We start from the raw sequence: 72089 nt of genomic DNA, 5'->3' as shown, positions 1-72089 counted from the left end.
AGTGCCAGAGAAGGAAAAAAAGAGAAAAAAAAGTTTTAGAAAATGAAAAAAGGGAGGAAATGGAATGAAACTCGAATTCTTTTCGCCGTTATGTTTTGTATTTTTTTATATAAAAGGGAAAGCACCAAAAATGACACGTAAATTGGGAAAAGTGGGGAAGTCCATTTCCAAGATGGCTGCCCTGTCTGAATATCTGCAGCACGCATGCACGCCGATCTCAAACCTACAACCCTGGAGTGGCTCGACTAACTTAGAATGTTTTATAGCATATTAATAGCATACTCATATCAACAATGTGTTCCATTTGATATTCCCCACAGGCGTTGATTTACCATAGATTCACCCTTACTTACAGTACTATAGCTGTGAAAATATGTCACTCTCAATGGGCAACTTTTATAGAACACCTGTGCTGTGGTGAAAGAAGAAGAAAAAAACCAATGGAATTTCACAAGCCCTCCCCTCTCCTCTCCTCTCCTCCCCCTCTCCTCTCCTCGCTCTCCTCCCTCTCTCCTCTCCTCCCCCTCTCCTCCCTCTCCTCCCCCTCTCCTCCCTCTCCTCCCCCTCTCCTCTCCCCCCTCTCCTCCCTCCCTCTCTCCTCCCCTCTCCTCTCCTCTCCTCCCCCTCTCCTCCCTCTCTCCTCCCCCTCTCCTCTCCTCCCTCTCCTCCCCCTCTCCTCTCCTCTCCCCTCCCCCTCTCTCCTGCCCCCTCCTCTCCTCCCTCTCTCCTCCCCCCTATCCCCCTCTCCTCCCCCCTCTCCTCTCCTCCCCCCTCTCCTCCCTCCCTCTCTCCTCCCCTCTCCTCTCCTCTCCTCCCCCTCTCCTCCCTCTCTCCTCCCCCTCTCCTCTCCTCCCTCTCCTCCCCCTCTCCTGCCCCCTCCTCTCCTCCCTCTCCTCCCCCCTCTCCTCTCCTCCCCCTCTCCTCTCCTCCCCCCTCTCCTCTCCTCTCCGTCTCCTCTCCTCCACCTCTCCTCCCCCTCCTTCTCCCTCTCCTCTCCTCCCCCTCTCCTCTCCTCCCCCCTCTCCTCTCCTCCCCCTCTCCTCCCTCTCCTCCCCCTCTCCTCCCTCTCCTCCCCCTCTCCTCTCCCCCCTCTCCTCCCTCCCTCTCTCCTCCCCTCTCCTCTCCTCTCCTCCCCCTCTCCTCCCTCTCTCCTCCCCCTCTCCTCTCCTCCCTCTCCTCCCCCTCTCCTCTCCTCTCCCCTCCCCCTCTCTCCTGCCCCCTCCTCTCCTCCCTCTCTCCTCCCCCCTATCCCCCTCTCCTCCCCCCTCTCCTCTCCTCCCCCCTCTCCTCCCTCCCTCTCTCCTCCCCTCTCCTCTCCTCTCCTCCCCCTCTCCTCCCTCTCTCCTCCCCCTCTCCTCTCCTCCCTCTCCTCCCCCTCTCCTGCCCCCTCCTCTCCTCCCTCTCCTCCCCCCTCTCCTCTCCTCCCCCTCTCCTCTCCTCCCCCCTCTCCTCTCCTCCCCCTCTCCTCTCCTCCCCCTCTCCTCTCCTCCCCCCTCTCCTCTCCTCCCCCTCTCCTCTCCTCCCCCCTCTCCTCTCCTCCCCCTCTCCTCTCCTCCCCCTCTCCTCTCCTCCCCCTCTCCTCTCCTCCCCCTCTCCTCTCCTCCCCCCTCTCCTCTCCTCCCCCCTCTCCTCTCCTCCCCCCTCTCCTCTCCTCCCCCCTGTCCCCCTCTCCTCTCCTCCCCCTCTCCTCTCCTCCCCCCTCTCCTCTCCTCCCCCTCTCCTCTCCTCCCCCCTCTCCTCTCCTCCCCCTCTCCTCTCCTCCCCCCTCTCCTCTCCTCCCCCTCTCCTCTCCTCCCCCCTCTCCTCTCCTCCCCCCTCTCCTCTCCTCCCCCCTCTCCTCTCCTCCCCCCTCTCCTCTCCTCCCCCCTCTCCTCTCCTCCCCCCTCTCCTCTCCTCCCCCTCTCCTCTCCTCCCCCTCTCCTCTCCTCCCCCCTCTCCTCTCCTCCCCCCTCTCCTCTCCTCCCCCCTCTCCTCTCCTCCCCCCTCTCCTCTCCTCCCCCCTCTCCTCTCCTCCCCCCTCTCCTCTCCTCCCCCCTCTCCTCTCCTCCCCCCTCTCCTCTCCTCCCCCTCTCCTCTCCTCCCCCTCTCCTCTCCTCCCCCCTCTCCTCTCCTCCCCCCTCTCCTCTCCTCCCCCCTCTCCTCTCCTCCCCCCTCTCCTCTCCTCCCCCCTCTCCTCTCCTCCCCCCTCTCCTCTCCTCCCCCCTCTCCTCTCCTCCCCCCTCTCCTCTCCTCCCCCCTCTCCTCTCCTCCCCCCTGTCCCCCTCTCTCCTCTCCTCCCCCTCTCCTCCCTCTCCTCCCCCTCTCCTCCCTCTCCTCCCCCTCTCCTCTCCCCCCTCTCCTCCCTCCCTCTCTCCTCCCCTCTCCTCTCCTCTCCTCCCCCTCTCCTCCCTCTCTCCTCCCCCTCTCCTCTCCTCCCTCTCCTCCCCCTCTCCTCTCCTCTCCCCTCCCCCTCTCTCCTGCCCCCTCCTCTCCTCCCTCTCTCCTCCCCCCTATCCCCCTCTCCTCCCCCCTCTCCTCTCCTCCCCTCCTCTCCTCCATCCCTCTCTCCTCCCCTCTCCTCTCCTCTCCTCCCCCTCTCCTCCCTCTCTCCTCCCCCTCTCCTCTCCTCCCTCTCCTCCCCCTCTCCTGCCCCCTCCTCTCCTCCCTCTCCTCCCCCCTCTCCTCTCCTCCCCCTCTCCTCTCCTCCCCCCTCTCCTCTCCTCCCCCTCTCCTCTCCTCCCCCTCTCCTCTCCTCCCCCCTCTCCTCTCCTCCCCCTCTCCTCTCCTCCCCCCTCTCCTCTCCTCCCCCTCTCCTCCCTCTCCTCCCCCTCTCCTCCCTCTCCTCCCCCTCTCCTCTCCCCCCTCTCCTCCCTCCCTCTCTCCTCCCCTCTCCTCTCCTCTCCTCCCCCTCTCCTCCCTCTCTCCTCCCCCTCTCCTCTCCTCCCTCTCCTCCCCCTCTCCTCTCCTCTCCCCTCCCCCTCTCTCCTGCCCCCTCCTCTCCTCCCTCTCTCCTCCCCCCTATCCCCCTCTCCTCCCCCCTCTCCTCTCCTCCCCCCTCTCCTCCATCCCTCTCTCCTCCCCTCTCCTCTCCTCTCCTCCCCCTCTCCTCCCTCTCTCCTCCCCCTCTCCTCTCCTCCCTCTCCTCCCCCTCTCCTGCCCCCTCCTCTCCTCCCTCTCCTCCCCCCTCTCCTCTCCTCCCCCTCTCCTCTCCTCCCCCCTCTCCTCTCCTCCCCCTCTCCTCTCCTCCCCCTCTCCTCTCCTCCCCCCTCTCCTCTCCTCCCCCTCTCCTCTCCTCCCCCCTCTCCTCTCCTCCCCCTCTCCTCTCCTCCCCCTCTCCTCTCCTCCCCCTCTCCTCTCCTCCCCCTCTCCTCTCCTCCCCCCTCTCCTCTCCTCCCCCCTCTCCTCTCCTCCCCCCTCTCCTCTCCTCCCCCCTGTCCCCCTCTCCTCTCCTCCCCCTCTCCTCTCCTCCCCCCTCTCCTCTCCTCCCCCTCTCCTCTCCTCCCCCCTCTCCTCTCCTCCCCCTCTCCTCTCCTCCCCCTCTCCTCTCCTCCCCCTCTCCTCTCCTCCCCCTCTCCTCTCCTCCCCCCTCTCCTCTCCTCCCCCCTCTCCTCTCCTCCCCCCTCTCCTCTCCTCCCCCCTCTCCTCTCCTCCCCCCTCTCCTCTCCTCCCCCTCTCCTCTCCTCCCCCTCTCCTCTCCTCCCCCCTCTCCTCTCCTCCCCCCTCTCCTCTCCTCCCCCCTCTCCTCTCCTCCCCCCTCTCCTCTCCTCCCCCCTCTCCTCTCCTCCCCCCTCTCCTCTCCTCCCCCCTCTCCTCTCCTCCCCCCTCTCCTCTCCTCCCCCCTCTCCTCTCCTCCCCCCTCTCCTCTCCTCCCCCCTCTCCTCTCCTCCCCCTCTCCTCTCCTCCCCCTCTCCTCTCCTCCCCCCTCTCCTCTCCTCCCCCCTCTCCTCTCCTCCCCCCTCTCCTCTCCTCCCCCCTCTCCTCTCCTCCCCCCTCTCCTCTCCTCCCCCCTCTCCTCTCCTCCCCCCTCTCCTCTCCTCCCCCCTCTCCTCTCCTCCCCCCTCTCCTCTCCTCCCCCCTGTCCCCCTCTCCTCTCCTCCCCCTCTCCTCTCCTCCCCCCTCTCCTCTCCTCCCCCTCTCCTCTCCTCCCCCCTCTCCTCTCCTCCCCCTCTCCTCTCCTCCCCCTCTCCTCTCCTCCCCCTCTCCTCTCCTCCCCCTCTCCTCTCCTCCCCCCTCTCCTCTCCTCCCCCCTCTCCTCTCCTCCCCCCTCTCCTCTCCTCCCCCCTCTCCTCTCCTCCCCCCTCTCCTCTCCTCCCCCTCTCCTCTCCTCCCCCTCTCCTCTCCTCCCCCCTCTCCTCTCCTCCCCCCTCTCCTCTCCTCCCCCCTCTCCTCTCCTCCCCCCTCTCCTCTCCTCCCCCCTCTCCTCTCCTCCCCCCTCTCCTCTCCTCCCCCCTCTCCTCTCCTCCCCCCTCTCCTCTCCTCCCCCCTCTCCTCTCCTCCCCCCTGTCCCCCTCTCTCCTCTTCTCCCTCTTCCTTCCTTCTTTCCCCCGGTAAAACACATTAAGCTCTACTGTACTGCACTGCACTGTATATAATAATGTAATATGTATGTTATGAACGTCCCTCGGTAGAAGTGGTCCTTGTTCACTGGTATGAATAATGTAATAATGTTTAATTATTAATAAATGAAAGATTAAAGGGCTTCACTTTCCTAACCATCCACACGTACCCATTGCGAAATGGTCTCGTCTGTCAAAATTGAATGATGAATTATTTTAAACCTACAAAAAGATCCTAGAATGTTTCCAGACTACTGTAATTACTTGAAATGCAGACCTGTAAGGTGTGGCACATTGAAATTCAGTTGAAATTCAAGAATTAATTGGAATTAAAGAGCAATTCACAACTCAATTCAGAATTGGCCCCGACCCTAATTGTTAAACTACTGAGTCAACCCGAGCAGCAGTGCACTGGCATGGCTACACCTCCTACACAGTTGCTGGAACCGTGCTTGAAAGGACATTGTGAAAAGAAAATCACTGAGTCAACACAGCACTGTTCGCACAATAGTGTGAATAGGTTATATCTGAAATTACATTTCATATTTTAGTCATTTAGCAGACGCTCTTATCCAGAGCGACTTACAATTAGTGCATTCATTTTAAGATAGCTAGGTGAGACAACAACACCTCATACTCATATCAAGTACATTTTCCCTCAACAACGTTTTTTTTTTATCAGCTAAGTCAGTGCTCGTGGGAAAAGACAAGAAAAGACCTTCGCGTCGTCATTTAGGGTGGAATCCTTACTTGAGATACAGGATGTCGACAATCACGTAAATCATGCATTGAGTCAATGAAAAATGAGTAATGGGAAGGGATCTCAAGGTAGGTTTCGGGCTAAAAGCAGAGGCCTGATTAGGAATGTATAATGTAATCTGTTGAGGGAGTGATAAGTATTTGAGGATGAGAAACAAAGGTTTGCAGTACCTTTAGAGACTTCAAGGGTTGACTTCAATGTAGTTATGCCGTCCAAAATGTTTCGCTCCACACCAGTATGTTCCAGCGTCGTTTGACGTCAAGTTGGTGACGGTCACAATGAGGACTCTGTCCCTTTCGTCAGCCCACGGGGGATTATCTCCCTTTAGAGGTCCAGTTTTTTCCGTCCTCAGTCTCAATAACTTTGTTTGCCCAAAGAATACACATTGAAATGTTTGCCTTTGCGGAGATACTTCTGGTGGCTCTCATCATAAGAGTATCTGATGTCATGGCCGTAGCTACATAAGACTCTGTATTTTTTTTGCATTAAAAAAACCAACATAAAAGTAGAAAACACAAGACACAATTTCAAAAATGGGTTGTTTTCCTATATATGTCACTCATTGACAGTCACTCAATTAACCTATGTCAGATAGCCAGCTATCTAAACTTGTAGTGATCATTACTGACCTGGCACTCAGGTATTAAATGATAGTATTAAATGATAGTTTTGAGTTAATGTGAGTTAACGTGTAGCGGCTAATCGTATAGCTAATAGGCCATGTGTCTGTAGATCAACTGAGGTGAATGAAGCTACAGCATCCAAGGTGCTTCTTATCGCTGTTCTCCAAACAGCATTTTAGAGTTTTTACATTGCATAGAAATGCCGTAACATAAAATACATCGCGGGAAATAGTCACTGTTTATGAATGGTTTATAACACATTTAGAAATGATTAAATAAACCATTACTTATGTAATGACATGTCAAATGTTACCCATCTGGAGACAGTATCAATATGACCACACATTCACGATTAATACTTGTGGCCGAGATCATAGCAGACAAACAATGATACATTTTGGGGGAAGTTGAAGTGGAAAGCACCTTCTAATAGATTCGTATCACAGTGACGTGTAGACTGCCACTCATCTGGGCTCTCAGTCCCCATGGGTTTGGGCTTTTCTAGTGAGACTAGAATCAGGTATTCCCCTGCAGGAGTTAGTGGTGGTCTTTAGTTACCCCCCCCCCCCCCCCCCCCCAGAGACAGGTGGACACAGGCAAGGCGGTTAGAGTACTAATGTACATGTGGACCCTGGAGAGGTGAGTGGCAGAGCAAACCTCAGTGGTTTAACTGAGGACTTTCTTCATAATCTTTCAAATGTGTTTGTGTGTGTGTGTTCATCTGGAAAAAAGGAAACCAGAAACACTTTTGAGCAACCATGGAGGACATACCCGTCAAGTGACCCTCACCTGGACTAGCCACACCTCCTACACTGAGGTCACAAACCAAAGGTCACTTCAATCATTTCAGATTCTCCTGTTACACTTCGCCGGTGCGACTTAACAGCGACACACCACACATAAAAGCCAGACAACATTAGACCACTTGAATATGCTGTATGAATGAACACCACACATATTAACTGTGAGCCATGTCCAGAGTGGAGGCTTTTGAGGATCCCGACCCCCGTTCCCAGCTCAAGGAATTCCGCACGGACATCTCCATGGTGATTGATGATCCCTTCCCACTGCTCTATGGGTTGGTGGACCGCAGCATCATCAGCGACCAAATTCTGAAGGTGAGCTATGGGAAGTATATAATAATAATGGTATATTTCATATTGATGTAAGAGCTCTTGTGGAGAAAGTTTGAGCATTTCATGATGTCAGCTTGGACGGAGGTCACGTACAATTATAATATTTTCTCTTCAATCCATCGCCTTGTAGATTGTCTCTCGTAACAGCTTTAACTGAGTTGGTTCTGGGTGCTGAGAAGACCTTGCAGATCATCTAAATCGTATTCTTATCTATAAACAACAACACAAATCGGTGTATATTTCACTCTGTACCATTTTCTACAGTACATGGAACATTGAATGACAGTTGGTAGAGCATGGCGCTTGAAACATCAGGATAGTGGGTTCAATTCCCGGCACTAGCCCCAAGTAAGAATGTACGCCCGCATGATTGTAAGTCGCCTTGGATAAAAGTGTCTGCTAAAAAGTATTATTATCATAAAAATTTGCGCTGACCACCCATAGGAGACCCTGGAGAGGGAAGGCAGAGAGGGGATCCACAAGGCCATGTACTCCCTGCTTTCCAGGCTCCTGGAGCAGAGTAGGACCACCATCCAGGCCTTCTGGACCAACCTGGCCAAGGACTACAACCAGCACAGCTACCCCAGACTGCAGGCCCTCCTGACCAGCATTCAACCAGGTTGGTAACCCCATCTTAAGCAGTTTCTCATCCTGTGGCACTATAACCCCTGAGGGTACTTGGTTTATCCACAGGGGGTACTTGGGTTAGTGATCAATTGCATATGAGGGGGTACGTTGGGCAGAGAAAAACAGTTGATTGAAAGGCTGTGTCCCTGAAGTGAGGGAGTTGAGTTGAAGTGACATAGGAGCGTTGCTTTAAAACCTCTTAAGGATCCGACCCTTTTTTTAAATTTTCGTCTAAAATGACATACCCAAATCTGCCTGTAGCTCAGGACTGGAAGCATATATGCATATTCTTGATACCATTTGAAAGGAAACACTTTTAAGTTTGTGGAAATGTGAAATTAATGTAGGAGAATATAACACATTGGATCTGGTAAAAGATAATACAAAGAAAAAAACATGTTTTTTGTTTGTTTTTTGTACCATCATTTTTTAAATGCAAGAGAAAGGCCGTAATGACTTATTCCAGCCCAGGCGCAATTTTGATTTTGACCACTAGATGGCAGCAGTGTATGTGCAACTGTCACGTTCCTGACCTGTTTTCTGTTGTTTTGTATGTGTTTAGTTGGTCAGGACGTGAGCTGGGTGGGAATTCTATGTTGTGTGTCTAGTTTGTCTGTTTCTATGTCAGCCTGGTATGGGTTCTCAATCAGAGACAGATGGTAGTCGTTGTCTCTGATTGAGACTCATCTATAGGAGGCTTGTTTTGTGTTGGGATTTTGTGGGTGTTTGTTACCTGTCTCTGTGTTTGTGTTCTGCACCAGATAGGTCTGTATCGGTTTTGCACATTTGTTATTTTGTATGTTGTTTGTAGTGTTTCACTTGTTATGGTATTAAACATGTTGAACACTAGCCGCGCTGCACTTTGGTCCTCTCCTTCACCCCTGGAAGAAAACCTTTACAGCAACGTTTTAGACTGATCAAATGAACCATTGCATATCTGTTCAAAATGTTGTATCAAGACTGCACAAATGTGCCTAATTGGTTTATTAATACATTTTCAAGTTCACAATTGTGCACTCTCCTCAATAGCATGGTATTCTTTCACTGTAAAAGTTATTGTGAATTGGACAGTGCGGTTAGATTAACAAGAATTTAAGTTTATTATAATTAGAATGTATTCTGTGGGTGGTGTTCCATTTTGTCAGGTAGGGAGATGGTGGGCTCCAAGCAGGGGAAGAGATCCCCGCGAGGGTCTCGAGAGTCCCACAGCAGGAAGAGGAGCCTGGGGGAGAGACACCCTCATCACCCTCACCACTCTCAGCACCACAGCAAAAGTAACAACAGTTTAGGTGTGATATAAGATATTGTACCAGATACCCATTATAATGCACTCTGTAGCCATATGACAACTAGTTGTACTACAATATACTCAAAACTCAAGTGTTTCTTAACCAAGCTCATTATCCATGTTTTGGTGTCATTGTTCCAGGTGGCAAAGTGAAGTCAGTGAAGAAAAGTGAAGGTGCTGCAGTGGTCTCTCAGATACCTGCTGGAAAGGGTCATCAAATCTGTTTTATATTCCATTCTCTGTTTGTGATTCTGTTATGATTTGAGGAAGGCACAAAATATTTGATATCAGCATAAATATATCAACATCATCACTATAAACTGACCATTATTACTGTGCTATTACCATTTAGCAGGTGTCCAGGCGGTGTCCACCTCGGTCCAGAGGGCAGTCACTCTGTCGTCCAGTGAGCTGCCGGTCAGCTGTGGGGCCAGAGAGGAGATCCTCATCAAACAGGTGTTTGGATCTGGTGAGTAACACTGGAATCACAACACTATCCTGATCACAACCCTAACCTGATGACTGTAAACCTTGTATTGCAAGTTCAAATCAAATCAAATTTACTTGTCACATACACGTGTTTAGCAGATGTTATTGGGGGTGTAGCAAAATGCTTGTGTGTCTAGCTCCAACAGTACAGTAATATCTAACAAGTAATATCTAACAATTTCCAACAATACCCAAATCACACAAATCTAAGTAAAGGAATGGAATTAAGAATATATAAATATATGGATGAGCAATGTCAGAGCGGCATAGACTAAGATACAGTAGAATATAATAGAATACAGTATATACATATGAGATGAGTAATGCAAAATATGTAAACATTATTAAAGTGACTAGTGTTCCATTTATTAAAGTGGCCAGTGATTTCAAGTCCGTATATAGGCAGCAGTTTCTAATGTGCTAGTGATGGCATTTTAACAGTCTGATGGCCTTGAGGTAGAAGCTGTTTTTCATTCTCTCGGTCCCAGCTTTGATGCGCCTGTACCGACCTCGCCTTCTGGATGATAGTAAGGTGAACAAGCAGTAGCTCGGGTGGTTGTTGTCCTTGATGATCTTTTTTTCCTTCCTGTGACATCTGGTGCTGTAAGTGTCCTGGAGGGCAGGTAGTTTACCCCCAGTGATACTTTGGGCAGACCGCACCACTCCCTGGAGAGCCCAGTGGTTGCAGGCGGTGCAGTTGCTGTTCCAGGCGGTGATACAGCCTGACAGGATGCTCTCGATTGTGCATCTGTAAAAGTTTGTGAGGGTTTTAGGTGCCAAGACCAATTTCTTCAGTCTTCTGAGGTTGAAGAGGCGCTGCTGCGCCTTCTTCAGCACACTGTTTGTGTGGGTGGACCATTTTAGTTTGTCAGTGATGTGTACACTGATGAACTTGAAGCTTTCCACATTCTCCACTGCGGTCCCGTCGATGTGGATAGGGGGGTGATCCCTCTGCTTTTTCCTGAAGTCCACGATCATCCCCTTTGTTTTGTTAACGTTGAGTGAAAGATTATTTTCCTGGCATCACACTCCCAGAGCCTCCCTGTACGCTGTATCGTCATTGTTGATAATCAAGCCTACTACTGTTGTGTCATCTGCAACTTGATGATTGAGTTGGAAGTGTGAAGGCCACGCAGTCATGGGTGTACAGGGAGTACAGGAGGGGGCTGAGCACGCACCCTTGTGGGGTCCCAGTGTTGAGGATCAGTGAAGTGGATGTGTTGTTTCCTACCTTCACCACCTGGGGGCGGCCCGTCAGGAAGTCCAGGACCCAGTTGCAGAGGACCCAGTTGGTTTCAGACCCAGGGCCTCAAGCTTAATAATGAGCTTGGAGGGTACTATGGTCGTGGTCAGATTTGCCAAAAGGTGGACGGGGGAGGGCCTTGTTGGCATCCCAAAAGTTGGAGTAGCAGTGGTCGAATGTTTTAGCAGCGCGAGTACTATTGTCAATGTGTTGACAGAACTTTGGCAGCCTTTTTCTCAAATTTGCTTTGTTAAAATCCCCAGCTACAATAAATGCGGCCTCAGGATATGTGGTTTCCAGTTTGTATGAAGTACAGAGAAGTTCTTTGAGGGCCGTCGTGGCATCGGCTTGAGGGGGGATATACACGGCTGTGACTATAACTGAAGAGAAGGCTCTTGGTTAATAATACGGTTGGCACTTGATTATGAGGTATTCTAGGTTGGGTGAACAAAAGGACTTCAGTTCCTGTATGTTATCACAATCACACCATGAGTCGTTAATCATGAAACAACACCGCCTTTCTTCTTCCTGGAGAGATATTTATTCCTGTCTGCGTGATGAACTGAGAACCCAACTGGCTGGACGGACTCAGACAGTATATCCCGAGTAAGCCATGTTTCCATGAAACAGAGTATGTTACAATCTCTGATGTCTCTCTGGAAAGAAATCCTCGCCCTGAGCTCGTTAACTTTATTATGCAGAGACTGAACATTAGCGAGTAATATACTTGGAAGCAGTGTGTGGTGTGCACGCCTCCTAAGTCGGACTAGAAGTCCGCTCCGAGCACCTCTCCTCCGCCTGCGGTGTTTTGGGTCGGCCTCTGAAGTCAGTTCAATTGCCCTGGGGGGTACGAACAAAGGATCTGATTCGGGAAAGTCATATTCCTGTTCGTAATGCTGGTAGTGCTGTTGAGTTACCACTGCTCTGATATCTAATAGTTCTGTAATAACACAATGTAACGGGTGTCTAGATCTTCCTCCTCCTCAGACGAGGAGAGGAGAGAAGGATCGGAGGACCAAAATGCAGCGGGTTGTGAATACATAATTAAGTTTATTAAAGTAAATACGTAAACCGACAACACTTCAACAAACTACAAAATAATAAAACGACGTAGACGAAACCTGAACATGGAACTTACATAAAGACACGAAGAACTCAAGAACAGGAACAGACTACATCAAACGAACGAACAAACCGAAACAGTCTCGTGTGGTGCACAGACACAGACACGGAAGACAATCACCCACAAACAAACAGTGTGAACAGCCAACCTTTATATGGTTCTCAATCAAAGGAAAAGTCAAACACCTGTCTCTGATTGAGAACCATATAAGGCTAATTACAAACCTAAACATAGAAACACAAAACATAGAATGCCCACCCCAACTCACGCCCTGACTAACTAAACACATACAAAAATAACACAAAACAGGTCAGGAACGTGACACACAAAAATTTTCTGGGCTAATAACGTAAAATATAATACATACAAAAATAAAATACTACAAAGTTTCCTAAGAGCTAGAAGCACGGCAGCCCTCACTGTCGGCACCATTTTATGCACCAAACAGAGAGTTTATAGGAGTGCACAGTAAATATGCATTGCAGTTGCGCTGTTAATATGTGGCTTATTGCACTTCCATATGAATTTTATTGTATATTATTCTATGTTTTTATGTATTATGTACTTTGTCTTTTTAAGCACATAACCAAATGAATTTCCCCCTGGTGGGATACTAAAGTTGATTTTAATCTAATCTAGATAGCCGTCAGCCAATGAACCTCCACAGACACCATAAGACACCATCTCACCATATCAGGTTTTATTGCAGGCATTTAAATATTAAGAACAAAAGAGGAGCGTAGGACTACATTTTGTTGTCTTTCTACAGGAAGTGCCAAAAAGTGCATTAAAGTGGGTGGTGAGTATTACACCTCTGGGCCATTGGATGAGCTGACTGGAGGCCTCAAGACAAAGTCTGTAAATACTAAATACCACCACAAGGAGGAGTCCAGCACCAGGGTTAGAGACGTAAGTGACTGTTCAAGCAATACTGTTGTATTCACATATGATTTTCTCAGGTAAATAACCAATCATTTTGAGAGGGAGTGTGTTTCTGTATTTGCCTCATGTAGTTGTCAAAGAAAATGCACATTCATCAACATTTACATTTTCACATTGATTTGAAAATAGATTGCATATGACAGATGAGTGTCTATCGGTGTGTGTGTGTGTATCCAGGCCCAGCGTAATGATGATGAGTGTGCAGTGTGTAAAGATGGAGGTGAGCTCATCTGTTGTGATGGCTGTCCCAGGGCCTACCACCTGACCTGCCTAGACCCTCCCCTCACCACAATACCAAGGTATACTTTATGTGAAGAATCCTTATGTGAAGAATCCTTTGTTGGACAGAATCCTTACTTGACTTCTGTGCATATAACTTTGTTTTATTTGTGTTTTTTTTTTTACATTAGTCCAACAAAAGTCAAAAGCTTTCATAAGACCCAAGGTTTGAGACTCATCTCTGTTCCTTTCTCTAGTGGTACTTGGCGCTGTCAGTCATGTCATAGCAATAAGGTGAGAAGAGAGAGAATCTACCCAGTACTACCTGTTCAGGTCAGTGTCAAAAGTTGGTAATTTCTTCAATACCATATAATTTTACTTCCGCTACTATTTCTACTACTTCCACCCTAAAGGTATGACATTGAGGTACAATGGTTATACCTCAGTATGATATTGAGGTATATGATTTTTAACTCAGTATTACGGTTCTACCCTGGGGTTGGAACCGGTTCAGGGAACAAAACAGAAAACCGGAAAAGAAGAGAACATTTCAACAAACGGAAACAGAATCGGGAACAAAGTGATCTTATAGTGTTCCGGAACATAACCATTATTTTAAAAGCATGAGCCAACTCTTGGATGTTCAAAGTTATATAATTAAGTATAATTATGTAATTCAGTGAAGTAATGACAGGCCTGCTAATATCCTAAACACATTATAATGCAGGTCGTATCATGATGCCTAGCGCTTCAAGTCAAGCCTCCTGAATGTCCACCGCTCTCTCTCACTCCCACCTGCACAAGGAGTGGAATGTTACAGAGACCGGTACCCAGACTAGTAAACAACTAGCTTGCCCAGTCCATAGCAAGCTGCTCTATCCGCACTGATTTGTGGAGTTATTTGTCGAGCTAAATGTAAGAAACAATGTCTATTTCGCAGGTTAAAACCCCTCTAGGGTACGTGAGACGGTAGCGTCCCACCTCTTCAACAGCCAATGAAACTAAAGGGCGCCAAATTCAAAACAACAGAAATCCCATATTTAAAATACATACATACATTTACACCATTTTAAAGATACACTTGTAAATCCAGCCACAGTGTCCGATTTCAAAAAGGCTTTACGACGAAAGCAAACCAAATGATTATGTTAGGTGAGTGCCTAATCACAGAATAACACAGCCATTTTTCCAGCCAAAGAGACGAGTCACAAAAAGCAGAAATAGAGATAAAATTAATCACTAACCTTTGATGATCTTCAGATGACACTCATAGGTCTTCATGTTACACAATATATGTATGTTTTGTTCGGTAAAGTTCATATTTGTCACGCCCTGACTTTAGTTATATTTGCTTTCTTTATTATTTGGTTAGGTCAGGGTGTGACAAGGGTGGTTTGTTTAGTTTTTGTATTGTCTTGGGTTTTTTGTCTTGTCTAGGGTTTTTTGGATATCTATGGGGATTTTGTATTGTATGTAGATTTATGGTGGCCCGAATGGGTTCCCAATCAGAGACAGCTGTTTATCGTTGTCTCTGATTGGGGAGCCTATTTAGGTTGCCATTTTCCATGTTCGTTTTGTGCGTAGTGGTCCATGTTTAGTTGCCTGTGAGCACTACGTTGGCGTCACGTGTCGGTTGGTTGTTTTATTGTTTTGTTGGCGACATCAGTAAATAAACAAGTATGTACGCTCAAAACGCTGCGCCTTGGTCTACTCCTTTAAATGGCCGTGACAATATTTATGTCCAAAAATCTGAGTTTACATTGGCGCGTTACGTTCAGAAGTTCCAAAACATCCTTTGATTTTGCAGAGAGCCACATCAATTTACAGGAATACTCATAATAAACATTGCTAAAAGATACAACTGTTATGCATGGAATTTTAGATGCACTTTTCCTTAATGCAACCGCTGTGTCAGATTTCAAAAAAGCTTTACGGAAAAAGCAAACCATGCAATAATCTGAGTCGGTGCTCAGAGCCCAATCAAGACACAAATATATCTGCCATATTGTGCAGTCAACATAAGTCAGAAATAACATTATAAACATTCACTTACCTTTGATGATCTTCATCAGAATGCACTCCCAGGAATCCCTGTTCCACAATAAATCTTTGTTTTGTTCGATAATGTCCATAATTTATGTCCAAATTCCTCCTTGTTGTTCTAGCGTTCAGTACACTATCCAAACTCACGACGCGCGGGCAAGTCCAGCGGAAAGTACGAACGATAAGTTTAAACATATATATTACAGCCTGTAAAAACATGACAAACGAAGTATCACGATTGAATCATTTCAGAGTGTTTTCAAATCTACTAATAATATGCATATTCTAGCTTTTATGGCTTTGTAGCAGGCCGTTTACTCTGGGCATGCTTTTCATCCGGACGTGAAAATACTGCCCCCTATCCCAAAGAAGTTAAAGAAGGAACTTAAAGGAACTCTATAAACAGCTACTTTTTCGTGGTTTGAAACGGTTCAGAACTTTATTATGCTGGTGGGAACAGTGGAACGGAACAGAATTTTGGGGGTTCTATTCAGAATGAAACGCATGGAAAAAAGATTTAGGTTCCAACCCCTGTTTCTACGCCAATATGACATTGAGGCATAACGGTTCTAACTCAGTATGACGTTGATGTAAAAGAGTTATACCACATTATAATATTGAGGTATAATGGTTCTACCTCAGTATGACATTGAGGTATGACAGTTCTCGTCTTCTCTCCCATAGCCCTTGGCTCAGAGCCAGTTGACAGAGACCAGCTCCAGTAACTCCACCATAGACTTCTCCTTCTTCTCTTCCTTATCCTCCACCTCTCACTCCAGCGTCACCACAACCAAGAGCGGTCAGGTCTGTGCATATCAGGTGATTCTTTATTTTTTTTGTCTTTAGTCTCCTCCAATTTTCTATTCTATTTTCTCTATTTCTCTTCAAATGGTTAGTGTTATCGTTAGTCATTTCAAAGTCTCTTTCAGATTATTTTGTGCAATTTATAATAACACCTTGTAATAAAGCTTTTATAACGATTAGTACATAGTTTATTAATCATTTATTAAATCATTACTTTATGTTTGTGTTTCCAGTGACCAGTGTCATTTCTCACAAAAAGGTGGACATGCCACTGGTAGACATTCCAGCAGTACCCATGCTCTTTAAAATAGCCCAGAACATATCAATGGTAAAAGAGTAAGGACACAACACAGGACGTTTGAAAGAAATCTATCAACCATTTCATTCACAAAACTGTTGCAAGGACATGGGGAAGAGTTGTAATGCAAAGGTTTTGCTGTTGTTGTCTACCTCGAACAAATCCCAGGGAGATAGTCGACACACGACCGCAGGCCATAACGGCCCGTTTTTCTCTAGTGGATTTTTATTCCTTCATTACTAGTGATATGTGACTGAGGTAGAATGTTACATGTATGACTTGCAGGTAGAAATGTGTCATGTAGAACCTTTAAATGCTTCCAGTGCTTTGGTCTTTAAAAGCGTAGACTATTTTCACATTTGCTTTGTTTTGGGGGCACTTTTACTGAGCCTTTAGAAGTAGTAACTCTTTCCACGTAATGTGATGGCAGTCTATGGACTGCTCCAAGGAGGGACTGCAATCAACGCATTGGTTTTGGTGGAAAAGTCCATGCTAAAAAATGCTAATATTAGCATTTTCAGACGAAAAACGTTATTTGTCTCTGCGTGAATTTAGACTTCACACTACTACAACAGTGTGACTGTCTTGAAAAAAAAAAAAAATTATATAGTGCCTTAAACATCTTCTGTACTGTGTGCTTATTGTTTTACCATTGATTTGTTCTAGGCTATTTTGAGCATCAGGTACTGCTGGAATGTCTAACAATGGCATGTCCATCTTTTTGTAAGAAATTACACTGGTCAATCAAAACGTTTATAATGTATTTCTGAAATATAAAAATACTTTACTAATGATTAGTGCGTGGTTTATAAGGACCCATATTAAAAATCTTATGCATGATCTTATGAATCCTTATCACATATTCTAAAAGTTGTTTATAAATGTTTCTATAACCGGTTGGTCAGAACAAGCAATGTGGTTGGTTGAGATGTGTTCTAAGCCACACTGAAAAACATGTTTAGCACAGGTAAGCCTATGATGCAAAGAATGGGCATCTGGTTTTCTGTTCCATCTGAGAAATCCCTGTGCATCAACTGTCCCATCAGTCCAAATCATTAACTTGATCTCCACTGTAAAAATCATCTAGACATTTTCCCCCATTGCTTCTAGCCTAACATTTGGTTTGTAACATTTGCAACATTCTTTCAATACTGAAATTTGATCTCCACTGTCCTATTGAGAATGAACGTGTCAGGACGAGACGGACATATTTTCTCAGTCAGTTGAAATCATGAATCAGCATCATTTTAACATTTTTTCATTTTTATCATATACAAAGAAATGTCAATAGAAGAACAGGTCAAACGAAACGAAATGCAGCTGCTTTGCTGTGTTAGCCATAGTTAGCTAGCTAGCAAGCAAGGGATAAGAGCGTTGCCAGATAGCATGGCAATAGAACATTTAGAACAAACGACTGGGTCGCGTCCATAGATATAGAACAAAAAGACTTCACGAATGGTTTGCTGTCTTACCAGCTTCAGTTTGAAATGATTACATTAGCTGTGTAGTTGGCTAGCTCCTCTGAACAGTGTCCGGAAGGGAGAGCACATTTTCTATGCCAAGCAAAATCACGCATCATAAGCTCATTGCCATGGATGTATCCAAAACAGCTTAAACAAATGCAAATGCAGCTACTTTGCTGTTATTTTAGCTGCCTGTAGACCTTTAGCAGTAGTTGGCTAGCTAGCAAGGGATAAGAGCGTTGCCAGCAGGCATGGCAACCAAACATTTAGAACGACTGATATAGATATAGAACAAAAAGACTTCACGGCTGGGTCGTGTCTATGGCAACCTAATCGATAGAATGATGCCAACCTAACTGATAGAATGAACGGCCACCCGGCCTGGCTTACAACCATAGATTTTTATTTTTTTTATTTTTTACCGTTATTTTACCAGGTAAGTTGACTGAGAACACGTTCTCATTTGCAGCAACGACCTGGGGAATAGTTACAGGGGAGAGGAGGGGGATGAATGAGCCAATTGTAAACTGGGGATTATTAGGTGACCATGATGGTTTGAGGTCCAGATTGGGAATTTAGCCAGGACACCGGGGTTAACACCCCTACTCTTACGATAAGTGCCATGGGATCTTTAATGACCTCAGAGAGTCAGGACACCCGTTTAACGTCCCATCCGAAAGACGGCACCCTATACAGGACAGTGTCCCCAATCACTGCCCTGGGGCATTGGGATATTTTTAGACCAGAGGAAAGAGTGCCTCCTACTGGCCCTCCAACACCACTTCCAGCAGCATCTGGTCTCCCATCCAGGGACTGACCAGGACCAACCCTGCTTAGCTTCAGAAGCAAGCCAGCAGTGCTATGCAGGGTGGTATGCTGCTGGCCAACAAACGGCTGTGTGCCGGGACCAGGCCTATATTTTCATTGAGGGCTGAAATAGTAGCCTATGACTGCATTTATAAAAATATGTTTTTTTATTTAATAGGAAACCCATATTAGAAAAGCAAATGTACACATTCGAGGTTGTGCAAAACTACATTTTTAACACGGCTATGCTAAAAAAAATATATTTTTGTACGCATTCTCGTGTACAATTGCATTAGTGAATAACTAGCTTACTAACATTACATAATATGGAAGTAATGATTTATAGATGATGAATAAACTATTTACTTATCCATTATACATGCTTTATAACAAGGTGTTATAAGTGCTACAGTACAAGTGCTACAGTTTGCTAACAGTGTGTGCGTGTGCGTGTGTGTGTGTGTGTGTGTGTGTGTGTGTGTGTGTGTGTGCGTGCATGCATTTGTGTGCACCAGTGTGCAGGTGGCGAGGTGGTGGAGGTCAGGGAGACGTGTGGGGTTTGCCTCCTCAGTGGAGGAGACCTGGCCCTCTGTCTCCAGTGCCTACAGAAGTACCACACCTACTGCCACTTCCCAAAGTAAGACCACCTCTAAATCCATCTCGTCCCACCTCTGAGTATTACTCTTTCAACCTGTCAAGTCATAGCTTCTGTTTCTGATAGTGTATTCACCAGTTCATTCAATATTATAAGCTGCACATCTACTTTCTAAAAGCAACAGCGTTCTTTACTGTACATCAACTGAAAGTTTGCGGTCACGTGATCATTTGTGTGACGCTAATGGCTACTAATGGCTAGTAATGGAACGTTCAACAGTATATCAGTCAGCATTCCTCTGTCTTTGTCTTTGACAGTGGGAGGTCCATCTGCTCCTCCTGCAGTAGGCCCTGGGGCAGCTCAACAGACAGAGAGGCGGAATCCAAGGGCTTACAGGTACTGTCTGTGTGTGTGTGTGTGTGTGTGTGTGTGTATTTGGTCATTATACAGTCTTATTTTCTCTCTCAACCACTGTACACCCAGGTTGGTCTGACTCCACACACTCAGGAGCACTCGTCTCTCTCAGAGCCCATCCTACACAAGGATGAACTAGACTCCATCATGGGAGAGGTGAATCAGACCTCCATGTGAATCAAGATAAGGGATATACGATGTGAATAACGTGTCATGACATCCCTCAGCTATTTCATATAGAGATATGGATTTCTATCTCTCGGTGATAGACAATAGACATGTCTGTGGCAGGGAACTATTATTTCATGATGTTCTGTATTTGTCCTCTTTCAGCAGGGCTCCATCGACGGGATCCTGCAGTGGGCTTTCCATAACATCTCCAGGCCTCTCTCGGACACTCAGGGCTACTTCCAATGACATACACACACTCGCACACACACACAACAAGCTCAAAACACATGCTATGATCTCACACAAGCACAATCCCTCTTTCTTTTTATCTCTCTATCTCTCTGTATCTCTGTCATTCTTGAAAGAAGAAGCCACAGTTCAACATAACAGATGATTTCATTTCTATTGCTCCAGACACTGAGAATGCCTCAGTTCTAGAATTTCCTGAAGACCGTCACTTAGCTCAGGAATGTTGTTTTTGTACATTTTCAGGAGTTTAGCATAACTCCACGATGGATGCAGTGCAATGGCGTTTATTCTCGACGGCACATTAAAGAAACCGTCTATATTTTGAGACTCCTAGCGGGGGCTCACTTCTCATAGGCTAGATGTCAGATGTAAATCCGGGACACTCAAATGAGTATGATTCATGTATGCAGATGATACAGTGATATATGTGCATGGAAAGAACAAACAACAAGCTGCACAAGAACTCACTACTGTAATGGTCCAGGTTACAAAGTGGCTCAGTGACTCGTGTTTGCATCTCAATGTGAAAAAAACTGTTTGCATGTTCTTCACAAAGAGGGCAACATATGCTACTGAGACAGATGTCTATGTGTCAGGGGAGAAGCTCCAGGGGATATCTGATTTTAAGTACCTTGGCATCATACTTGATTCCAACCTCTCTTTTAAAAAGCATGTGAAAAAGGTAATTCAGATAACCAAATTCAACCTAGCTAATTTCTGATTCATACGAAATTGTTTGACTACAGAGGTAGCAAAACTGTACTTCAAATCTATGATACTCCCCCACTTAACATACTGCTTGACTAGTTGGGCCCAAGCTTGCTGTACAACATTAAGACCTATTCAGTCTGTCTACAAACAGGTTCTCAAAGTGCTTGATAGGAAGCCCAATAGCCATCATCACTGTTACATCCTCAGAAAGCATGAGCTCCTGAGTTGGGAAAATCTTGTGCAATACACCCCTCCACTCAGTATTTTTGTTAAACAGAAAACCCAAACATATGGCAGCAGATCCACAAGGTCTGCCATGAGAGGTGACTGTATAGTTCCCTTAAGGAAAAGCACCTTTAGTAAATCCGCTTTCTCTGTCTGGAATAGACTGCCATCAGACACACATAACTGCACCACATATCACACTTTCACAAAATGCATGAAGACATGGCTAAAGGTCAATCAGATTTGTCAACATAATCCCTAGCTGTGTATTGCCGCTTTCCATGTTGTCTGTTGTCTGTAGCTTGTGAGGTGTGGAAACACTTTGTTGCTTTTATGAATTGTGTCTTACTGCTTTTTGTTCTATGTTGCTCTGTCTGTATGCTACTTCTTGCTTGTCCTATGTTGCTCTGTTTGTATGCTATGTTTTGCTTGTCCTATGTTGCTCTGCGTGTGCTCACTGCTCAATGATTGTTTATATTGTAATTGTTTTTAATAACCTGCCCAGGGACTGCGGTTGAAAATTAGCTGGCTTGCTAAAACCGGCACTTTTACTGAAACGTTGATTAATGTGCACTGTCCCTGTAAAAATAAAATAAACTCATATGTTACGTTTGGTATGGTTATTTAAGGCTAAAATGAAAGTAGGGTGGTTGGTCGGGGTGGATGGATGGACACATAAGCAAACGTCTAGCAAACCAAAGGTTGCGTGTTAGAATCTCACCACTGACAACTTTAACATTTTAGCATCTACTTACTACTCTAACCCTAACCCTAACGCCTAACCCCTAGCTTAGTTAATGTTAGCCACCTAGCTAACTTTAGCCACAAGAAATTGGAATTCATAACATATCATACATTTTGCAAATCTGTAACATATTGTGCAAAATGCAATTCCTGTAACGTATCATAGAATTTGTAATTCTTAACATATCATACGAACTGGATGATGGACACCCATAAATTAATACATACCATACAGTTTAATGGGGTGTTTCCATTAAACTGACTTGTTGCGGCTAAAAAGCTGTGGGTGATGACGTAGTGCACATAAAAATAACTTTCAATTCCCATGTATCGCATTTTCCCCTCTACTGTTGGTTTTGTCTGTAAAAATGTTGTGCCCACTCTAGTCATGGCACGTGCGCTCCAGCCAATAAAGGTTGCATTAAAACCTGGTTAGTGAGTCACTCAATCTATGAAAGGCCCATCGTCATGTGCAATCTGTCATGCTTCATTAAAACAAAACATTTGTGATACTTCTCAATAAACAGTATCACCAGCACTGTTTAAAAAATAACTCAATGTCCTTTTGGAGGGAGAGGAGAAGAGTGACTCTGAGAGAGAGAGAGAGAGAGAGAGAGAGAGAGAGAGAGAGAGAGAGAGAGAGAGAGAGAGAGAGAGAGAGAGAGAGAGAGAGAGAGAGAGAGAGAGAGAGAGAGAGAGAGAGAGAGAGAGAGAGAGAGAGAGAGAGAGAGAGAGAGAGAGAGAGAGAGAGAGAGAGAGAGAGAGAGAGAGAGAGAGAGAGAGAGAGAGAGAGAGAAACTTGCCAATGCACAGAGCGGGGGGACGTTGCCATTCTTCTTATTTCCAAAACAAACTTGAGATGTGAACATTGTGAACCAGATGGGTTTAATGTATCTGGTATTTGCACAAGATCAGGCCTGGATGTACCCTGGCTCTGTTAAGTTCTGCAACCCTCTATGTCATGTGTTTCCACTGTTTTTTAATAGTAATTTGCCAATCTTAGATAATATTACATTTTTTGCCATTTCTGAGACTCACAACAGTACCTTTGATGATACAGCAGTAGGAATACAAGGATATAGCAACTATAGAAAGTACAGGAATGTCTATGGGGGAGGTGTTGCTATATACAGTACCAATCAAAAGTTTGGACACGTTATATTCCAGGGTTTTTCTTTATTTTTACTATTTACTACATTGTAGAATAATAGGGAAGACATCAAAACTATGAAATAACACATATGAAATCATGTAGTAACCAAAAGAATTGTTAAACAAATCAAAATATATTTTATGTTTTAGATTCTTCAAAGTAGCCACCCTTTGGTGGGGCTATCATTTGTTTTTCAACTGGACAATGACCCAACACACCTCCAGGCTGTGTAAGGGCTATTTGCCCATGAAGGAGAGTGATGGAGTGCTGCATCAGATGATCTGGCCTCCACAATCACCCAACCTCAACCAAATTGAAATGGCTTGGGATGAGTTGGACCGCAGAGTGAAGGAAAAGCAGCCAACAAGTGCTCAGCATATGTGGGAACTCTTACAAGACTGTTAGAAAAGCATTCTTCATGAAGCTGGTTGAGAGAATGCCAAGAGTGTGCAAAGTTGTCATCGATGCAAAGGGTGGCTACTTTGAAGAATCTCAAATATAATTGTCACGCCCTGACCGTAGAGAGCTTTTCATGTCTCTATTTTGGTTTGGTCAGGGTGTGATTTGGGTGGGCATTCTATGTTCATTTTCTATGTTTTGTATTTCTTTGTGTTTGGCCGGGTGTGGTTCTCAATCAGAGGCAGCTGTCTATCGTTATCTCTGATTGAGAATCATACTTAGGCAGCTTTTTCCCACCTGTGTTTTGTGGGTAGTTATTTTCTGTTTTGTGTTTCTGCACCGGTTTTCGTTCATTCTCTTTGTTATTTTTGTTATTAGTGTTCAGTTGTAATAAAAAGCATGAACACTTACCACGCTGCGCTTTGGTCCGATCCTTCTTCAACAATAATATATATTTTATATACCTTCTACAATAATATATATCTTCTACAATAATATATATTTTGATTTGTTTAACACTTTTTTTGGTTACTACATGATTCCATGTGTTATTTCCTAGTTTTCATGTCTTCAGTACTATTCTACAATGTAGAAAATAGTAAAAATAAAGAAAAACCACTAGGCTACCCTGCCACCTAATTAAGCTCCATCATTCATTGAAGTTGATGGGTCATTTATAACAAAACCTTTTCAATGACTATTTCATAGGTTCAGTGGACAAATTGAGCATTGAAATGACAACATTGAACAGTGAACCATCATATTTGTGTATTTAACATCTAATAATGAAAGACAAGGACTGCCATTTTGAATTTGGTCAAGTTTGTCTGGAAGAGGTGGAAAAATGGTTGTTATCCATCAATCATGTTCCCGTTCTCAAATTATTGAGAATAGTAGCAGATTGTATTGCCACCCCTATTTGCCATGTCTTTAACCAAAGCCTAAAGGAGTGTGTGTGTGTCCACATGCGTGGGAGGAAACTAAAGTATTTCCACTACCTAAAAATAGTAAAGCACTCATTGCCCCCCTAACAGCCCCTCAATCAGTTTGCTGTCGGTTCTTAGTAAACTGATGTAAAGAATGTTTGAACAAATACAATGCTATTTTTATAAGACAAGTTAACTATTGACTTTCAGCATGTATGTAGGGAAGGGCACTCAACTTGTACTGCACTGCCTCAGATGATTGATGATTGGCTAAAATAAATGGATAATAAGGTTATAGTTGGAGCTGTATTGTTAGATTTCATTGCAGCCTTTGAAGTTATTGATCATAATTTGTTATTGAAAAACTCACTTGTTTTGGCTTTATATCACCTGCCATCACACAGTTGGAGTATTACTTATCCAATAGAACTCAGAGAGTATTCTTCAATTGAAGCTTCTCTAACATCAGATATGTAAGTGCGGTATCCCTCAAGGCAGTTGCCTTGGGCCGTTACTCTTCTCTATTACTACAAATGATTTACCACTTGTCTTACAAGAAGCTAAACTTACTATATATGCTGATGAATGCACACTCTACACATTAGCACCTACAGCCAGTGAGCTCACTGAGAATCTTGTTGAAGAAGTTGAAGAAGCTGAACTAGGAGTAACATTGGATGGTCAGTTATCATGTTCAAGTCATATTGACAAAGTTGTTGTGAAGATTGGGACAGGTATTTGTGTTATAAAAATATGTTCTGTGTTTTTGACACAAATACTAACTGTACTAGTTGTTAAGGCTTTGATCTTGTCCCATCTTGAGTACTGTCCGGTAATATGGTCAGGTGCAGCAAAGAAACAGCAAAGAGAGACCTAGCAAAACTGCAGCTGGCTCAAAACAAAGTAGCACGCTTTGCACTTAACTGCACACACAGAACTAACATCAACAACATGCATGATAGTCTTTCATGGTTGAGGGTTGAGGAGAAATTGACTACTTGTCTCCCAGTCTTTTTAAGAAAAATGTGTGTGTTGAAAACACGTGTATAATCTATTTGCATACACTTCAGACATACATACCCCACCAGACACGCCCCTGTGGGTTTCGTCACGGTACCCAAACCAAAAACAGATTTAATGAGTCGCTTAGTTAAGTATAGAGCCATGTCATCGTTGAGTGCTCTGCCACAAGAGGTTTTTAAAAAACAACATATTGTATCACCGTGCCCCTCCTCTTTTAAATATCTACTTTAACTGTACTGTATATAAGCATATGAATATGTATATATGAATTGTGTGTAAATAGTATTTTTCTTGCCTCTTGGTGTCTTTCCTATAACTCTTATTTAATTTACATTTTTTTATTTAATGTAATATCTTATGTTGTTCTTGTCTATTACTGTCCTGTACTTTGTCATGTATTTGTATGTTTTCTGTGGACCCCAGGAAGAGTACTGTAGCTGCTGCATGTGCAGTAGCTAATGGGGACCCGAATAAACTAAACTGTTAGAACTCTCATAACAAGGCCTTCATGAACTCTTTATAAAGCTTATATAGATTATGCAGAAATTGTTCTTAAGCACATGTCATGGGTGGCAACAGGGTCATGCCACATTTGCCAAAGAACAAGACATTGTTACATCTTTCTGCAGACTTAAGTAGACTGTATATGCCAGCCTTACGTGACAAGTTTAAGACATACATTGGAACAAAACTACATACAGATAGATGTATGATTGTTTGTTAGTGAGAATGTTCTTGGAAATGCAAACAGGTAGTGTATTTGAGGTTTAAAAAGGCTTCTAAAGTTAGTAATTTCCACTTTAAAATATCAGACTTGATTTGCCCTAAGGAAAACTGTATCAACCCTTAAAAAAAATTATATGCGGTAGAATCCAAATAATAATTCACCTTTCCTGTAGCTGCAGGATTATTTTCAGTACTGAAAAATGTCAAGCAGTTTTATTTGATTGAACTGAGCCCTACAGGTACTGTACATGTACATGTACGGTATTTAAGTGCTAGTGAATGGATAGTTTGTTGAGGTAGAGATAATTTATTACATGGATCCAGTACAGTCCTAACCCATGGATTTTGCATTGTACATTCCATTTCCTGTGGAATGTGACACTCAAGCCAGCTTTGGTATAGTATTGTACTCTATTTACTACTACTATATTACATAACAGTGTTTAAAAGTCAATCAAGCCAGCTAGACTTTGTTCCTATTTGTTCTTTCACATCTCACTGAAGGGGAACAGAACATAGAGTCACGGGGGCAAATTCCCTGCCAACACACACACACGGAAGAACTTACGCACGTGAACGAACACACAAGCGGATCCATGCACAAATACACGCAGGCACGCACAAGCACACACACTCAAGCACAAACACACACACGTGCATACACACAATTGAAACAATCGTGCATTTAGTGATAAAAGCACCACACTTGGCAAAGAGTTAGATTTATAGACCCTGAAAAGATTTAGATATGAAGCCTACCCTGATTTAGCCCCTGAGGGACGTGGTAGCCAATATCCAAAATGGACGCATACGGTAACACTATTTTACAATTCAGAAGGACTATTTTGAAGTAAACACACCAAATTTGTCACAGAGGTAGATTCATGTAGCTTTAAAAGATTTTGATTTGGAGCCACCACAGATTTGGCTCCTGGGGGCCTTGGCAGTCATCTTATGAATTGGCCACTGACAGTTTAGAAGACATATTTTGAGATTAACACACCAAATTTGGCACAGAGGTAGATTTAGGTAACCTGAAAATATTTAGATATGAAGCCACTACAGATTTGGGGCCGTGAGGGCCATGGAAGCCTTTTTTCTAAAATGCTGCAGACTGTACCACTATTTTACAAACCTTTAATCTACAAAAAGTAATTGCCTATATATATTTTTTAACTAATTTCTTGCCTATACTCCTTGCCCTGGATCTACTGAAAGTCAAAGGTTTAACAGTAACACACAGTATATTACAGTATAATATTACAGAGTGAATCACAGCAGTCATGTAGGCCAAATTGTAGAAGAAAGTAAAAATAGGTGTAAAATAGTGTAGCGGACGTGAGTTAAAATGCTCTAGGGATGAGGTAGCACTGCCTGCAACTTAAAGGGTAGGAAGCATAAACGTAACCACATGTAACATATGGATTTGCATTAGTATACATTTTTATACGCATCAAAAGTCCCGATGCAAAGTTACACCTCACTTTTCTATTTTTGTAATTATTACATAAAACCGAAGTCATGTCAGAAAATATTTTTCCAGGGGGTGGGACTTAATAAGGAGGACCTGGCAAGCCAGCCTTTTCAATGTAATGTAAACCCCATGTATAACTTAAAATTAAACCAAATAATTTGCACTCATGACTACTGGTTTTAATAAAATGTTCACTTACAAGCAAATACAAAAATAACTTGCATGGTTGCTAGCTAATTAGCCTGCTAACAATAGCCTTACAAGCCTGATAACGTTATCCCTACCAGCCTGACAACATTATATTCGCACTGAATGAGTCATTCAGTTGCTATCAACCACCAGCTTACAGCTACATTAAAGTAAACCAAAGTTTTGGAAATACATAGTGTCATCTAACCAAATATCAAAGAATGTTAACTATATGCAGTTTTCTTAGCCAGCAAGCTAGCCAGTCAACTATAATGTTAGCTATTAGCCTAGCCAGCCTAGCCAACCAGTACGGTTATGGTCGGCAAGCTAGAGCCCAACTACCAGAGACCAGTTAGAACACAACTAAAACAACACAATTAAAACATAACCGCAGATCAAAAGCAGAGACTTACTGATTGATGGTTGGGGCCCATCTGATGGTAAGAGTCAGGGAGCGGGAAAAATCCAAAATAGATTGATTACAGATGTCAGTCAGCTAGCACGCGAGCACTAAGCCAAGGTGGAAAAAGTTATACAACTCCCGTAACCTACTTCACAGAGAACATGACAAAAAGTTGACAAAACAAAAAGGCGAACAGGCGAGGTACTATCGTTACACAATTAGAGAAAGTAGGTAGGATTTTCTCTTTGTTTTAAGCCCCTGGCAAGTAGCTTGAGCTAGCTACCGAGCTAGCATACGAACTCGGTAGCCCAGCGTAGATCCTATGAAATTGAGAAATAGCGTATTGTGGGTAGTTTAGAAGATAAGCGGAAATAAGTTAATAAATATGCAATAGACTCCCAAGTGGCACAGTGGTCTAAGGCACTGCATCGCAGTGCTAGAGTTGTCACTACAGAGCCGTGTTCGTTCCCAGGCTGTGTTGCAGCCGGCCGCTACTGGGAGACCCATGAGGCGGCGCACAATTGGCCCAGCGTCGTCCGGCTTAGGGAAGGGTTTGGCCGGCTGGATGTCCTAGCGCCTCCTTGCGGCAGTCGGGCGCATGCACGCTGCCTTCGGTCGCCAGCTGTATGGTATTTCCTCTGACACATTGGTGCGGCTGGCTTCCAGGTTAAGCGAACAGTGTGTCAAAGCAGTGCGGTTTGGCGGGGTCATGTTTTGGAGGATGCAAGGTTCTCAACCTTCCTCTCACAAGTCCGTACGGGAGTTGCAGCGATGGGACAAGACTGTAACTACCAATTGGATAACACAAAATTGGGGAGAAAAAGGGGTAAAAAAAGAACCCCCCAACAAAAATAAACAACATAAATAAACATGTAATAACCCAAAACATACCTATGTTTGTACTTATAGGTAACCAGATTGTGACTGGGGGGGGGGGGTTCTGTGGGGTTATTTAAGATAATCTTTGAAGAGGTAGGGTTTCAGATGTTTTCGGGAAGATGGGCAGGGACTCAGCTGTCCTAGCCTCAGGGTGAAGCAGGTTCCACCATTTGGGTGCCAGGACAGAGATGAGCTTTAATTGGGTTGAGCAGGAGCTGGAGGGCCAAGAGACCATTTACATTTGACATTTTAGTCATTTAGCAGACGCTCTTATCCAGATTGACTTACAGCAGTGAGTGCATATATTTTCATACTTTTTTCATACTGACCAGAGATGGCAGAACGGAGTACTCAGGTTGGATTGTAGTGTTTCAGCATAGCCTGAAGGTAGGGAGGGGCAGTTCCTCTTGCTGCTCTGTAGGCAAGTACCATGGTCTTGTAGTGGATATGAGCTTCGACTAGAAGCCAGTGGAGTGTGTGGAGGAGCGGGGTGAAATGGGAGTACTTGGGAAGGTTGAGCACCATGCGGGCAGCAGCTTTCTGGATGTTGCAGAGGTTTGATGACACAAGCGGGGAGCCCAGACAACAGTGAGTTGCAGTAATCCAGACGGGAGATGACAAGTGCCTTTATTAGGACCTGCACTGCTAACTGTGTGAAGTAGGGTCGTACTCTGCGTATGTTTTAGAGCATGAACCTGCAGGAGCGAGCCACTGCTTTGATGTTTGCAGAGAACGACAGGGTGTTGTCCAGGGTCCCAAGATTCTTTACACTCTGGGAGGGGGAGATCTTGGAGAGGACAGGCCTTCCCCGGGAGAAAGAGTGGCTCCGTCTTGTCGAGGTTGAACTTGAGGTGGTGGGCCGATATCCAAGCTGAGATATCTGCCAGGCACGCAGAAGGTGGGAGGAGAAAAGACATTGAGTGTCAACCAGCTACAGCTGTAACTGGGAAAATATCGCAGCCAATACATTGGAATAGTTCACAATGGCAGTGGACCATTATCTCAAGCTGTGCTTCAGTCAGAACTGTGCTTGGCATGCATAACCTTTAACTTTCAACCTTTCATGAACAAAGGTATGACACACTAGTTTTTCTAATTCCTGCTGAATATCTTCTGCAATTGGAACAAATTAAGGGCCATGTCACAGTTTCGTCAATAACTAACGTAGTGGCCTTGTGGTTAGTGTCAGCTGAAAGTTTGGGAGTTTGACCCCCAGCCGAGTCATACCAAAGACCGTAAAAATGGGACCCGATATATCTAAATAACAATAACAAAGTTATGACAAAAGGTATTTGATCCCCAGCCGAATCGTACCAAAGACTTTAAAAACGGGACCGATACGTCTCTGCTTGGAGCCACTACAGCATTAAAGAGATAGATTGGGGACAAGGCACAGACTAGCGTCTTGTCCAGGGGGTGTAATTGTACATCAAGCTGACTCATGCTACAAAAACAGGTTTCAGGCTCCTGCTCCTATGAGCCATTCTGGCTACTTACTTACACAGTTTTGTATGCCATGAACTTCTAGTGACTATTGATCTGAGGCATAAGGTAAAAGTGTACTTCCTTTATAGGTCCCTTAGGTCCCCCTAAGGGACCTATAAAATCCTCATTCAAATGAATAATTATTTGGTCAGTGGAGCTAAACACAGTAACAGACAGAATATACACCCTCCAAAAGAGATGAGAACAGCATCAAAAGCCCTGGAACTACCTAGCTGATTTACTGGTGGCTACTTGCAAAATGAACTAGTGGCCTTGGACCTGACCTGGCACCCTGTATTCAAGTGTATGCTTTACATCAACCAATTTCGTATATCAACCAATGGCAGGCATGTTACAAAAATGTTGAGGAGATGAAAATAAGAATAACTATAACATACATTATAACATGTAGCCTAATTGGGCATTTTGTAAGACGGCTGCCACAGCCCCCAGGAGCCAAAGCTATGGTGTCTCCATATCACAATCTTTTTAGGGTACATGAATCTACCTCTATGCCACATTTGGTGCAGTTATCTAAAAAAAAGGCCTTCAGAACTGCAACATTGTATTACCAAAAGTGCCCATTGTGTAAGACGCCACAGTCCCCAGGGGCCAAATCTCTGGTGTCTTTTTCAGGGTCCAGAAATGTAGCTCTGTGCCAAATTTGGAGCCTTTATCTTAATGCAACCGCTGTGTCAGATTTCAAAAAACTTTATGGAAAAAGCACACCATGCTATAATCTGAGTATAACGCTCAGAGCCCAAACAAGCCATACAGATATCCGCCATGTTGTGGAGTCAATTGAGGTCAGAAATAACATTATAAATATTCACTTACCTTTGATGATCTTCATCCGAATGCACTCCCAGGAATCCCAGTTCCACAATAAATGTTTGCTTTGTTCGATAACGTCCATAATTTATGTCCAAATACCTCCTTTTTGTTCATGCGTTTAGTTCCAAAATCCAAATTGATGACGCGCGCGTCAGACGACAAGTCAAACAGTTCCGTTACAGCTCGTAGAAACATGTCAAACGATGTATAGAATCAATCTTTAGGATGTTTCTAACCTGTCTGGCTCTGGCGTTCAGCCAGCGGAACTCCTCCTGCATTCCACTGAAAAGGCAGAGCGCGAAATTCAAAAGATATTTTTTAGAAATATTTAACTTTCACACATTAACAAGTCCAATACAGCAAATGAAAGATACACATCTTGTGAATCCAGTCAACATGTCTGATTTTTAAAATGTTTTACAGCGAAAACACCACATATATTTATGTTAGCTCACCACCAAATACAAAAAAGGACAGACATTTTTCACAGCACAGGTAGCATGCACAAAGCCAACCTAACTAACCAAGAACCAACCAAACTAACCAACAAACAACTTCATCAGATGACAGTCTTATAACATGTTATTCAATACATCTATGTTTTGTTCGAAAAATTTGCATATTTCAGGTATAAATCATAGTTTACATTGCAGCTACAATCAGAAATTGCACCGAAAGCAGCCAGAATAATTACAGACACCAACGTCAAATACCTAAATACTCATCATAAAACATTTCTGAAAAATCGATGGTGTACAGCAAATTAAAGACAAACATCTTGTGAATCCAGACAATATTTCCGATGTTTTAAGTGTTTTACAGCGAAAACACAATATAGCATTATATTAGCTTACTACAATAGCCTACCACACTACCGCATTCATTCATCGAGGCACGTTAGTGATAGCAATAGCCACGTTAGCGATAGCGAATAAACCAGCAAGATATATAATTTTTGACTAACCTTGATAAGCTTCATCAGATGACAGTCCTATAACATCAGGTTATACATACACTTATGTTTTGTTCGAAAATGTGCATATTTAAAGCTGAAATCAGTGGTTATACATTGTGCTAACGTAGCATCTTTTTCCCACAACGTCCGGATATTTTTCTGACACTTTTTTCTGACACACATATTCTGACCAAATAACTATTCATAAACATAACTAAAAAATACATGTTGTTTAGGAAATGATAGATACACTAGTTCTTAATGCAATGCAATTGCGCCAGCAGCATACCACCCTGCATACCACTGCTGGCTTGCTTCTGAAGCTAAGCAGGGTTGGTCCTGGTCAGTCCCTGGATGGGAGACCAGATGCTGCTGGAAGTGGTGTTGGAGGGCCAGTAGGAGGCACTCTTTCCTCTGGTCTAAAAAATATCCCAATGCCCCAGGGCAGTGATTGGGGACACTGCCCTGTGTAGGGTGCCGTCTTTCGGATGGGACGTTAAACGGGTGTCCTGACTCTCTGAGGTCATTAAAGATCCCATGGCACTTATCGTAAGAGTAGGGGTGTTAACCCCGGTGTCCTGGCTAAATTCCCAATCTGGCCCTCAAACCATCATGGTCACCTAATAATCCCCAGTTTACAATTGGCTCATTCATCCCCCTCCTCTCCCCTGTAACTATTCCCCAGGTCGTTGCTGCAAATGAGAACGTGTTCTCAGTCAACTTACCTGGTAAAATAACGGTAAAAAAAATAAAAAAAATAAAAAATAAAAAAAAATCGCTGTGTTAGAATTCTAAAAATAAGTTCATTCCGACATCCAGCTTAGGTATAGCGAGAGAGTACCCAAAAGCTGGGCGCAAACGACTAGTACAACATGTTCGACAGATATATGAAATAGCATCATAAAATGGGTCCTACTTTTGCTGATCTTCCATCAGAATGTTGTACAAGGGGTCCTTTGTCGGGAACAATCGTTGTTTGGTTTTAGAACAGCCTTTTTCCCTCTCGATTTAGCAAGCACACTTGCCAAGTGGCGCGAATCTCTACATCGTCAACAAACTCAGAGAACGGAACACGGCAAAACTCCCGAAAAAATTTCAACAATCTGATTAAACTATATTGAAAAAACATACTTTACGATGATATTGTCACATGTATCAAATATAATCAAAGCCGGAGATATTAGTCGTCCATAACGACAGCTTATCAGAAGGCAAATCCAGGTCCCTTCTCGCGCTCTCCAGAAAACAGGAAACTGGTGACACGTCATGCCAAGAGCTATTATTCGAGCCCAGATCAAGTTACACACTCAATTTCTTCTCTCACTGCTTGTCGACATTTAGTGGAAGACGTATGAAGTGCATCTTAAACGAATAAATATCAAGGACTTTAATAGGCAGGCCCTAGAAGAGAGCATCGATTTCAGATTTTCCACTTCCTGTCAGGAAGTTTGCTGCAAAAGGAGTTCTGTTTTACTCACAGATATAATTCAAACGGTTTTAGAAACTAGAGAGTGTTTTCTATCCAGTAGTAATAATAATATGCATATTGTACGAGCAAGAATTGACTACGAGGCCGTTTAAATTGGGCACGATTTAAACGGGAGTTTGACCCCCAGCCGAGTCAAGTGAAAACAGCGCCCTCTGTCCTCAACAGGTTAACATAAATCTTCAATAATGTTTCAACCGGAGAATTCCTTTGTCTATAGAAATGCGATGGAACGCAGCTAACTCTCACGGGAGCGCGCCTGAGTGAGCCTGTGGCATTCTGCCAGACCCATGACTCAATCAGCTCTCATTCCCTCATCCTTCCCAGTAGAAGCATCAAACAAGGTTCTAAAGACTGTTGACATCTAGTGGAAGCCTTAGGAAGTGCAAAATGACCCCATAGACACTGTATATTGGATAGGCAAACCTACAAACCTCAGATTTCCCACTTCCTGGTTGGATTTTTCTCAGGTTTTTGCCTGCCATATGAGTTCTGTTATACTCACAGACGTCATTCAAACAGTTTTAGAAACTTCAGAGTGTTTTCTATCCATATCTACTAATAATATGCATATCTTAGCTTCTGGGACTGAGTAGCAGGCAGTTTACTCTGGGCACCTTATTCATCCACACTCCTCAATACTGCCCTCAGCCATAAAAAGTTTTTAAAATAGTCCTTCTGAATTGTAAAATAATGGTACTGCTGTTGGCCATTTTCGAAGATGGCTGCCACGGCCCCAGGGGCCAAATGTGGTGTGTTTACCTCAAAATAGTTCTTCTGAATTGTAAAATGGTGTTACGTCAGCTGCCATTCTGAAAAATGGCTGCCACGCCCCCCAGAGGTCAAATCTGGGGTGGCTCCATATCTAAATATTTTCAGGGTCCATAAATCTAATTTACTGCTTATATCACAAAATGCCCAATTGTTTTTGCTTTGCTGCTCCACTATAAGGGTAGGCACTCTCTCTCTCTCTCTGTCCTGCGTTTTGCTTATATTATTTTTATACAGTACGTAAAGATAAGGAAGGAATGTAAGATGTCTTTTGTAAGACAACCAACAATATCACTACAATATCGCTACTGTGAGTAAAACTAAGTTAATGTTCATTAGTTGGGTTGACAATGTCCTCAAACATTCTTCGAAAAATGCAATGACAGAGGTGGCATACTACTAATGTGACAAAACCACCCAACAGCAGGCATGACAAGTATAGCCTTCTAGTGTGACATGTAACTATGCAACAAAACAGAAGAGCCCAGATGCTTGTCTAGACATCTCCTCCTAATAGTGTTTACTGCGTCTAAAAGAGACTTGGTATGAGACACACGCATAGCTGTCTGTGGTTAAGTGTTCTCGGGCGCAAGATGGTCAGATAGAGAGATGTCCACGACATCCAATAAGACAGGAGAAAATGTTAAAGTACTCCAACTCTCCACCGAGCAAGGCCAAGATAATGACATGGTTGGAGGGAAATTGTAGGATAACATCGGCCTGGAACGGTAAACACCAACCCGTAGAATCCCATTTGGGCATTCCGGAATGGCCCTGGGATTCTTGGAAGCGCTCCGTGTTTGCATTCTTCCAACAGAGAAGTGGAGTGTTGGTGCTAACAGTGCTTGCCTGTGATCACTGCCTTGTCTTTAGTGAGAATTATAGACGAGGTTGGAAGTGGAGGCTTGCCGATGTTGTGCGTCTCCGTGAATTTGGACTAGGACATAGCTGGGCCAGGAGTTTTCCTGACCATGGGACTTGACTGGGATTAAACTCCAGATTATCAAGTTTGAGGTTTTACTAGGGCCCACATTTTACTGTAACTAGGGCCCACGTTTTATTCAAGGTCAGATCAGGTGGTCAGGAAAAACTCCTGGCCTCAGCCCCATTAAAGGGCCAAACTTCTGGCCCTAGACATTTATGCTCTATGAAGGTAGCTGCACAGAATTCCTAGATTAAATATAACATAGTATATTAAGATTGCGGCAGCTAGTTGGAGCGAGCTTAGAGTTCCCACAGTATGAAAGATAGTATAATAAAACTTGACTGGCTGTTCAATAATAGAGTGAATCCAAGTCTTTTCAGGGGACTAGGACACCTGCATCTAATTCCTTTATAATGAATAAAGGTATTCCTTTATAAGGAATCTACTGTAACATGATAATACAATGTGATTGACAGGAATTTAAGTTTTGTAACAGGCTGCATCAGGAGTGCACTGTTCTATTTTAACACAATGAACTGTATACAATAGAAGTATTGAGTTCAAATTTCAACTCGAGTTCAACTTCAACTGTTGCCCGCTCCATCCATCGTGGTTAATGAACAGTAGCACTGTTCATCTCCTCATCCTCAGAACTATTCGAATGTGTTTGTGCCACTGCACGTCATACATCATTTAGATTTTATTCATCCCAAAATAGATGTTTTCCCCAATGTCTTAAAAATAGTCTGCCTCTCTGTCTGAAATAGACAATGCCCCTCTTTTTGCGCACCAAACAATACACTGTGCCTCATGTGAGACCAGCTGACGTGTTGAGCTATCAGTTACCTCTATTGACATGTTTCATGGCTGAATCATGTTCACATGTAGAGAGTCATAAGTCACTTTCAATTTATAGAGACACCAACTCTCAGTATGCCTGACTTAGAGGTTGTATCCTACATCAGTCCAAGTCAATGTTTCGACCATCCAATCAATCAATCAATCAATCAATTTTATTTTATATAGCCCTTCGTACATCAGATAATATCTCGAAGTGCTGTACAGAAACCCAGCCTAAAATCCAATGTTTCTTAGGGGCAAAACTACATTCACTTAATTTGATATCCATTATCCAATCAAATTCTAAGCATAATAATTATCAAAGAATCCGCAATACGTCTAAACTCCCCTCCAGGCCATGTATGTCAACGGAAAGTCCCTCAGCCGTTCCCAGCTCCAGTCATAAAGGGCTCTCTCTTTCCACCACGCTGCCGGTGGCCAACATGACTGATCTTCCGCTATGTGCCGGGTCAGCAATGGCAGAGGCAGCAGCGGCAGCAGATAGCTATGTACTGTGGGCACACATGCCGAGCGTGGCTGAATGATTGGCATTCCTGTGATCTCCCCCCCTGGCTGGCTGGAGGACCGTTTTAGGAACAGATGTCATAGTTGGAAACAGAACTGCTGTGTCATTTGTCTCTCACTTGGATGAGTGAGAGGAAGGAAAAGCCTCATGTGCACAAAAAAGGACTATAAGGCACCATGTAGGTATTGTGTAGTACTAGGTGTTGCAATTCTGTTGAGTTGCTTTAATCTCGAGGTCTGTCTTAAAGAGTTGTGTGAGATTTATTTTTATGTTATTGAGGGTTTTGTCTGTATGCTTTGGAACCATAGAGGCGGGACTGCCTGTGGCAACTGTAGGTTTTCTTTGGTCAAATGTAGTGTACGCATAACAAACAAACATCCGCAGGTGCAGGGAACAAGCACGGTGAAAAATAAAGTCGTGTAGCATTCTAAGCCAGGGATGGGTAAGGACCCCCTTTTGTAGGACCTCGGATCAACTCCCCCTCCCCCCATTTTTGTTGTTGTTGTTGTTGTTGTACACCAGCAGTTTTTATCTTGTTACAGTATGTCAGTCACTGACAGTCTCTCAATTCATTTAGATTGGTAAACTAGTCTAGCCAGCTTTCTAAACTTGTAGTAATCATGGTGCAATTACTGACCGGGCCGCCCATTGATTTCGTTAGTCACTCTCACTCCGATATTATATTAATAACGGCAAACATCTCCACCCTATGGCAAATTGTGTAGAATTGCAGGAAATTAGCCGTAAAGCTGCAACAACAAATAAAATCCGCTCCACGGCTAATTGTGTAGAATTGCAGTAAACTTTTTTCTCTCCGCTGTCTGCGGTGGGGGGGGGGTATATGGGTACACAGAACCGTGAGCCACTTCAGCCGCTCATGATGAGTTCAGATTCATCAAAGTTGCCCATCCCTGCTCCAAGCAAACCCTGGTTGAAAAGTTCATGAGCATTCAAACAGCATTCTTTCTCACCAGAGTTGTCATGTCTGTCTTAATGATTTGTTTCCTCCCCTCTTTAGAACTAAGCAACACTTTTTTTTTTTAAGTGTCATTTTAAGAACTTAGGAATTTGTCAAGTTCTTTTGTGTTCCGAGCTACTTAAAAACAGTGGAGGCAGGCCACATTTATGTGTTTGTGAGTGAACGCGATAGATAGAGAGAGGGGAACAGAGAACATCATTACGGTGACACTCAACTATTTGCGATCAGAGGCGTGTGACTAATATGTGTGAGAGCAGACGCCAACTATTTAGAGTGTTTTCAGACAAAGGGGAACCACCATCAAGTCCCCACGGCGATGCCATGAAATTCTCTGTCTTTTCAATATGGAGGAGAGGAATGGTGGCCTAAGAGCTTAAGTACAAAGCAAGAATAGTCAAATGCTCCTATAGAAAAGTGGAAAATGGCCTAGAACTTTTTCGTTTTCCTTTGCTGCATTCATTCCCACCGGCATTGATCCTCATCCTGCGTAAGCTAATGTGTTCATGAGAAGAGTGTCTCAGATATCAAGGCACAGGAAAAAAATGTCACCAGTCCGGTTTGACACAGAAAGTCAGGCGATAGGGGGAATGCTGCTTACCGTGTCTTCAGAAACAGTACACGCAACATATAACAATACACAAGCACACATTAGTTCAATTCTTTCAACAGGTTCTTGAATTCTTTTAACAGGTTCGATATTTGCTTTAAGCCTTCAAGTTGTTTCCAAGATGTAGGCCAGCCAAGGATTGTGTTGTTTTTACACACACCTGCAACAGCAGTGTGGCCTAGTCAAAGTCCTACGAGTCATTGTCTGATATGTGTCTGCCAGAAAATTTGCTGGAAATTCTCTTACCTTCAACTGTAGTGGATGGAGCAAGCAGGATATTGCTCGATATTTTGCTATAGTAATAGCAGGAATAATTATGTGTTTCCTCATGATGGTTCTTCCCAGAAGTTAATAATGAGGAATTTGAACCAAATAAACAACACTAGCCAGTCCTATCTGAGACCACTTCCCAGAATCATTCAAAGGCACATAAACAGTCAAAGGCAGTCGTTCTGTATTGAAATATGAATACTTGGGAATATCCAATGCCATTGGCGTACCAGAACAAAATACCATCACAACACATTCCATCATATCCCTATCTATTGCCCTCTGTTTGAATGTGAATGCTCAGAGAAGGAATCCATCCCATCCCACCCAAATCCAACCCCACCTTATCGTAATACTCGGTATTCCATTCAGTCCAATTATTTCCCGCACTATTTAACACCACACCATCCTATCCCGTTTTATCTCACCCCTTTAGAATTCTACTCTACCCGGTTCTGTCATGTCCAGTTTCAATCCCATTCCATTGTCCACCCAGTCATCAGTGAGATGGCCTCTCTTCCTACTCTCTTTTAGAGGAAGTCATTCAGTGAAGTAATGCCAACCTGCTTAGCCTATCACAGTTCGACGAAAGCTCCTTTCTTCCAAAATGTCTTGTGTCAAATCAAAATCCATTGCATTTTGTGTTGCTCTTGTTGAGAAAGTCATTTATGATAGCATGCTGAACACGGACCAAAACACAGTCCCTCTTCAGGATGTCTTCCGTCCTACAACTGGTAGTTTGAATAATGCACACTGAACAAAAATATAAACGCAACATGAAAAGTGCTGGTCCCATGTTTCATGAGCTGCAATAAAAGATCCCAGAAATGTTCAATATGCACAAAAAGCTTATTTCTCTCAAATGTTGTGCACAAATTTGTTTACATCCCTGTTAGTGAGCATTTCTCCTTGGCCAAGATGATCCATCCACCTGACAGGTGCGGCATATCAAGAAGCTGATTAGACAGCATGGTCATCACACCTTGTGCTGGGGACAATAAAAGGCAAATCTAAAATGTGTAGTTTTGTCACACAACACAATGCCACAGATGTCTCAAGTTTTGAGGGAGCATACAATTGGCATGTTGACTGCAGGAATGTCCACCAGAGCTGTTGCCAGAGAATTGAATGTTAATTTCTTTACCATAAGCAACCTCCAACATTGTTTTAGAGAATTTGGCAGGAAGTCCAACCAACCTCGTAACCACGCCAGAACCAGGACCACCGCATCCGGCTTCTTCACCTGCAGGAACGTCTAAGACCAGCCACTAGACAGCTGATGAAACAGCCAAAGGCACAACCAAAGAATTTCTGCACAAATTGTCATAAACCGTCTCAGGGAAGCTCATCTGCATGCTCGTCGTCCTCACCAGGGTCTTGACCTAACTGCAGTTCGGCGTCGTAGCTGACTTCAGTGGGAAAAGGCTCAACTTCGATGGCCACTGGCACGCTGGAGAAATGCCCCATGGTTTCAACTGTGCAGATGGCAGACAGCATGTATGGAGTCGTGTGGGCGAGCGGTTTGCTGATGTCAACGTTGTGAACAGAGTGCCCCATGGTGGGTTATGGTATGGGCCGGCATAGGCTACAGACAACAAACACAGCTGTATTTTATCGATGGAAAATTGAATGCACAGAGATGAGATCCTGAGGCCTATTGTCGTGCCATTTATCTGCCGCCATCACCTCATGTTTCAGCATGACAATGTACGGCCCAATGTCGCAAGGATCTGTACACAATTCCTGGAAGCTGAAAACATCCCAGTTCTTCCATGGCCTGCTTACTCACCAGACATGTCACCCATTAAGCATGTTGGGATGCTCTGCATGGACGTGTACAACAGTGTGTTCCAGTTCCTGACAATATCCAGAAACGTTGCACAGCCATTGAAGAGGAGTGGGACAACATTCCACAGGCCACAATCAACTCCATGTGAAGGAGATGTGTTGCGCTGAATGAGGCAAATTGTGGTCACACCAGATGCTGACTGGTTTTCTGATCTATGCACCTACCTTTTTTTTAAGGTAGCTGTGACCAACAGCTGTATTCCCAGTCATATGTAATCCATAGATTAGGGCCTAATGAATTTATTTAAATTGACTGATTTCCTTATATGAACTGTAACTTTTGTTCAGTGTAATATTGTGTTCATTTTGATCAAAAACCAAAATGGAATGATGTCATATTGTTACAATAAAACAACAACAGCAGCAAAGTATTGTGTCTTTGTCAAAAAACACATTTCTTTCAATCCCAATACCACAGACAGAGGCAGGAAGCAAACAGTCAGTTTATGGTTCTTAAATAATTGTATTTTCTCAGTATTAAAAAGGGGGTTCCAGGATAAAAGCAACACAGAACACACAGGCCCAGGCACTCACACCACATACACGTTACAGTCCATAGTCGTTTGGCATAGAACGTTCTCCGCCTCGTCATTGGCATCATGGTCTTCCGATGAGGCAGTCGTGACCTCTGCAGTCTCCTCATAGCAGGCCACGTCTGGGGAGGGTGGAGAAAGCTTAATTAGTAACGGCATCATACTGGAAACCACTGGTACGCACTCACACGTCATTCGGCTCTTCATCCCGAGCAGGGTCGTTCCGTTCGGCTCTTCTCGATTCGGGTCACACTCATCTGGTTCCCATCTCCCCCAGACGCGGCGGCGGTAGTGGTAGGGGTGTGGCTGAGTATGGCCTGTGGCACCTGTCCTCTCCTATTGCTGGCCAGAATCTGACAAACTTCTTCTGTGGGTGGGGTTTATCGGCGGTTGCCATCCAACGGTATGGTGCATTGCCGCCACCTACTGTACTGGAGTGTGGGCCAGAGACAGGCACAAACTAAATCCCACCTGCCAGCCACGTTTCTATTAAGAAATAGAACATATTTGAGACTGTACCTAATGATGTTCTACTCAGTATGCTCTATAAACTCAATTCCTGTATCCCCTTTTCCCTCATACTGGATATCAGTCTCTCTCTTTCCCTCTGCATGTATTGATACTGCTCACACTGTATCAATACATGCTCCTCTGTCTCGGTTTCCTGGCAGTAATCACACCATCCTGTTGGATGCTTTCCTATCACATTTAACGTCGTATTCAACCGGCTGTGTCCCACCCGTAACCTTTTGAAGATGGCCTCCTCCCCTCTGTCTCTTCCTGCCGCCCTCCCCTCCCCGACTTTACTCTGTACTTGGAACAGACGCCTGCCCTTAGTGTCTCTGTTCCACTGCTCCTGCCAGCTCTGCACCACCACTTTCCATATCATTCTCTTAGGCATCTGACAAACTTTGACTGAGAGCTGCCTTTGTGCAGGTGGCCAGCTCATTAACCCCGACACTCCTCAGGGGTGGGGGCCTAGCTCAGGTCTCTAATTAACACACCCATTTCCCCCATTGGGGGGATTCTGGGTGAAGCCAGTGAGGGAGGCACGCCCTGCTCAAATAAACAGTCATCTGTGCCACTTGGTCATGTTGTCAACAAGACAGCATGGTGCATTGTTCGGAAACATACATTACGTCTCTTTTCCATCAAATAGATGTTTGAATTTTCAAACTAGTTTTAATTAGGAAGGCAGGTAAAGTGTGTTTTTAATCAAATGCATTCACTTTTGCATGTGAAAACACGGAATTCTACTCATTACTCCACGTGCTTAACCTAAGTCACTTTTGTTTTGAGCCGTCCTAGCCGTCGGCCAGATTGGGGCGCACGGCTCATACCCGGGAGGCAGTCCGGTTCCAACTCTGCCTACCCGGGCGCTCGGGTTAATCAAATGCCCTCATTCACACACCAAGGCAAACACTCAAAAGGGGTTAACCAATTCCAAGGAAGTCACTCAAATAAGTAAATAAGAAGTAAACCAAAACACAGCACCTGATAGGAATAAATAAATATTAAAGCACTTCTAAGTAAATGAATTTAAAATAAATCAAACATGAGGGAATAAGAAAAAAGGACTAAATAGAACCATGTGACATCTTTCTTGCAGTGTTGTTCTCACATATCGTGAATTCTTCCTCAATCCTCACATAAAGTATAACCTACAACCCATGGGGCTATAACTTTGGTCAACTGAAGGCCGCCTGAGTCTGCAGACAGCAGGAATTTTTATGGCCAGCGATTTTGAATGTCCACTAACACCAGGAATGGCTCCTTTCAATGTCCATGATTTCAAAGGGCCACTCCACTCAGCATTCCTTTGGATGTTCACAGGAAGTCTACCACAATGGGGGCAAATGGCTAGAGGCTGCGAGTTAACCAGCGGAGATGAAGGGGGGTGAGGGTCAGTGGGGGGAGGGCGTGGTGGAAGAGGAAGTAGTGGGGAGGTGTTAAATGAAAAGCCACGCTTTTAAAGGGGGCTTCCACTATCCACCACTGTCAACATTTAAGGGGAAACTCAAACACGCTTTTAATACCTTGCAAATGGCCGCCTAGACATTCAGACAACTTGGCTGCGTAAAAAAAGTATGTTTAAGAATACTTACCACCAGTGGAGGCTGCTGAGGGGAGGACGGCTCATAATAATGGCTGGAACGGACCGATTGGAATGGCATAAAACCATGTTTAATGTATGTGATACCATTCCATACCATTCCATTACCACAAGCCTGTCCTCCCCAATTAAGGTAAAACCAACCTCCTGTTCTTACTACCACCCAAAACATGTGTGGAATGTGTGCTGTAAACTTCCAGAGAAAACCATCAAGATGGCAGATTATTGCGCCTTTTTTTGCCTTCATTATGCGTTTTGAAAGGTTTAGAAGCTTTGTGGCCTCACAAAATGCTACTAAAATTGTGTTCTTAGTACATTGGGCTATGGAGGCAAATTATGTTAATTCATGAAGCATGCTAAACTCATGTTTCATTCCACAGGCCTCATGCTCCTACATATTTGAGATTTGAACCCATAGTTCAATCAGGTGCTTCTGTTTGACATTCTCTACCACTCTGCATCATGTAGTGCTTTGGCCTCAACAACTTTCTATGTCCTGGTCACAGGGAAAACTGAAGCCACAGATTCCAATGGACAGCTGCCTTATACTCGGTCCTGTTGAGGCGCTCATCTCCCATACAAGTCAATGGCTACTTTCATCACTAGATAATTATAGTTTATAGTTTAGTAGTCCTGAACCTATAGGCATTTTCTTTAGCTGAATGCTAGAGCCATATTGACTGAAAACACTGGATAGTGGCAAAAAAAATCTATGTGCAATCATTGTTCCCCCCACCCCCCCCCCCACCCCCCCCAGTGCAAACAGAGATAGGACAAGGTCACATGCACAGTTGCCCTTGAATGAAATGTCAAAACAGATCTATAGCGTTAGTCTATAGGCTATTCCTATCCGCTCAATCAGTATCTGCAAAATGTCAATAGCAGACAGACACTCACAGAGGTAAGGAACGTGTAAACGTGGACTATCTACATTCTGGTTGTTATGATCTTTATAACGTGTTATTAACACGATGTTAGGCCTATGTAACTCCTGCCTGCTGGTTTCCCTGTAATTCATTCCCATTTGTAGTTTATTATCTGGAACACCATCGCTGTCCTCATGGTTGTGAGGAGAATTGCAGCTATTCAGTTTGGCCTCCTCTCTCATATTGGAACCGTGTGGGTTACGCTTTTGATCCCCGAGGGAACTCGCGCTCTCACATTCCTGGCATTCCGACCTCAGTCCCTCCGTCCCCAGTTACTTATTATCGCTCAGCTCTCGACAACCGTTTCAGTGTTGAGCAAGTTCTGACCAGAGTAAACCACAAACTCGCGGTGGAAGGATGATAACTGTTTAAGCGAAACATTGTGCATTACTTTTCACCTTATTTTAAAGTTGAACGTTTTAAAAAAACGTTTTGCTGGGATGACAGCGTGAACTGGTAAGAATAGTTTGTTTTCGGCTACTTTGTAACATTCGAGGCTTGAATTGTAACAGTCGGGTATCGTGCGTTAACACAAAACACATTATATTGTAGTTTGTAATTTATTATGCAACTTAATTGTTCCATCGTTGGTTCTTAAAACTGTTTCTAGAATTATGCGCTTGGCTTCTCGGTGAGAATGGAATTTCGACGCACATTTTAACAACAGTAGTACCACGGAGCAACCACGTTTCCCTTCTGTCGCTATGTGGCTTGTATGAATGTTACTTTTCACGACCAACAAACATTTGATCCATAATGTTGACAATTTAACTCATGGAAAATGAAACATGTTTAAGTAAAAATCACATCAGATAGTGAAATAGTGATGGCATACCTATACAATTAAGAGGGATAATTAATGGAATGCCATCACTCAAAAGTAGGGCATACTTGATTTTTGCATCACTCTACCTGGACTACAAAGGTATTGAGTAATGTATGGGATATTCAAGAAATCATGAATATTCTATTATTTTTTGCAGTCTTTACAGTATTCTACAGTAGTGTTTTGGAGGAGCACAAATCATTTGCATGATCTTGTAAATGTTGTACATTAGCAATGATCAACTATACTTTTTTAGGTGTAGGACTACTTGTAAGTATGCTTATTGATTCATTTTGTTGATCCTGTTCCAGGTTCACAGCCATCTATAAAAATTCTGTCTACACTTGATCACTAGCTTCAAACAACAGAACCATCATGTCATCCACAGAAGAGCCGTCTGGCACGGTCCTGCACCGCCTCATCCAGGAACAACTACGCTACGGCAACCCCACAGACGCACGCACCCTCCTGGCCATCCAGCAGCAGGCCCTGCGCGGAGGCAGCGCAGGGTCCCCTGGTGGAGGGCCTGGGAGTGGATCAGGTGAGGGCCCCGGTGGAAGTCCTCGCTCCTCTCTGGAGAGCCTCACCCAGGAAGACTCGTCATTCCTCCAACTGTCAGCCCGCCAGGAGCCCCAGGGCCAGGAACACCAGGGAGACTACCAGCACTCGGAGAGTAGCTACCAGCTCTACCAGGTCCACGGCGAGGAGCTGCCCACCTACGAGCAGGCCAAAGCCCACTCTCAGTACCTGGCTCAGCATTGGGCACCCGCCACAGGCGCCCACAAGCAGCTGCGCCAACGGGACTACCGTGCGGCGGATGAGGCACTGATTGAGTTGAAGCGAGGGCATATGCGATCGCTGAGTGAGCATCTCCTGCAGCTGTCTCTGGAGAGGAATGGTGCCATGGCGAAGTCTGAGGCAGTCAAAAGCTCCTCACATAGCTACCCGGAGCTGGGTTACTACGCCCCCCCACAAGGCCTCCAGGACAAATGTAGCCTACACCCAGAGTACTCATCTGTTCCCATCATGTCCCAAGGATATATGCCCATCCACGCCCAAGAGCCCCAGTGTGTGTACAGGGACATTCCCCAGTCAATCCAGACCCAGCAGCAAAGGTACTAAGGCATTACGGCAAAGCACAACCGTGTGTGTGGGTGTTGGCCAGACAGTGAGGTCATGTAAAGGTGTTCCTGCTGTTGGTGTGTTCCCAATGTCTTTGCCATGAATCAACAGCGATCACACATTAAATAGTATGCTAATTTCTGTGGCCGTAGCCGCTCGCATAATGGATTCCAAGCCTTGTCATTGTGCGTCGTGCCTTCCTTACCTCCTAGCATGCATTGTGAATCATTACATGCGTAGGTTGGAATTCCGATCGCCTTTCTGAAACACTATTAAGTCAACCTACCTAGGGTGGAGTTGAAGTGTTCATTATAATATAAGATAGTTGTGATATCCGTGGAGGCCAGACTCAGAGTGTCGCAGTGTCGTTTTTCATCACAAAAGGGGCGGCTTCTTGTAACAAGGCGCAGAACTCACAGCAGTGGGGGCAGTGTTGTCTCTTGGTTCTTTTATCTATATTCTCTATAGACAATTCATCAAAGTAGCCAATTATGCATTGATAACCAAATATAATCTCAGGGACTGTTCAAACAGTAAATCAAACGACAAGAATCCACCCCAAAACGTATAATTACAGGCTATTGTAAATGGTAGAACCTGCGGTAGCCAACTGGCTAGCCATATGCTTTTTTCTCTGTGACCAAGACGTGACATTCTATTTTTAGCCGATATGGGAATGAATACAAAAGCAGCATATCAAACTGGGATAATGTTTTATAAGAATACTTGCCAGGGCATATTTATTTACATAGAGATGCGGGAAACTGAAAAGGCTAGCTAGCTTGCTATTTTTTAGCCAGGCTAAAGCCAGGTATCTACTACTAGCAAGGGAAGGCGACTCTTCCTTGCTTTCACAAAATGAAAAGACAAAAATAAAAACGTTGAATCGCCCCCTTGTGAATGGGAGTGGGACTGGCAAGAATACCATGTTACCAAAAGGTGTCAGCGACTCAAAAAAATCCCGCTCCACCCACATGCGGACATACGTAGATCAGCGGCGGGAAGCTTGTGGTAAACTTAACGAACAAAGGTTGCTCACGTAAACACAGTTCTATGAGCTAAGGTACTATTGCTAGCTAGTCACACTCATGGGAAGACGGTAGCGGCTAGTCACACTCAATTCAACAACACACGTCCTTCTTCACAGGTATGTGGCCCCAGTTCAGCAGCAAACGGAGACCTGCTACAGCACGTTCACCAGTCGGCCCCCTGGTGTCGTGGAGGAGTCCAAGCAGATGGAACTGCTGATGCTGGAGAACGAGAGGCTGAGGCAGGAGCTGGAGGGCCACCGAGAGAAGGCCTGCCGCATCCAGAAGGTGAGAACCACACATTTGAATTGAAGAGAATTATATTGTATCTATATGGTGGGAATATTCTCCTTTCAGTCCCTCTCTAAAATGGCGACATGCCATTGGATAAGTTTGTACTGCTATATGCATGAAGGACTGATGTTATATCGGAGAAACAAATCATGTTCAACTTTGGGCAAATCTCCCATTGAAATCAATGCATGATGAATGCGCAACTCTGAGTTACACACAACACGTGTAACTTCTGAAGTAGGCATGCCCACACTCAATAGCAAAGGACTGTAGTCTGAAACATGCGTCACTTAATGAAGGGAATGGAGGGAAACCCAAATAGCAGATAGCTTGTGTAGCGCCACCTCAGGCACACTGCCCCATCTGTACAACTGCTGCTACCATTGGCTGCAAATAGAGAACATATAGAGGCCAGAGTCTGCTACTGTGTCCACACTCCCTGCATTGTGCTGCAGCCAGGGGGTTGTGAGTATGTGTCCTTTAGCCAGATATTTTTTTGGTCCTATCCAGGGCATGTCAGACAGCAGTCGATAGGGTTGGGACCCCTGGCACAGATGACATGCTCAAGAGTGCCCAGAGAGAGAGAGAGATATTCTGTTTGCCGTGGCAGGTGGCAGGGCTACTGTGTGTTGAATCTGAACACCCCCCTTGTGTAAGGGGCAGGGAATTGCCAGGGACGTGACGATATTACCATGATACTTAGGTGCCGATACGATATGTATTGCGATTCTATATGTATTGCGTTTCAATACTGTGATTTTTATTGCGATTCGATGTTCCAAACGTATTGCTGACTATATGTCTGCTGCAAAGAGACGAAAGAACATGAGAAAATACGTTTTGATGAGTCAGGGAAATAAAAGTTCTGGAAACAAATTGGCTCCCTATTTAAAAAGATCAAGATCAAGCTATAAAGGGAAAATATTGGAGTTTTGGTGCAGGTACAGCCAACTAGCGCAAAAAATTATATTGCGTTATGTAACTGTATATGTTTTCCCCCTCCATCACTACTTGAGTATGTTATTGCCTCTAATAAATCAGGATAGTGGCAACAGCATTAGCTGACATACTTCACATATTTACCTTGGTAGATGCCATAGAGGTAGATGGAGGACTAAAATAGGTTATATCCATCTTCCTATATCTTATGGTAAATGCATACTGTACCAAGACTTTGCTGCTCTCCTGTGGAGTTACGTCACCCCACTTCTTGTGCTCCCTCAGCCTTAAAGAATGATAATTACTGGGTTGGAAAATTTCCCCTGACCGTCGGGCCGCAGCCCTGAGTAAACATGCCTTAGTGGCTGCTGTAATGGTAGGCGTTTCTACTTCTTCACTTCTCTGCCTGTTTCTGTTTCCACAGCACAGGCGTGCACACCTTCCCCGCAATGACAACCCGCCCGTACCTCTCTCTCTCTCTGTATGTCTGTGCGTGTGCGCGTTAACCACCCACACCTAGAACCATGGCTGTTAGCTCCCAGGAATGCAGATATAAACCACTCACACACGGGGAGTGGTGTTGGCTCAAATTCCTCTGGATTATAGGCATGTAGTGTATGTACCGTATAAACACAGTATGAGGCTACGTGCCCACATGTACGGAATGTGCTCCCAGGTATATTTATGTATATATGCCCATATGTATGTTTATATACGTGCCCACGTGTTTATGTGCTGTACTGCACATACAGATGTACTAGGTCTGAACCAACACCCCCCCCCATCTTCAGCACGCATAAAGATATTAAACATACAAACAAGATGGCTGACCAATAATGTTTTTCTTTCCCCTCCTTGCTTCTCTCTGTCCATTCAGTTGGAGCAGGAGAGCCAGAGGATCTCAGAGGCCTATGAGGCTCTGATGCAGGGCAGCAGTAAGAGGGAGAGCCTGGAGGAGACCCTGAGGAACAGACTGGTGGCCGAGATCAGGAGGCTGCAGGACTTCAACAGGGACCTTAGAGGTAAGGACTACAAATACCAGAAAACCTCAGGTTGGTCAAGCACTTTAGTCCAGAGACACTTTTTTTATAGATTATAATGGTTTATAAAGAGTGGGACTGGTTGCAGGGAAACTTTTTCCCAAATCAGTTTTAGTGTATAATGCTTAACTTTCAATATTTGCGTTACAGAAAGCCTAGAAAATGCCAGAACACAGGCCGCCAAAGAAGTGGAAGCTGCTGACCACAACCAGCACATCATGACCAAACTGCTCGAGCAAAGTAAGTGTCACACATCCCGTCTCCTTTCCCACCACTCCAAGTCTTAGACCCACTTCAGCCATGTTGCGCATTCCTCACAGGATTGGAGCATAGCACAGGGCCACTCTGTAGCTAAGCTACATCCTGTATGGAAGAATTTCCATTGCATAACCTCCGCTTATTTGGTGAGAACGCCTCAACAGTAAACGCAACCCAGCTACGAAGAAGGAGGAAGGAAAGGGAGCTATAAATGAGAACTGTTGAACTAACATCAGGTTCCTGGGGTTGTTGGTTTTGATTTACGTTGTCTATTTAAGCAGTGGGCCAGATGAGAGATAGGGTTGGAGGTGTACGGCCTTGATTGGAGGAATGTTCCTTTTTAGAGGTATGTTCCTGGTTAAGTGGGTCAAAGGGATAGGAGCTTCCCCTCCTCTTTCTAACCCTCGACATTCCACGAATGCTTGAGCAAATGAAGACCGTCGGCCGTGATGGCTGAATACTGGGACGTATTAGCTGGGTTAGAGCGATGGTAGTGTGATGGCTTAAGACTTCGTCCAAGTTCTCATTTTCACCTTCGAAATAGCTTCATGTGGCCTTAGACTGGTTTTCATGCCTTGTGTCCGTCCTGGTACCCAAGACTAGCTTGTATCCTGATGTATCCTGTCAATTTATCCCGTGTGTGAATGTTGTACAGTGTGTAGCTTTGTGGCTTTACCATATCTGCCTTTTCTTTCCCCCCATCAGGCGAGGAGCAGCAGTTTGAGCGTGAGCGTGCCGAGCGCGAACTCCAGAGGCTCCGCAATTTCGCAGAGGAGCAGGGCCTGAGGGCGGAGCAGCTCGAGGAGGCCCTAGAGGCCCAGAGGTGCAGGGGCCGGCAGCTGGAAGAGGAACTGCGGCGGAAGCGGGCCTACGTGGAGAAGGTGGAGCGGCTGCAGAGCGCCCTGGCTCAGCTGCAGGCCACCTGCGAGAAGCGCGAGGGCCTGGAGATGAGGTTGCGAACACGCCTCGAGCATGAGCTGAAGAGCCTGAGGGCACAGCAGAAGCAGTCTCACCCGCCGGGCGTGACGGTGGGCTCGCTGCACGAGCGTCTGAGGGAAAGAGAGGAGCGTATCCTAGCCCTGGAGGCGGACATGATGCGCTGGGAGCAGAAGTACTTGGAGGAGAGCACCATGAGGCAGTTCGCCATGGACGTGGCAGCCACCGCCGCCGCTCAGAGGTGAGGATCAGAGGTTTAACGTTAGGGGATAGATGGTTCAAGGGTTGTGTTCTGTTTGCACATACGAGAGAAAACATTTCCAAAACATCTGGGCTAAATATGTTTATTTTACTTCACATTTTTACCTGCATCCAGTTCCTAAAGGAATCTATTTTCTCCCATCCAGAGACACAACCATCATCAACCATTCCCCCTGTCACTCTTCTAACAACAGCTTCAACGAGGACCTGCCTGTATCTGACTACCGAAACCAGGAGATGGAAAACCGGTATGAATATGGAACTTTTTTCCTAGAAATGATCCATAATTTATAGTATGTTTGCTGTCATGACACTTTGTATGCATTTAATACTTCTAATCTACTTTGTTGTATCAGATAGCAATGCTCAGAGAGCCACCATTTGTCTCTTCTGACTCCATTTTTCTCCTGCGCGTAGGATCCGTGCTCTCTACGCCCATATCCTGGAGAAAGATGCTGTCATTAAGGTACTCCACCAGCGTTTGCACCAGGACCAGGTCGAGAAGAGTGGGTTTTGTCTGCGCGCCGCCATGTCCACTTCTTCAATTAGCACGGCCAAGTGCGCCAGCATAAGCAAAGGTAAGGATGAGTCACGATAGGGTCAGAGATTAAAAACCTTTTAACACCTTTTTAACTATTACTTGAGGGGTCCCTCAGGGCTCTGTTCAGGAGCCATTGTTGTTCGCTACATACATGTCATCTAATCGGAATATGAACTAGGGAGATATTGTCAAAGATAATTTTGATGGACATTGAAGTGGATTGACAGTAGAATTAGAGCACCTGTTTATCATTTAAATATGTACCAGACAGTGGTTGATATTTTCAATGCTCTGTGTTGTAGGTAAGAGTCTGTCAGACGACCAGACTCCTGTCTCTCCTCTCCGGTGCTCCTCCCCAGCTCACCCCAGCCAGAGCCAGAGCTGTGGATCAGAGGATGGAGCTAAGGCCAAGGAGCCAACCACTGGTTCTAAACTCAGCATTGGTGAGTAGTCTGTCACACACACACATACACACACACGCACACACAGTTACCCAAACACCCAAACCATTCTTTGTAATTGCATCACACTCTATGTCAGAGCAGTCATTGATTTACCAACTATGATTTACCCCCGTAGAACCAGCCAATCGGCGATGGCCTTGTAGGTCGGGGGTCGTCTGTGGGCTGCCGGAATGTGCTATGTTGTCACACTTAGCCCTGATTATTGACTGCACTGATTTACCTGAATGGCTCATCCCAATGTGGAACAATCAGCATGTTTCTTTGGTTACAGATGATGTACTGTAACAGTGGCGTATTTTTCCACTGTTTCCACTCTTTCCACACATTCCTCTAATCATTTGACCTCTCTCTGTTTTCCAGACAACACTGCTGCGCAACAACCAAAGTCCTCCTCCTTGAACACATTGAGAGGCCTGGATGACTTGGAGGCAGAGGCAGTGGAAATCTTCATTTGAGGAAGTCAGACTTTTGATCTTCGACAAGAGATTCACTCGAGGGGGTGTGAGCTCTCGGGAAGCTGCGCAGAGTACTGACTACGTCAATGGTCAGAGTTCTGATGAAAAATGTACAAAAGACAAGAATGTTACAGAATGAGAGAGGAACGTATGGAGAAAGGACTTGTGCTCTCACATTTAGAGGGGAACTGGGCTCTTCCTCGATCTCTTTCTCTCTTAGCCAGGCGACTGCAGGCTAGCCATCTGGGTCTATGAGACAAAATGTGAAACATTCTAGGTACTTGGACAGTATTGCTGTTTTGTAACGGGCAACATACTAATGTCCTGTCAGTGTATGCCAACGTATTTATATTTGCTGCTTTTCACATATTCACAACACCTTTCTCATGTTCTGTCGTGTACAATGATCCATGGAGTTCGGGAACTTCATATTCTCTTTTTAATGAATCAGATCTGTTTTTTCTCATTTCCAAATATTAACTGAAAGCCTCAAGCTTTTCCAGATAACCTTGTCTGTAGAATTTATCTTTTTATGGACTTTTAACCCCCGTTCCCTCCCTGTGAAGAAATGTTGAGTGAATCTGGCCACATTCCTGTGCCATGGAATTCTTCAGAGTTGAGCAAAACTCATCTCCATAATTTAATAAAAATGCCCAAAAACTTAACGTTCATATTGTCACCAGCCATATTCCCTAAGCCTCAGTAGCCGGTTCTACAGGTTTAGAAATATAAGTTGTGACGGTCTGTTTTTTGTTGTTGTTTTTCACCAAGTTCTTCTTCTTTTATTATTATTTTTTAAATGTTTCTTTGTGTGTATTTTCTGATGTGGTGAATCCGCTGGTCAGATTCATCATGGGGATTAAGCTGTAAACTACACCATTTGGTTTTTGTTTACCGTGAGCCTTTTTCTGAACTAACAGGTTTTAATATATTTTATACAGATGTTTGTATAATTATTTTAGATATGTAGTGCTATGAACAGGATGCCAAAGATGTTTGTGTGTTGTAAGTTATGTGCTGACAATCATGGTTATGTCCAGCTGTCCAACAGACAAAGCATTGACCTCCAGCAAATACATTTCTGTGAACTCCTAACAATATGAAGGTTGTGAATTTGAATTCAAACAACATTTCATAAAGCAATAAAATATTCTAATATATAACTCCTGTTACTTTGTTGCCATTTTTTCTTGGAAAAAAACATTATCTTTGAGAAGAATTTTGATGTCGACACAAAACTATTTTGGCAAGTTTTTTGACTACTTTTTTTCCCTCTTTCCCTCAATCTATCTCTCATCTTCTCTTCACATGTTCATTCCTTCTTTCCGGAGGAAGAGAGGGAATGAGGGCTAATGAAAGCCAGTGAAGCATTCTTCAGGCTCAACTTTCCCAAATGGCTAGCTCTGTTGTCTCTGTGCACCTTTTTAAGAGCATGCTTGACATGGATAGCATTCTTAAAGGGACATGGAACAATATAAATAACAAACAAAAATTGCAACTGATCCTGGTTGAAGTTGCCAAGCACAAGGAAATTCAGACAACACCTATAGTAACTTTGAATGCTTTACCACCCCTGTGTGTATAGTTACAGTATTACCACCCCTGTGTGTATATTTACAGTATGTGCAGTATAGTTTTGAGTTGGGTTTGCTATATATACAGGTATATGGATATATATATTTGGCATGTGCATCTTTCCCTGTCAAGGCAATTCGATATGTATCTACACTGAACAAAAATATAAAAGCAACATGTAAAGTGTTGGTCCCATGTTTCATAAGCTGAAATAAAAGATCCCAGAAATTTTCCATGCACACAAAAAGCTTTTTTCTCTCAAATGTTGTGTAAAAATTTGTTCACATTCCTGTTAGTGAGCATTTATCCTTTGCCAAAATAATCCATCCATCTGACAGATGTGACATATCAAGAAGCGGATTAAACAGCATGATCATTACACAGGTGCACCTTGTGCTGAGGATAATAAAATACCACTCTAAAATGTGCATGTTGCCACAGACGACTGAAGTTTTGAAGGAGTTGTTGCCAGATAATTAAATTTTAATTTCTCTACCATAAACTGCCTCCAGCCTCGTTTTAGAGAATTTGGTAGTATGTCCAACCGGACTCACAACCACAGACCACGTGTAACCAGGACATCCACATCTGGCTTCTTCACCTGTGGCATAGTCGTCTGAGACCAGCTAACCGGACAGCTGATGAAACTGTGGGTTTAAACAACCAAAGAATCTCTGCACAATCTATTAGAAACCGTCTCAGGGAAGCTCATCTGCATGCTCGTCCTCACCAGGGTCTTGACCTGATTGCAGTTTGCGTTTTAACTGACAGTGTGCAAATGCTCACCTTCGATGGCCACAGGCATTCTAAAGAAGTGTGCTCTTCACGGATGAATCCCGGTTTTAACTTTACCGGGCAGATGGCAGTATGGCGTTGTGTGGGCGAGCGGGTTTGCTGATATCAATGTTGTGAACAGAGTGCCCCATGGGGGCAGTGGGGTTATGGTATGGACAGGCACAAGCTACGGTCAGCGAACACAATTGCATTTTATCGATGTCAATTTGAATGCACAGTGATACCGTGACGAGATCTTTCCTAATATTGAGTTGCACCACCCCCTTTTGCCCTCAGAACAGCCTCAATTAGTTGGGAATAGACTCTACAAGGTGCCGAAAGCCTTCCACAGGGATTTGTTATTTTCTTATTCTTTTTTATTTAACCTTTATTTAACCAGGTAGGCCAGCTGAGAACAAGTTCTCATTTACAACTGCGACCTGGCCAAGGCTTTGGGGGTGACCAGTGAAATATACCAAAGTCGAGGTTCGGTAGGATAGTCAGTTTTACGAGGGTGTGTTTGGCAGCATGAGTGATGGATGCTTTGTTGTGAAATAGGAAGCCGATTCAAAATGTAATTTTGGATTGGAGATGCTTAATGTGAGTCTGGAAGGAGAGTTTACAGTTTAACCAGACCCCTAGGTACTTGCAGTTGTCCACATATTCTAAGTCAGAACCATCCAGAGTAGTGATGCTAGACAGGCGGGCAGGTGCGGGCAGCGATCGGTTGAAGAGCATGCATTTAGTTTTACTTGCATTTAAGAGCAGTTGGAGGCCACGGGAGGAGAGTTGTATGGCATTGAAGCTCGTCTGGAGGTTAGTTAACACAGTGTCCAAAGAAGGGCCAGAAGTATACATAATGGTGTCGTCTACGTAGAGGTGGATCAGAGAATCACCAGCAGCAAGAGCAACATCATTGATATATACAGAGAAAAGAGTCGGCCCGAGAATTGAACACTGTGGCACCCCCAAAGAGACTGCCAGAGGTCCGGACAACAGGCCCTCCGATTTGACACACTGAACTCTGTCTGAGAAGTAGTTGGTGAACCAGGCGAGGCAGTCATTTGAGAAACCAAGGCTGTTGAGACTGCCTATAAGAATGCAGTGATTGACAGAGTCAAAAACATTGGCCAGGTTGATGAATACGGATGCACAGTATTGTCTTTTATCGATGGCGGTTAGGATATCGTTTAGGACCTTGCGCGTGGCTGAGATGCACCCACGACCAGCTCGGAAACCAGATTGCATAGAGGAGACAGTACGGTGGGATTCGAAATGGTCGGTGATCTGTTTGTTAACTTGGCTTTCGAAGACCTTAGAAAGGCAGGGTAGGATAGATATACAGTTGAAGTCAGAAGTTTACATACACTTTAGCCAAATACATTTAAACTCAGTTTTCACAATTCCTGACATTTAATCCTAGTAAACATTCCCTGTCTTAGGTCAGCTAGGATCACCACTTTATTTTAAGAATGTGAAATGTCAGAATAATAGAAGAGAGAATGATTTATTTCAGCTTTTATTTCTTTCATCACATCCCCAGTGGGTCAGAAGTCTACATACACTCAATTAGTATTTGGTAGCATTGCCTTTCAATTGTTTAACTTGGGTCAAATGTTTTGGGTAGCCTTCCACAACCTTCCCACAATAAGTTGGGTGAATTTTGGTCCATTCCTGACAGAGCTGGTGTAACTGAGTCAGGTTTGTAGGCCTCCTTGCTCGCAAATGCTTTTTCAGTTCTGTCAACAAATGTTCTATGGGATTGAGGCCAGGGCTCTGTGATGGCCACTCCAATACCTTGACTTTGTTGTCCTTAAGCCATTTTGCCACAACTTTAGAAGTATGCTTGGGGTCATTGTCCATTTGGAAGACCCATTTGCGACCAAGCTTTAACTTCCTGACTGATGTCTTGAGATGATGCTTCAATATATCCACACCATTTTCCTTCCTCATGACGCCATCTATTTTGTGAATTGAACCAGTCCCTCCTGCTGCACCCTCCTGCACCCCTACAACATGATGCTGCCACCCCCGTGCCTCACGGTTGGGATGGTGTTCTTCGGCTAGCAAGCCCCCCCCTTTATCCTCCAAATGCCAAACAGTTTGATTTTTGTTTCATCAGACCAGAGGACACACACACCCAATACTGCTATTCTATTACACTGCGTGACCAAAAGTATGTGGACACCTGCATGTCGAACATCTCATTCCAAAATCATGGGCATTAATATGTAGTTGGTCTCCCCTTTGCTGCTATAACAGCCTCCACTCTTCTGAGAAGGCTTTACACTATATGTTGGAACACTGCTGCAGGGACTTGCTTGCACTCAGCCACAAGAGTATTAGTGAGGTTGGGCAATTAGGCCTGGCTCGCAGTCGGCGTTCCAATTCATCCCAAAGTTGTTCGATGGGGTTGAGGTCATGGCTCTGTGCAGGCCAGTCAAGTCCTTCCAAACCGATCTCGACAAACCATTTCCTGAAACAGGAAAGGGCCTTCCCGAAACTGTTGCCAAAAAGTTGGAAGCACAGAATAGTCTAGAATGTCATTGCATCCTGTAGCATTAAGATTTCCCTTCACTGGAACGAAGGGGCCTAGCCTGAACCATGAAAAACAGCCCCAGACCATTATTGCTCCTACAGCAAACTCTTGGCACTATGAATTGGGACAAGTAGCATTCTCCTGGCATCCACAAAACCCAGATTTGTCCGTAGGACAACCAGATGGTGAAGCGTGATTCATCACTCCAGAGAATGCGTTTCCACTGCTCCAGAGTCCAATGGAGAGGAGCTTTACACCACTCCAGCCGACGCTGGCATTGCGCATGGTGATCTTCGGCTTGTGTGTGGCTACTTGGCCATGGAAACCCATTTCCAGAGACAGTTTGGAACGCGGTAGTGAGTGTTGCAACCGATGACAGATGATTTTTTACGCGCCATGCCCTTCAGCACTCGTCAGTCCCGTTTTGTGTGCTTGTGTGGCCTACCACTTCATGGCTCAGCCGTTATTGCTCGTAGATGTTTCCACTTCACAATAACAGCACTTATAGTTGACTAGGTCAGTTCTAGCAGGGCAGATTTGACAAACTAATTTGTTGGGAAGGTGCCAAGTTGAAAGTCACTGAGCTCATCAGTAAGGCCACTCTACGGCCAATGTTTGTGTGCTCGATTTCATATACCTGTCTGCAACAGGTGCCGCTGAAATATCCGAATCCACTAATTTGAAGGGGTTTCCACATACTTATGTAGTAATAGTGTATACACTATTTATTCCACCAAGTCAGTACTCACTTTATAGTTTTAAATACATTGTAAAAACAGTCCATTATTACAATGCATACTACCTCTTCTATTACTTGATATTTTTGACTTGACTGTTATTATTGTCAATTAATTAATTAATAATTAATTAAGTAATTACACACATAAGCACTTCACTGCACCTTTTATACCTGCCTTAAACAGTGTACATGACAAATAACATTTTATTTTATTTGACAATGTTCTGAACCTGAGTGAAACGGGAAGGTACTACTTGAACTTGCCAATAGGAACTACGATTTTTGTTGTCCTTTGCAAAATGTTTTTCTACGGGGTTGCCCTACTGACCATGACCCAGCTTTCATAGCTCTCATCTGTACACCACAATAAGGTGTCTGAGTACAGGACAATGACAGAGAATGTGCTGGGGTATGGTAGTACCAGAGGTTCACTCACGTGCCTCAATGTGCCCTGTGTGTGCGTGTGTGTGCATGTGTGTGTGGGAGAGGGTGTCATTATGAGCTCCCAGATAATAATGTGGAAAACAAGCCAGACCATTCTATAGTTTTGACTAACTCTCGTGAGCAAGGATGTCAAACGGTCAGATTGTATACTAGTATCAAGACTACACCTATCAGTATGCCAACACTGTAATGTGTGTATGACTGCTGTGTTGCTTGATAGCTGTGGCCATGACCTTATGTTGACCTCTATGTATCCTGAGTTGTTCATTCAGTTCCATCTGATCCATAACCGATCCATAGTTGCGCAACCGACCCAGAGATACAGAGCTGTCGACACTCATTTCAAGTCAAGTCAGAACTGGTCAAAAACTGATTGAATCAACATTGTTTCAATGTCATTTGTCAATGTATTGTGACATGGAATCTAGGTGGGAAATACATTGGATTTGGAAAAAAAGTTTGTGTTTTGGGGTGAAATTTAAACCACACGATTATGTCATCATGGTAACCAAATTTCAACAGACAAACAGACAAACCTTTTACAAAATATGTTGAATTTGTATCCTTAAACGCCCACACCAGTAAAAGTACACTTTTCGAGCTGAAAGATGATGGCCAGAGCTTACCCATGATGCACCATGATTTAAGTCAATACACTGCATTTGGAAAGTATTCAAACCCCTTCATTTTCTCCACATTTTGTTACGTTACAGCCTTATTCTAAAACTGTATTAAATAGTTTTATCCCCTTATCAATCTACACAAAATATCTCATAATGACAAAGCAAAAATAGTTTAAAAAAAAATGTTAGCAAAGTAAAAAAAATTCAAATGCCACATTTACATAAGTATTCAGACACTTTACTCAGTATTTTGTTGAAGTGCCTTTGGCAGCGATTACAGCCTGGAGTCTTCTTGGGTGTGACTCTACAGGCTTGGCACACCTGTATTTGGGGAGTTTCTCCCATTCTTCTTTAAAGATCCTCTCAAGCTCTGTCAGGATGGGAAGCGTCGCTGCACAGCTATTTTCAGGTCTCTTCAGAGATGTTTGATCGGGTTCAAGTCCGGCTCTGGCTGGGACACTCAAGGGCATACAGAGATTCTTGCCGAAGCCACTCCTGCGTTGTCTTGGCTGTGTGCTTAGGGTCATTGTCCTGTTGTAAGGTTGAACCTTTGCCCCTAGTCTGAGGTCCTGAGCACACTGGAGCAAGTTTTCATCAAGGATCTCTCTGTATTTTGCTCCGTTCATCTTTCCCTCGATCCTGACTAGTCTCCCAATCCCTGCCGCTGAAAAACATCCCCACAGCATGATGCTGCCACCACCATGCTTCACCATAGAGGGATGGTATTGGCCGGGTGATGAGAGATGCCTGGTTTCCTCCAAACGTGACGCTTGGCATTCAGGCCAAAGAGTTAAATCTTGAGCATTTTGTTTCTCATGGTCTGAGAGTCCTTTAGGTGCCTTTTGGCAAACTCCAAGCGGGCTGTCATGTGCCTTGGTGGAGTGCTGCAGAGATAGTTGTCCTTCTGGAAGGTTCTCCCATCTCCACAGAGGAACTCTGGAGCTCTGTCAGAGTGACCATCGTTTTTTAGTCACCTCTCTGACTAAGGCCCTTCTCTCACAATTACTCAGTTTGCCTGGGCATCCAGCTCTAGGAATAGTCTTGGTGGTTGAATGATGGAGGCCACTATGTTCTTGGGGACCTTCAATGCTGCAGAAATTTTTTGGTACCCTTCCCCAGATCTGTGCCTCAACACAATCCTGTCTCGGAGCTCTACGGACAATTCCTTCAACCTCAAGGCTTGGTTTTTACTCTGACATGCAATATCATCTGTGGGACCTTATATAGGCAGGTGTGTGCATTTCCAAATCATGTCCAATCAATTGAATGAACGACAGGTGGACTCCAATCAAGTTGTAGAAACATCTCAAGTGTCACATTGGCGTGTATAAGTGGCAGAGGAGGTCAGGCGCAGGAGAGTCAAAAGAGAGTGTAGCATGGAGTACTTTAATTAAAGTCCCAGTAATTTGCTCCATAACACTCACGAAAAAATATAATACAAATCTGGGTACGAAGACCCATCGCACACCTATACACAAACAACACAACACTTGACAACGAACAATCTCTGACAAACACATGAAGGGAAACAGAGGGTTAAATACACAACAGGTAATGAATGGGATTGACAACAGGGGTGTGGGAAGACAAGACAAAACCAATGGAAAATGAAAAATGGATCGATGATGGCTAGAAGACCGGTGAAGTCGACCGCCGAACACCGCCCGGACAAGGAGAGGCAACGACTTCGGCAGAAGTCGTGACATCAAGGATGATTAATTGGAACAGGATGCACATGAGCTCTATTTCGAGTCTCATAGCAAAGTGTCTGAATACTTATGTAAATAAGCTATTTCTGTTTAACATTTTTTGTTATTTTTTGCTTTGTCAATTTGGGGTATTTTGTATATATTGATGATATTTTTAAAAACGAATCCATTTTAGAACTGTAATGTAACAAAATGTGGAAAAAGTGAAGGGGTCTGAATACTTTCGAAATGCACTGTAAGTCTTCGTTTTAGTCAAAGTGTGATATATTTGGTGACAAATCCGAACTGCCCACTTCGTGCAAATCTGTATTAATGCTGTGTCTTTTCCTGTGATATGACATACAAATGATTTTATTTGAATGTTACCACCCATCAGCATGGCATTGTTTATGAATCAGAAACAGCTGCAAAGTTTTTCTTCTTCACGACTGAGGTGAGACAAACAGCCTTGTGCCCACTTGGGTGCCTGAGACATGGCGCAATAGGAGGTGCAAATGTATGGTTTTGCAACTTCCGTGGCTCTCTGTAAGCGATGGGGCAGTTGTTCTACCCTGATGCAACCATATCTCAGCATTTGAAGGAGATGTATCTTCTGCTTGGGAAGTTAGATCTGCGCCACTGACTTAGTCTGGCTTTAATTCCAGTGTGTCTGCAAATTAATTAATAATTGATATGTTGGATTCACATCTCCATCTCAACCAAAAATCTAAGTCAAAGAATATGACTACATCAAATCAAAATGTATTTAAAGTTAGATTTGATTTAGTCCTGTTTTACACCCCCATTTAACTTTTTTTCACATTTTGTTGCATTACAAAGTGGCATTGAAGTAGATTAAATTGTATTTTTTTGTAACTGATTTACTCAAAATATTCCATAATGTCAAAGTGAAAAGAAAATTGTTAATGAATAACTAAAATATAGTTGCTGCACAATTATCCACCCCCTTTGTTAAGGCAATCCTAAATGAGTTCAGAAGTAAAATTTGGCTTTACAAATCACATAATAAGTTATATGGACTCACTCTGTGTGAAATATGGTTGACATGATTTAATGACTACCTCTTCCACAGTCAAGTATTGAATTTCAAGCACAGATTCAACTTCAAAGACCAGGGAGATTTCCCCCTCAGAAAGAAGGGCAGTGATTGGTAGATGGTCAACAATAACAAATAGCCTAATGGTTAGAGTGTTGGGCCAGTAACCGAAAGTTGTTAGATCGAATCCCTGAGCTAACAAGGTAAAAAAAAAAATTGGTCGTTCTGCCCCTGAACTAAGCAGTTAACCCACTGTTCCTAGGCCGTCATTGTAAATAAGAATTTGTTCTTAACTGACTTGCCTAATTAAATAACGGTAAAGTAAAAAATATCTTTAAGCATGTTAAAGTTAATAATTATGCTATGGATGATGTATTAAACCACATCAAAGACGCGGTCGTCCTTCTGAACTGAGCTGCAGGAAAGGAAGACAACTGTTTAAAGAAGTCACCACGAGGCCATGGGGGATTTTAAAACAGCTACAAAAGTCAATGACTGTGATGGGAGCAAACTGAGGACGGATCAACAACATTGTAGTGACTTCACAATAATGACCTATATAACAGTAGTAAAAATAAGAATACAAATATACAGAATATACAAAACATGCATATGTAATGCAACAAGCCACTAAAGTAACACTGCAATGAAAAAAAACACTGCATAGGAATACACTTTGTGCCCTAAATGCAAAGCCTTATGTTTGGTGCAAATCCAACACATCACTGAGTAACTGCCTCCTTATTTTCAATCATGGTGGTGGCTGCATCGTGGTATGGGTATGCTTGACATCGACAAGTACTGGGGACTTTTTCAGGATGAAATGAAACGGGATGTTGCTCAGCACAGGCAACATCCTAGAAGAACGCACGGTTCAGTCTGCTTTACACCAGATGCTGAGAGAAATTCACTTTTAAGCAGGACAAAAACCTAGCACACAAAGCCAAATCTACACTGGAGTTGCTAACCAAGAAGACAGTGAATGTTCCTGAGTGGCACAGTTTTGACTTAAATCCATGACAAGACTTGAGCATGGCTGTCTAGCCATGATCCCCAACACCTTGACAGAGCTGGAAGAATTTTGTAAAGAATAATGGGCAAATATTGAACAATACAGGTGTGCAAAGCTCTTATGAGACTTACCCAAGACTCACAGCTGTAATCGCTGCCAAAGGTGTTTCTAACATGTATTGGCCAGTGGAGGCTCCTCAGAGGAGGAAGGGGAAGACCATCATCATCAGTGAATTTCATAAAAATAAACATAGTAAAACATTAAAAAGTTATCCTTTTTAGATACAACTATACTAAATATATTCACGTCACCAAATAATAGATTAAAAAACATTGTTGCTTTGCAATGAAGGCCTACAGTAGCCTCAACAGCACTCTGTAGGGTAGCACCATGGTGTAGATGGAGGACAGCTAGCTTCCATCCTCTTGGTACATTGACTTCAATACAAAACCTCGGATGCTCTTGGTTCTCACCCCCTTCCATAGACTTACACAGTAGTTATAACAACTTGTGGAGGACATCCTCCAACCAATCAGAGCTCTTGCAGCAGAGATTCTCTCAGAGAATTAATCTAATACTGAAAGCATAAGCTACAGCTAGCTAGCACTGCAGTGCATAAAATGTGATGAGTAGTTGACTCAAAGAGAGAGACAGACAATAGTTGAAATTAATTTCTTGAAAAATGAAGGAGAAGCAAGAGCTTTTCGCTTCGGTTTCACTTATTTAGCTAGCAAATGCATTAAACTAGCTAACTAGTTTAGCCTACTCAAACATCCGGCTCAAACAGAAGGATGCTATGTTAGCTGGCTGGCTATGACTATCCAACACAACGTTGGAACTCTTCCAAGTCAAGGTAAGCTTTAAATTGTATTAATTCATTGCCACCGGGGCCGCCAGTGTAACTTCTAAACTGCTTACTGACTATAAACTGTAACGTTACTGCATGATTGTAGCGGGTTTACTAACACATTAGTTCTATTAGCTATGTTGACTATGACATTACTTTAGCTAATAGGGTGACAACGATGTAGACTGTGTGTAACGGTTATGACATGGTTTGGCTTGGAAAATTTTATCGCCTGGTCACATACAGCTAATTTGTTGTGCATTGAAGTCCACAAGCGAAGGGATTATGATTACACCCTACTGTAGGTCAGCCAGATGCAGGCAAGAGTGGGCAGGGCGTTATTGAGTGTGTCACTGTCTGTCACCTCAACTTTTTCTCTCGACCTGTGTGCACCTACATTGTAAACTTTGATTCGTAGGCTAGGTTGTAGCAACCTCATAGTAGGCTAAACCTATTGATGTTACACTGAACTGGGTGAATTAAATATGAATGACAGCCATCCAATATGCTGTAATAGAAATAAGGCCATGTTCATGAAAAAAGAAAATTGTCCTCCCTCATCATAAACGGCACTAACCGCCACTGGTATTGACTCAGGGGGGTGAAAAATGATTAAAAAAATTACATTTAAATTAATTTCAATTCCACTTGGTATCATATTCAAATGTGAAGTAATCCAGAGACTTTCTATAGGCACTGTACTTTTAATGTAATCTCGACTGCAATCCAGGTTATTTGGTTCCGCTATTAGATGAAGCACAGTGATAATACTTGTATCTTGTATAAATAAACAAAATACCTGACATTGTATTCCCATTTCAACTTTGCTGTGCTTTTAAACGTTTGAAAGCGCAGTGATAGACATTCGGGTGACAACTAAACCAAAAATCAGACATTGTTTTTCCATTGTAATTTGGTTGGGCTTTTAGATGGTTGAAAGCATAGTAATGACACTTTGGAAACTCAACCTAACTTTTGGCTGTCTTTCTGAGTGGGTGAATATAGGTCACAACCAAATATTGCCCAATTATTTACATTTAAATAAAGTGGCGTGCCCAGATTTTCACACACAAGCATCCAAGGCAGGCAACATTCCAACAGGCAGGAGGTACTGGAGGTTGGTTGATAGTTAGATAGAGGTTGGCACCTCAACAAGTATGAACTTGGCAGGGCCCTCCCTTGTATAAGCCAGGGAAATTAGATGGCAAGATATGGCTGATTTAATAGGAGCGGAAAAGCTTCTATGGGAACACAGGAACTGGAGATTTGTGCACGCCGCACAGCTATCAATCTTATTTATGAACTGAGTGTGTTTCTCTTCCCCCTTTCACTGGCAGTAGTTTGAGGAGCTGCCAACATTCTTTCTGATTCTCTTAAAGGCGGTTGACATGTTTCAACCGAGGTTCTCTTTCCCAGACTTTAAATGATGGATAGGAATGTTGACAGGGTAACAGGTGAAATTCCGCAGTGGGGCTAGCATGTCAGGAGAGAATACATTTTATTTTGTTGCTCGACCACTTGAAAGCTCTGCCTTGTCCTCCGTCAATTGTGATTAGAGGATCAAATCAGTTGATGTGTTATACACGGAAATTATTTATGTACACCGTTTTGGTAGCATTTCTGGCTTCTTGGGCCCTTTACGTTTGACTACGTATGCCTAATAGTCTCGAAGAGGTGTTGTAGTATGTGGGCTTAGAAGACTGATGGGAAAAAGTGATGTCAGAGCAGTGGGTGTTGTGGGAGGAGCTTTGGAAGTCAAGAAAACCCCCTTTTCACATTACAGCCAAACCATGCTGAGCCAAGCCAAGCTGTACTAGGCTGGCCTGGTTAGGCATCCACCATAGTTGCTGGAACCATGCTAGAAATGACAATGTGAAAAGAAAATCCCCGATCCAGCACAGTATGTTTCGGGTTGGCATGATCGTGTGAATCAAGCAGTGGAGATTAGAGATGAGTCTTTATATTGAGCCTATCAACACATGGTGTGGGTCGTTAGATGCACTTATGCAGAGCACTCCATTTCAAACTCACTTTGGCTTTGGCAAGAAGTGCTGTAAAAGTATAATCCTTGAAAGGGGAAAGTGATTCAAGAGAAAAACACATACTTAATTATTCATGTATTTTTATTCCAAACATTAGACACCACAAAGAAATACTCAACATTTCAGTCTACTACCTTTTGTCAGAAATACTCAACATTTCAGTCTACTGCCTTTTGTCAAGGGATGGGCTCTCTGCTCTATGCTGGTAGGAATGCTGTGAAGCAATGTAATTTCCAGTCATCTGTGTTTGACGTTTGCGCAAACCAGTTTTGATCTTCCAAACTCGGATTGTGTCCAATTGAGTCCCTATGAAGCACCCCACTGAAGCTGAGCTCATAGTGTGTTGTTGTGACGCTTTCAGTGGTGAGATTGATTCCCTTTTCCAAGGGCAGACATTTCCACTATTGATTAATGGACACATGGAATAACGTTCAGAGCTCGGGTCTGCTCCAGTTTATTGGGATTTCTAAAACACCCGAAGGGGAAATGAATTGACTTAGCCGCGCGACATTTGTTTTTCTTGTCGTCAAACTGAAACATATTTTGGACCTTAGGTAATGCTTTAGATCAGCAGGGAGGTAACTCGCCCCACCTATTCGCCTACTAAAGCCAAAAGCTGTTAGTGGCACCTCTAGCCCCTTTTTAATTTGCCCATTTGCTCACTCCCTCCTTAGGAATGAAGCTTTTTTTTATGAGCACTTAGTTCTAATGTGATCGTACCATTTACTGAGTGTGAACCAATTTAGAACTTGGGTAGACCTAATTAGGGAACTAAAAACGACACGTTAGTCAATGTCTATTGATGATCATTCGGGGAAATGGCCATTGGGCAGATACGGTTGATGATGAATGAACAGGAGTTTTACAGTTGAGCTTTCATATTTGGAATCCTTCAGCAAGGACAGGGGATGGCAAAACCATAGGCCTAAATACCTCCAGAATGAGTTTTCCTTTACTTATTTTTCCCACTATACACCCACAATGTTAACACAAGCAAAGTGTTGTTTTACTTTGGGTCCAAATTCAGTTTTTTACCGCCCGTCCTTCACACTCTTCTGGGACCCACCTCTCACTGACATAATTTCCCCTCTCCACACAGCGAAACATTGTCCAAACATCCCTCAGTGAAGAGCGAGTGAAGCTAAAGCTTTTGGGAAAGTATGTGTCATGTCTCTAAGCATTATGGGTTATGCGGTCCAGAATCAATGACCGCCAGTCTTTACAATGTAACGTTTTCAGGGAGCATTAAAAGGAAAAAGGGAGAAATCCACATTGTGTGAACGCTCCATTGTACACCAGTGTTTTTGCCCTTGACATGCAGCTATACTAAAACGAAATACTGCCTCCTAGTGGCTCTGACCAGCTTGGTTCATCAAATTAAAATATGTCAATCAAATGTATTTTATAAAGCTCTTTTTACATCAGCAGTTGTAACAAAGTGCTTTACAAATACTCGGCCTAAAAACCCCAGAAGAGCAGTGGTTAGGAGAAACTCAAAATGTTAGGAGTCAATAATAAACTCGGTCTTGCATTTCAATACACATGTTCTGTGCAGGTCTGGCTGTGGACCAGAAGATGGGAAGGGCTGCAAATAGGGAATAGGATGCCATTTGAGATGCAGCCCAGGTCACGTATACTTCACACATAACCATCGGACAGTCAAGAAACAACAGGCATTTTGTCCTGGTAGAGGGTCTACCCTTTAGTAGTTTGACACATTTCTCTCTTGTTGGCACTGAATACATTTTTTTGTAAACAATTTCAGCATAAAAAGAGAGATCAACTGAGTGTAAGTACATGTTTATGGAGTTGTGGTCCACATCTCTTTCTCTCCGAGAGAGCCTCCCTCCATCTTTCCTCTCTGTCATTCAAAACGTTGCTGTGCTTTCTTCAAAGCGTTGTCCACATCCTGCCTTCTTATTCCCATCTTAGATAAAATGTACTCTTGTTCTTATCTTCTGTATTGTTTCTGTTTCTGTCCAATCCTCTTTCTTTGTGGATGTTATTAGCTGGTCACTCTTCTGGGTCACTCTTCAACAGACATGTAATTTATCCCCTGCGTGAATCTGTATATGCCCTTTTGCGGAAAATGTTTGGTTAAGTTCTCATTGTCCTTGAACCTTTTTCCATAGTGACCACAGCTAAAAGGGATTTCTCCCCTGTGTGAGTCGGTATATGAGCGGTTATGTACGTATAGTTGAAGTCGGAAGTTTACATACACCTTAGCCAAATACATTTAAACTCAGTTTTAATCATTCCTAACATTTAATCAGGTCAGTTAGGATCGCCATTTTATTTGAAGAATGTGACAGTCAGACTGATAGGAGAGAGAATGATTTATTTCAGCTTTTATTTCTTTCATCACATTCCCAGTGGGTCAGAAGTTTACATACACTCAATTAGTATTTGGTAGCATTGCCTTTCAATTGTTTAACTTGGATCAAACATTTTGGGTAGCCTTCCACAACCTTCCCACAATAAGTTGGGTGAATTTTGTCCCATTCCTCCTGACAGAGCTGTTGTAACTGAGTCAGGTTTGTAGGCCTCCTTGCTCACACACGCTTTTCAGTTCTGCCCACAAATTTTCTATAGGATGAGGTCAGGGCTTTGTGATGGCCACTCCAATACTTTGACTTTGTTGCCCTTAAGCCATTTAGCCACAACTTTGGAAGTATGCTTGGGGTCATTGTCCATTTGGAATACCCATTTGCAACCAAGCTTTAACTTCCTGACTGATGTCGTGAGATGTTGCTTCAATATATCCACATAATTTTCCTGCCTCATGATGCCATCTATTTTGTGAAGTGCACCAGTCCCTCCTGCAGCGAAGAACCCCCATAACATGATGCTGCCACCCCCGTGCTTCACAATTGGGATGGTGTTCTTCGGCTTGCAAGCATCCCCTTTTTCCTCCAAACATAATGTTGGTTATTATGGCCAAACAGTTCTATTTTGTTTCATCAGACCAGAGGACATTTCTCCAAAAAGTACGATCTTTGTCTCCATGTGCAGTTGCAGCATAAATACTGGAGGCTGAGACAGGAGGGGTCAGGAGACACTGTGGCCCCATCCGATGATACCCCCGGACAGGGCCAAACAGGAAGGATATAACCCCACCCACTTTGCCAAAGCACAGCCCCCACACCACTAGAGGGATATCTTCAACCACCAACTTACCATCCAGAGACAAGGCCGAGTATAGCCCACAAAGATCTCCACCACAGCACAAACCAAGGGGGGGGGGGCGCCAACCCAGACAGGAAGATCACGTCAGTAACTACTCAACCCACTCAAGTGACGCACCCCTCCTAGGGACGGCATGAAAGAGCACCAGTAAGCCAGTGGAACCCCTGTAATAGGGTTAGAGGCAGAGAATCCCAGTGGAGAGAGGGGAACCGGCCAGGCAGAGACAGCAAGGGCGGTTCGTTGCTCCAGAGCCCAAAGGCACAGTCAACTTAGTTCTGACCCACTGGAATTGTGATACAGTGAATTATAAGTGAAGTAATCTGTCTGTAAACAATTGTTGGAAAAATGACTTGTGTCATAGATGTCCTAACTGACTTGCCAAAACTATAGTTTGTTTACAAGAAATTTGTGGAGTGGTTGAAAAACTAGTTTTAATGACTCCAACCTAAGTGTTTGTAAACTTCCGACTTCAACTGTATATGTGTTTTCAGGTTTTCCTTCTGATTGAAGCTTTTTCCACAGTAACCACAGCTCACCTTTCTCACCTCACACTTTCCTAATATTGAGTTGCACCCCCTTTTGCTCTCAGAACAGCCTCAATCTGTTGGAGCTTGGACTCTACAAGGTGTCGAAAGCGTTCTACAGCGATGCTGGCCCAAGTTGACTCCAATGCATCTCACAGTTGTGTCCAGTTGGCTGAATGTCCTTTGGGTCGTGGACCATTCTTGGTACACATGGGAAACTTTTGAATGTGAAAAATCCAGCAGCACTGCAGTTCTTGAGACACACTCAAACCGGTGCGCCTGGTACCTACGACCATAACCCGTTCGAAGGCACGTAAATCTTTTAAATCTTGCCCATTCACCCGCTGAATGGCACACATACACAGTCCATGTCTCAATTGAATCAAGACTTAAAAATCCTTCTTTAAATGTTTTAACTAGGCAAGCCAGCTAAGAACAAATTCTTATTTACAATGACTGCCTACACCAGCCAAACCCAGACTACACTGGACCAAATGTGCACCGCCCTATGAGACTCCAAATCACAGCCGGTTGTGGTACAGCCTTGATTCGAACCAGGGTGTCTGTAGTGACGCCTCTAGCACTGAGATGCAGTGCCTTAGACCGCTGTGCCACTCTGCAACCTGTCTCCTCCCCTTCATCTACACTGATTGAAGTGGATTTAACAGGTGACATTAATAAGGTATCATAGCTTTCACCTTGATTCACCTGGTCAGTCGATGTCATGGAAAAAGCAGGTATTCCCGAATGTTTTGTGCACTCAGTGTATGTGCTTTCAGGTTTTCCTTGCGATTGAAGCTTTTTCCACAGTCACCACAGCTAAATAGGTTCTCCCCTTTAGGTTTGAAGGTCTTGCCACAAATGGGGCAGGGGTACGATTTCCCGCAGTGACAGTCAGACATGGGTCTTTGGTTTACAGGTGGGTTTACTAGGTCACTGCTTATGACTTAGCTGTGGCTGTAAGCATTGTTTTGGTTATCTGGAGGGTCACAGGGAATGTCGAGACTGTAGGTGGATATCAAAAGGTTTGAGATCAACTGGTTAAGAGTCACTGTCTTGGTTTTCCTCAGGCTGAGTGAATGAATAACTGAATAACTCAGCCTCCCGTCCTTGCTGCTCTTCCTCCTGACTGGTCCTGAGTTCCTACTGTTCCCCTGCAATCTGTGGGGGCTCTGGGTCCACCTGCCCCACACTGCGGCTCCACTGCTGCTCACAGTGCTGCTGTCCAGGGGATACCTCCTCTACAGAGATGGGAAGAGAGAGCGGCAGGGTGTCTGGAAGGAAGTAGAGAGGAACAGAGGCCTATCGCGTATGTTACAGCTTTAGACATTCCCTGGCCTAGTGCCTAGTGCCATGACATGCCATTTCAAAACGCTGTCCGTGATGCAGTCAATTATCGCAGATAAAAAAATATTTCCTAAACACTTTGATTGAGTAGAACTGTAGCTAGCTGCATTAGTAGATGACATAGGTAGCTGATCATTTTCCTCCCGGTACTCCTCTACTGCTTTCTCTAGTGCCCCAAAAATCTCAATGGCAGCTGCTGATAAATGCGAATTGAAAAACACACGCAACGACTGTAATTTTCAGATAGTGGACTGAGAGAGGTATTCAGTTGATATTTAATCTGGGTACCAGTCTGTTTAGCAATGGCATGGAGTACAAGGAGTGTAATGTTAGCAAATCAGTTTCTATATTTCAGGCTAGCGTAGTCCACATGGGCCTTTTCTCAATTAGATTTGATCAACTTGCATCCTCTCTCCTCCGTCCTCTGGCCTCCTTTTGAAAAAGAAAATGCGGTTCCAAACGCACATCATAAGGCAAATTACATTTGCAAATAAATGTATAAATTGATCAAAACAAATGTATATATTTTATAGATGAAAGGATAAGTAGCATATTGTTTGAAAATGTTTGCACGCTTTTCTCCTTCAAGAAACAATAGCTGATTCAAAGGGTGTGTGGCAGATTTCAGAACTCTGTGAAGGACTCGGATAGGATACACTTGTGCTTCCTCGCCAAAAGGAAGCTATCGAGGAGGGGAGGACCGTGGGCCGTTTGTCTACTAACGAATTAACACACTCCATGACCACTTATCAGTCTCCAGGTCACGGAGGAGAAAGGACTGAGGACGGACTTTTGCAAAAAAAATAAAAACAAGGAATGATAAGAACCCTAACAAACTCACCTCCAATCTACTTCTGTGTTCTTCTTCTTCTGTGGATTTTATTGTCAATTTCAAAGGTGAATTATTTACCACCCACTACTGAACTGGAGAGTGGACCAGTGGCAGGGAAGAAACCTTGCCAATATGGTGTTAGAACTCTGCCCTCACCAACTCCCTAAGAAAACAACATTTAAATACAGAAATCACATATCCGGTGGTTTACTAAGCATCTCTTTCATATCTGCTTCCTGAATGATGTTAAACTCACCAGGAAACTCTCCCTTTCCCTCCCATATTGCTGACATGTTCCATTGTCTCCACCTGGCCATAATCTCACCTCCTAGATGGGTGCTGCCTATGCTATTCAATGTAGTATGCTTTCAACCTAATATGACCCACTCTTGGTCTAGAAATGATGGTCTCCCTTCTGTCTACCTGATGACCTCCCTGCCCCACCTTTCCCAGGATCTTATAAAGATTTCAGCCCTTTCCCTCTTTATCCCACACAGGGGTGGAATGGGACGAGAAATCAGCCCGGGCATTTCTAACAAACTGGCCCATTCCTTCCCTCAAGGCCCCCCACACCTGCCCATTTTTTTGCCTCAAGGCCCCCATTACTAGGCAAATAATGATAATAATGCTCAAAACCCCCCAATTTAATCTGGCCCACGAGGTTAAAAATGGACCATCCCATCTAGCATTTGCCTGAACTGACCTACAGCCAGTCCACCCCGGATTCCACATCTCCTGCCAATTCTTAACAACATCTTCCCTAAAACGAACCACTTGGCCTCCGCCTTATCTGGACCTCCATGTCAACATGAATATGTTTAAGAGTTTCATTGGCAAAAAAATTGAGGAGCTGAGGGGTGGGATTAAAAAGCTCATGATTGGTAGTAGTTATTACTGAAAACACTATAGATAATAAT

General features: G+C 44.0%; 3 protein-coding genes across 4 annotated transcripts in view; all 3 read left to right on the top strand.

Moving 5' to 3' along the window:
* LOC129814203 (ras-related protein Rab-6B-like) overlaps positions 1-655 on the top strand; it is an 8885-nt gene extending 8230 nt beyond the window's left edge. The window contains exon 8 of one of the 2 annotated variants that reach the window (XM_055867156.1): positions 1-655. This exon is cut by the window's left edge and continues 242 nt beyond it. The gene's annotated coding sequence lies outside the window, so the exon portion shown is untranslated. The other variant, XM_055867158.1, reaches the window with a different exon arrangement.
* A 5860-nt stretch (positions 656-6515) lies between these two features.
* On the top strand, positions 6516-21373 carry aire (autoimmune regulator). Its single transcript, XM_055865800.1, has 12 exons — positions 6516-7036; positions 7499-7673; positions 8827-8955; positions 9111-9143; positions 9319-9438; positions 12594-12733; positions 12944-13065; positions 13243-13318; positions 15713-15847; positions 18916-19037; positions 19313-19565; positions 19743-21373. Exons 1-12 carry the CDS (start codon positions 6890-6892, stop codon positions 19824-19826), a joined length of 1536 nt encoding a protein of 511 aa, XP_055721775.1. The 5' UTR covers positions 6516-6889; the 3' UTR covers positions 19827-21373.
* A 22670-nt stretch (positions 21374-44043) lies between these two features.
* LOC129814190 (angiomotin-like 2a) lies at positions 44044-53106 on the top strand. Its single transcript, XM_055867134.1, has 10 exons — positions 44044-44235; positions 44917-45720; positions 46875-47043; positions 48866-49010; positions 49179-49268; positions 49992-50463; positions 50630-50731; positions 50901-51061; positions 51327-51467; positions 51849-53106. The coding sequence occupies exons 2-10, from the start codon at positions 44981-44983 to the stop codon at positions 51941-51943; spliced, it is 2115 nt and encodes a 704-aa protein (XP_055723109.1). The 5' UTR covers positions 44044-44235; positions 44917-44980; the 3' UTR covers positions 51944-53106.
* The last annotated feature ends 18983 nt before the right edge of the window (positions 53107-72089 follow it).

Source organism: Salvelinus fontinalis, chromosome 17, assembly GCF_029448725.1.
Source record: "Salvelinus fontinalis isolate EN_2023a chromosome 17, ASM2944872v1, whole genome shotgun sequence".
NCBI lineage: Eukaryota > Metazoa > Chordata > Actinopteri > Salmoniformes > Salmonidae > Salvelinus > Salvelinus fontinalis.
This window is presented reverse-complemented; position numbering and strand designations above follow the sequence as displayed.

Bases quoted from the DNA above. Each gene is read 5' to 3' on its own strand.
- LOC129814190 (XM_055867134.1), top strand. From the start codon at position 44,981: ATGTCATCCACAGAAGAGCCGTCTGGCACGGTCCTGCACCGCCTCATC. The intron at 50,732-50,900 runs GTATGAATATGG...TCCTGCGCGTAG, and splicing joins AACCAGGAGATGGAAAACCG to GATCCGTGCTCTCTACGCCC. The intron at 51,468-51,848 runs GTGAGTAGTCTG...TCTGTTTTCCAG, and splicing joins TGGTTCTAAACTCAGCATTG to ACAACACTGCTGCGCAACAA.
- aire (XM_055865800.1), top strand. From the start codon at position 6,890: ATGTCCAGAGTGGAGGCTTTTGAGGATCCCGACCCCCGTTCCCAGCTC. The intron at 9,144-9,318 runs GTGCTGCAGTGG...GCTATTACCATT, and splicing joins GTCAGTGAAGAAAAGTGAAG to TAGCAGGTGTCCAGGCGGTG. The intron at 13,066-13,242 runs GTATACTTTATG...TCCTTTCTCTAG, and splicing joins CCCCTCACCACAATACCAAG to TGGTACTTGGCGCTGTCAGT.